Source organism: Wyeomyia smithii, chromosome 3 (assembly GCF_029784165.1).
Source record: "Wyeomyia smithii strain HCP4-BCI-WySm-NY-G18 chromosome 3, ASM2978416v1, whole genome shotgun sequence".
In the NCBI taxonomy this organism is placed as follows: Eukaryota; Metazoa; Arthropoda; class Insecta; order Diptera; family Culicidae; genus Wyeomyia; species Wyeomyia smithii.
In genome coordinates this window covers 233,488,125-233,542,196 of record NC_073696.1, presented here as the reverse complement: position 1 = coordinate 233,542,196, position 54,072 = coordinate 233,488,125, and the positions used below count along the sequence as shown (strand labels likewise).

The 54,072-nt window shown below is 38.3% G+C and overlaps 7 protein-coding genes across 10 annotated transcripts in view; all 7 read right to left on the bottom strand.

Moving 5' to 3' along the window:
* Nucleotides 1–5,837: 5,837 nt before the first annotated feature.
* LOC129733155 (arrestin domain-containing protein 17-like) lies at nt 5,838–8,505 on the bottom strand. Its single transcript, XM_055694773.1, has 3 exons — nt 8,067–8,505; nt 6,276–7,253; nt 5,838–6,217 (listed from the first exon to the last, which is right to left on the bottom strand). Exons 1-3 carry the CDS (start codon nt 8,179–8,181, stop codon nt 6,066–6,068), a joined length of 1,245 nt encoding a protein of 414 aa, XP_055550748.1. The 5' UTR covers nt 8,182–8,505; the 3' UTR covers nt 5,838–6,065.
* A 6,623-nt stretch (nt 8,506–15,128) lies between these two features.
* Nucleotides 15,129–16,594, bottom strand: LOC129733157 (arrestin domain-containing protein 3-like). 2 transcript variants are annotated; one of them, XM_055694776.1, is made up of 3 exons: nt 16,428–16,594; nt 15,477–16,370; nt 15,129–15,414 (listed from the first exon to the last, which is right to left on the bottom strand). In XM_055694776.1, exons 1-3 carry the CDS (start codon nt 16,540–16,542, stop codon nt 15,275–15,277), a joined length of 1,149 nt encoding a protein of 382 aa, XP_055550751.1. In that variant the 5' UTR covers nt 16,543–16,594; the 3' UTR covers nt 15,129–15,274. The 2 variants fall into 2 exon arrangements, with proteins under 2 accessions (XP_055550751.1, XP_055550750.1); XM_055694775.1 differs by having other exon boundaries at nt 15,477–16,594.
* A 991-nt stretch (nt 16,595–17,585) lies between these two features.
* On the bottom strand, nt 17,586–19,821 carry LOC129733158 (arrestin domain-containing protein 17-like). Of its 3 annotated transcripts, XM_055694777.1 has the most exons (4): nt 19,682–19,821; nt 19,258–19,508; nt 18,112–19,020; nt 17,586–18,053 (listed from the first exon to the last, which is right to left on the bottom strand). In XM_055694777.1, exons 2-4 carry the CDS (start codon nt 19,370–19,372, stop codon nt 17,878–17,880), a joined length of 1,200 nt encoding a protein of 399 aa, XP_055550752.1. In that variant the 5' UTR covers nt 19,373–19,508; nt 19,682–19,821; the 3' UTR covers nt 17,586–17,877. The 3 variants fall into 3 exon arrangements, with proteins under 3 accessions (XP_055550752.1, XP_055550753.1, XP_055550754.1); XM_055694778.1 differs by having other exon boundaries at nt 19,258–19,686; XM_055694779.1 differs by lacking the exons at nt 19,258–19,508; nt 19,682–19,821 and adding an exon at nt 19,104–19,249.
* Nucleotides 19,822–22,704: 2,883 nt separating this feature from the next.
* LOC129733156 (arrestin domain-containing protein 3-like) lies at nt 22,705–24,250 on the bottom strand. Its single transcript, XM_055694774.1, has 3 exons — nt 24,076–24,250; nt 22,986–23,897; nt 22,705–22,918 (listed from the first exon to the last, which is right to left on the bottom strand). The coding sequence occupies exons 1-3, from the start codon at nt 24,188–24,190 to the stop codon at nt 22,716–22,718; spliced, it is 1,230 nt and encodes a 409-aa protein (XP_055550749.1). The 5' UTR covers nt 24,191–24,250; the 3' UTR covers nt 22,705–22,715.
* A 176-nt stretch (nt 24,251–24,426) lies between these two features.
* LOC129733154 (arrestin domain-containing protein 4-like) lies at nt 24,427–26,647 on the bottom strand. Its single transcript, XM_055694771.1, has 3 exons — nt 26,342–26,647; nt 24,702–25,691; nt 24,427–24,641 (listed from the first exon to the last, which is right to left on the bottom strand). The coding sequence occupies exons 1-3, from the start codon at nt 26,454–26,456 to the stop codon at nt 24,493–24,495; spliced, it is 1,254 nt and encodes a 417-aa protein (XP_055550746.1). The 5' UTR covers nt 26,457–26,647; the 3' UTR covers nt 24,427–24,492.
* A 2,531-nt stretch (nt 26,648–29,178) lies between these two features.
* LOC129733162 (arrestin domain-containing protein 17-like) lies at nt 29,179–30,971 on the bottom strand. The gene is made up of 3 exons (XM_055694782.1): nt 30,509–30,971; nt 30,164–30,295; nt 29,179–30,104 (listed from the first exon to the last, which is right to left on the bottom strand). Exons 1-3 carry the CDS (start codon nt 30,621–30,623, stop codon nt 29,392–29,394), a joined length of 960 nt encoding a protein of 319 aa, XP_055550757.1. The 5' UTR covers nt 30,624–30,971; the 3' UTR covers nt 29,179–29,391.
* A 20,115-nt stretch (nt 30,972–51,086) lies between these two features.
* The window catches only part of LOC129729111 (uncharacterized), a 4,116-nt gene continuing 1,130 nt past the window's right edge, over nt 51,087–54,072 (bottom strand). Inside the window, exons 3-6 of the mRNA XM_055687594.1 lie at nt 53,786–54,072; nt 52,300–52,477; nt 52,058–52,237; nt 51,087–51,995 (exon numbers count right to left, since the gene is read on the bottom strand). The exon at nt 53,786–54,072 is cut by the window's right edge and continues 423 nt beyond it. Of these exons, the coding sequence (XP_055543569.1) occupies nt 51,247–51,995; nt 52,058–52,237; nt 52,300–52,477; nt 53,786–54,072 (1,394 nt within the window). The 3' untranslated portion in view covers nt 51,087–51,246. The remainder of the gene's footprint in view (nt 51,996–52,057; nt 52,238–52,299; nt 52,478–53,785) is intronic.

Genomic DNA, 54,072 nt, shown 5'->3' with positions numbered 1-54,072 from the left:
TCGATTTGTTTAATAATTTCAAAATTTGACCTGTATTATTGCTCACTTCGTTCTGCAGACTTCCCCAATCGAGATTCAAACATACAATGATTGTTTTGTTTTGAGTTATATACACACGCCCTTGGACAAAAAAAAATATTTAAAGAGACATAGGTAAATAGTGTATACACATTATAGAATTACTGCAGAAGCAAAGAACCTAGTTTTGGACATCTTTGGTGGTCTCTAACCGTCAGTTCATTCTATATAAAAGTTAGGCCACCTGAATTGGGTAGATCATGTACACATAAAACATGAATGTAACCATCTGATTAAATAATCGGAAACTGAACCATATTTATCTAAAAATATTTAAAATAGTTGAGTTTCACCTTTAATTGAAAAAAAAAAACGAATTGCAGATCGACACATCGCAGTAATTTTTTAGCATTTATTTTTTTTTATGGAGAACATGAGCAAATTATCGTTTATTATGGTGCGTTTTTTTTTTCAATAATAGTGGAACGGTGTTTTTGTTTTGTTTTAAATTTATTAGATGTACAGATCAATAGCAAAAAAAGCAAGCGGAAACCGTTGGTGGTCGAGAATCAGAAACAATTGAATAATCTTTGGACCTTTGGACGCGGACACTAATCTCCAGTGTTCAAATTCAAACTTTTGCATTGTAACCTGGATGTACGGCGTGTCTCTCGCTGCTAGAAACGAACAAAAATGAGCCAGGATCCACGACGTAACTGTGGCTCGGGTAACCGCGTTCTTTTGATATTTTATTTTATTTCATGCTTGAAATAATATTTGATATATGTTCACCTTTATAAGTCACATGAATTGAAATTATTCATTTACTTTTTAATGTAAAAACCCAAAATTAATCCACCTAGCGGTGAGACCCGGCTTTCCTCTTTCGAACTTATCATTTGTTTGAATAGATTTGCATAAAAACTTCAATTAATAGAAAAAATTACACCTTGATAATTTCTGCAGGAATCATTTTTCACTCTAAATAACGAGCTTCTGATTGCCAAAAGCATAACTATACCGAATATTTTGGAAGTAACATGAAATAAATATATGTTTTAAATATATGATGCGATTACCCTCAGAACCCGAGGATTACAAGCCCCTGTCCCAGCTCATGACATCGTGGCTTAGCAGAACAAATCCATACACGCTGCATATTCATTCGATGATCATCAGACGACCATTCAACTACAAAACACTGATTGAATAATACATGCTAGTTTTAAGATAGAATTAATTTCAGCTCGTAGTCGGCAGCGAGGATAAAAAATTTGCTTATAGATTTTAAGTCATCCGATATAATTGGCGCCGTTAAACATTGAATTGTATTTGTGCCGTGTCAAATAAATGATTTGTGAAGAAAAAAAAAAAATATATATATGATGCGGTTTTTTTTGTTCCTGGTATAATCGAAACGTCACTGTAATCATATATAAGTCGGATTATGAAGCATTTTAGATTCATCTTTTCACAGACACAGACACAGAGATCTTTTCACAGACACATCACAGACCAAATATCATGCAATATGAAAATTTGTGGAATAGTATGATACCCAGAGGCCAAAAATTAACTTCAGACGCCATTTTAAATTTTTGGATAGTAGCTTCCAGTTTCATTACCCAGTGTGAGTTTCTCAGGAACCGGGATAATGCTTTGAGGCCGGGAATCAACTCCATACTTCATTTTGAAATTGGTTTCTGGAAACAAATTCGTTTCTTCCCATAACTTTTGAACCACGTATCAAATTGTTATGAAATTTGTTATTTGTACGTTTGAGAGACAGTCCATAGCTATGTTCAAAGAAATCGTGCAATTTTTGAGTTAATAGACTTTTGTTGTTTTCAGAATTTGATACCTAACGGTTGAATGAAAGTCCGTTTATAATTAAATGAAATGGCAACCAAACCTTTCATTTGACACTGAGATTGTTGAAATTAGTTCAGCCATCTTTGGGAAAACGAATGAATTTGAAAAGTTATCGGAACATGTTTCTTTTCACAACTTTTGAGCCACATGGCTAATCATAAAATTCTTTAGTTAACCCTTAACAAGCCCGTTAATTTGATACCAATATTGTTTGAATCGGTTGTGTGGTTTGTGAGATAATGAAGTTTCGTGATATTCACATTTCGATACATTACAGACGAAGTTACAGTCCGATTAAGCAAAATTCAATAGGGTGTTATAAGGCTGTTAGACCTTTTATTTGACATTAATTTTGTGAAAATCGGTTCAGCCATCTCTGAGAAAAGTGAGTGAGTTCAAGTATTCTTCGTAATATGTTACTTTTCATAGCTAGATTTCACATTTTTAAACATAACAGGTAAACTAAGAGTCCGATTGCAAAACAAATCAATAGGGTCTTATGGGGTAACTAGACCTTACAATTGACACTGATTTTATGAAAATCGGTCCAGTCATCTGTGAGTAACATGAGTGAGATTAAATAGTCTCCAGAACACGTTACTTTCCATAACTTTTAAACCACATGTTCAATCTTTATAACATTCAAAAGTTAAGGGGTTTTTAGTTAGCCCGTTAATTTGAAATTAATTTTGTTCGAAACGGTTGTGTAGTTTCTGAGATAATGATGTTTCGTGATTTTTACATTTTGATACATAACCTCTGAACTAAAAATCCGATTACAATGGTTGATAGGGTCTTATGGGACAACTAGACCTATCATTTGCAGTTAATTTCATGAAAATCGGTTCAGCCATCTCTGAGAAAAGTGAGTGAGAATAAAAATCTGCACATACACACACACATACAAAAAATGTTCAGCTCGTCGAACTGAGTCGAGTGATATATGCCATTAGGATCTTTGGAGCACTTTTATATCTTCGGTTTTGCAAGTGATTGCTATACCTTTCTAGGAGAAAGGTAAAAAGAAACCTGCAATATACATGTGCTGCTTGAAATTATTTTCATGTTCAGTGTAATTTATACAACGTTTACTTACAAACTATGTTTCATTCAATAAGCGCGTATCGAGCTAAAAGAGTGTTTAAGCTCATGCCGAGACATTGTAAACTCAATGGTTTAGCAGCATTGATTGTAAGTGACCATCAAAGGTCCGAATTTTGCATAATTTGTGCGGTAATGATTGATGGCAAACATGTTTCGATTTCGAAGTTGTCGAATTGGTGCGTAGGAATTTGGCTTAGATAAAAGTGTAGCTGAATCAAAGGGCAGTGAAACGATATCGTTTACAAAAGACACTATTGTAAATTCACGACGCTCCTTTTAATGATTGTATATTTATGAGCATGCAACGTGCTTCATATGACGGAAAAGGAAATGATGTTTAACCTAATTTGCGAAGAGCATACAATAAAAATTGCTTTTGTACTGATTCTATTCTTTATTCGTGTGAGTTTTTATAGGGTGACCATACAATGCTGCAGTGTTCCAGTATTGATCTTACATAGGCTATATGTAATGTTTTGGTGGTATTCAGATCCCGAAATTGTAACAAAAGCGGGCCATGGATGCATTATAGAGAAAAAATCGAAAGATTTTAGTTTGGTTTTCACGTAGGGTAGGGAACATATTCTAAGCAGCTTTGGAACCGCCTGTGTATTCAGACGAAATACTCGAAATTCTCTAATTATAGAAGTTCTTCGGACAGAATTTTATTTCAAGTTCAATTTTTGCATTATATTCATCAATCGTGTTATGTATTTCGTCACTCTTTGCATTGCTTCTGTTGCTGGTTTGATTATCTGTAATAAATTTCCAATGAATCATACATAACATAGACGGAACCTTGGTCCTTGTCTAATTTCTCTGTAATTTACTTTATTTTTTCCACTGCTACAAATAATTTTCCTCAAATCCGTGAAAATGGTCGCATATTCAAGAACCACAAGCTTAACATTTCAAGAACTCATTCAGTGCCATTCAAATTGACCTTCAAGTTTCTTTCAGCGGTAGAGCTCAGACGTTTCGTCTTCTCGAAAAAAGTCTTGATCGATGGAAACATGCACCGGTATGAAATTATACTAAATCTCACACAACCTTAATATGCGGAAGTGCGTCAAAATGCCGCACAGTAAGTGCTCGCCGGGTTCGTCGCTTTTATGTTGACTTACGGGAAAATTGATTTAAGTCTCTGAAAAAATTATCTTTGCTAGTGGCATCGAAATTCACAGAAATGGTTGAAAAGCTGTAATCTTTTGCACGCGTCGTTTTCTCGGGATCCATTTTTTTTTTCAAGGTAAATCAAAACGCATAATAGTTATTGTCATTAGTATGAGTGGCTCTTCGAGAAAACCCCAAAGCTTTACTCCATATTGAGTTAGCAAATTTTAGACTAGGAAAAGCTAAGAACATTGTTTGCTTTTTTATGTAATGGAAGGTCGTCTATAAAGGACCTATGCACAGGGTGGCGAAAACCTGGAAAAAGCTGGAAAATCAGGAAATGTCATGGAATTCACTTTTCGATCAGGGAAAGCAGGAAATATCAGGAAAAACTGAAAAATAATTACGGAAAATTTATGAACCAATTTGCGATTCTTGCTTAAACAGCTCTTTAGTGCAAAAACTGATTTTTTTTAGCATAAAAGGCTAACTATGGACCGCTACCGTTCGGTTTCATATCTGATGGAATACTTTTTCCATTGAGGTTTCAGAGTTGCGTTAATCTATGTTGCACTTTCTTGTGCAGAATGGTGAAAAATATCAGGGATATTAATTATTATTTTTAATTATTTTTCAGGGAAAATCAGGGAATTTGAAAAAAACTTTCCTCCTCATTGAGATAGAAAATGCTAGGCTGGGAAAAGCTAAGAACATTGATTGGCCAAATGCAAATGCAAATCAAAATCAAATGCAAATGTTTTTACCTATTTGATTGACGCGAAAAAGCCTATTCCATGATTAAGTATTTGCCTTCACTGTTGTTTTTCGTACGATAATTTTTGGGATTTTGGATACATTGAAAACACAAAACTTACAATTCAAAAATGCTATATTTTGTTATATAATATTTAAATCATAAATGTGAGTTATTACACATATACATATTACAATGAAGCAACAAAAATAAAAAAGCAAAAAGCAACAACTATGTATGTATATCATTAAAAGTGGATTATAACTCCGAACATATTATTTTTCTCTAGGAATCGAGCATCAGTAGTATTCAGAACGATCAAAAAATATTTATTTAACGTTTAGTTCTGTTATATTTCCGCGAGTACTCTTTATGGGATGTTTTTTTTATTCCTGGTCGAAATCGTAAAAACATTATCCTTACAATTGACGGAGCTGGTTACTAGGAAGCAAGGATGTGGCAAAAACCTTTAGTTTCTTGTTTTGTTATTGAGTTAGGCGTTTCGCGTGGCACACTTCATCTATACACAACTCTTAATAGGCACTCTTCGTCGAATGGTCTTATACTGCATTGGTTTAGTTTAATGTTGGCATTTTTCGTTTTCGAACACGGTTACTAAGTTATGCGCAGTAGCCTTCAGATTCGAAACCATTTGACATCTTCTGCTTTAGTCGATTTTATCAGATGAGAGATTACTTGGGTTGACGTAGCTTTTTCGTCGCATAAATTGCACAGGTATGCTTCTATTATGTGATAGTTTTATAATTCGCAGAGGGTTTGTTGGGTTTGTGATTTTCTAAGGGTAGTGCTGATTGAGATTAGTCTTAATATATATATATATATATATATATATATATATATATATATATATATATATATATATATATATATATATATATATATATATATATATATATATATATATATATATATATATATATATATATATATATATATATATATATATATATGTGTGTGTTTTGTTTCTTATTAGTAACGCATTATATAAATTTCTGCTGGAGCAATGTGCGTTTTACTTGTATTCATTATAACTCTAGTTCTTTTGAGTTTGTTCGAATAAAAATTAACAAAAATATTTTATATGGGTAACGAAAATGTGATGAAAGCTAAATAAGAGAAGAATTAAATATCGCTTGAGGTTGGTTCCGGTAGGTTGCACCATTTATCGTGAAATTACACATATTTATAGATTGGCTGGCGGTGCGGAGGGCGTGAAAGCATATGTTGGATAGCGCGGGGCGTATTCCGGGGCTCCCACGAACCGCGTGAACTCGCTATCGTTTTTATTCGAAATGTTGGGAGCCTTGAATGCGGCTTCCGCAAATGTCGGTGGTGCTGAAATAGATGCTCCAAATTATTCAATAAATTTGGTTTGGAATCGTGGTAAACCTACGTATGTTGGGATATAAACTATCCCCACCATCAGCAATGTTCCAGCCTTGTGCACCACCTGCTCCGTTCGGAGGACTAGCTGGACTAACCGGTTGGGTTGGTAGCATCGAGGGGTCCGTTTCCGGTGGATTATCTGTATACGGCAGAGGCGGTTGGAAGGAAGCAAGCGGAACAGTACCTAAAACGATTGGTATATTTCCGTCTAAGTTGGCGTGTGGACCGGAAACTACGGCTTCCATCTTGATATCGTAGTCAACATCAATAATGCCACAATTAACCAAATTAGATGGCGGTAGTGGCGGAATCTGGATGTGTTGATTCCACGTTTGGTTGTTACCACCTTCGATTGGTCCAACAGCGATTTCCGATATCACTTCTTTCTTCTTTTTTGTTTCGCGACGTGGTGTGTGCACGTGGAATGCCAGCAATTTACGTAACGTAAGCTTGATTGACTCAACCCCAACGTTACTCGCATTGTCGCATTCGATTGTCAATGGAATTGTTTGACCGGAGACAAAACCGGTTACCGGAATGTGCACGACTACGCTCAGTGGTCCGGAAGCACAGCAGAAGCAGCAAAAGGTCTTTTCCCGCTCCAGTTTAAATGGATCCTTCACACGTGGATTCTGGTTTAGATCAACAGGTGAAATCACCGTAAAAGCCATTTTCATGTCCTGGTCGAACTTCCAGGGCCGGTCCAAGGTAACTTTAATCGTATACCGTACGAAACCCCATTCTCCCTCGAAGGAAGAAGGTAGAGTCGGTGGCAAAGCACATGTGAACGGATACTCGTGAGTGCCGGCACCCAGCTCGATTTCATTGCTGTTCTTTCCACCCAACAGGTAATACTGAATCTGGAAGTATTCCTCCTGGCCGGTCAAATTGGTAGTTGATTCATACTGTTTTCCCTCCTGGTCGGTTTTAGTTTCCGTCTGGCTCCACTTGGTTTCTGCTTCACCGGAGAATTTTATGATAATTCCTGTGGAAAACATAATCGGTAAGTGTTAACCACAAATATACAGTTGCTGTGTAAATATTGTTACAAGCTATGGAAAACACCAATCTTTTATGCGTGAACGTCAACGTATGCACGCAACTAAACAACGCTAAACCATGAGCTGCGTATTTTAAGCGCAAGCTCAAGTGTTGCTCTAGTAGATGTAGAACAAGTAGACAATTAAAGATTCGGGGTGTTGTTCGCTGCCAAAACGGATGACGCACACTTCAGTGATTTCGTTTTTCTGTGTGAGAAACAGCTTATTTATATTCCTAGTAATGTTATCACTCTAAACGAAGATCACCGAAAGCATACGGAAGGGTCAGGCTACACCCCCGGAATCTTATCTATTCGGTACCAATGATCAATCAGCCGAAATCGAAAAAATCTACAGTTGATTGGCGGGTAGCCGCCCTGAGTGCATAATTCAGTTCAGTACATGTTTCCGTTACTATTCACTACTGTAGCAGGTTGCTGTTAAATTGCATTTGTATCGGTGGTATTAGTTAGCTGCCAGCAAACCATATAGGAACTTTGAAAAAAATGTGCATTTTCTACCACGGCATTGACTATAATCGGTAAAAAACCTGAAGGCCATCGTTTTTCAACGCTATGGCACTCATTAGTTTTTGTTTCCGAAGTGCAGACTTTAACTTTATCAGAGCGAAGAAGCCGTTCACTGGTGCATCATCAGGATGATGTCATCTAAATACTATTTAAGGCACATATTTTAAGACGTTGTCTTCAGTAACATATTTTTGGGTCATTAGATTATCGCACGGTTGATGTTATTACCTCGAATTTTTTTCGGCGAATCGAAGGTAAATGTAACTTTCCCATTAACAGTCTGACCGGCATAATATGTATTCCACGGATTGTCTAGTTCTATCTGACAGTCCTTTAAGCCCATACCGGTAGCACCCCGTCTATTTCTTCACGGCTGTCACGACTGCTTCTCACACCCGATTGCACTTCGTTTCAGGCGACCACCAGCAAGACACTTCGCACCAGCCAATGGTTATCACACTATCACCGCCTAGTTGATTTAATACGACTAGTAAAAATAAGTAATAGAAATGAGTTTTTTTTTGCCAATTGAATGATAAACCCTCCAGGTAGCACTATTTTGCTTTGCTGTCGCCTACACACTACTGACTGACCGTCTCGCAGTGAATCGGCCTCGTAGTGAGCTCCTCTCCTGCTGTGCTTTGCACTGCGGCTGCCTGCACAGAGAAACCGTCACTGTCAGTTTGCGTGTCATGTGAGAATGTCAGCCGAAGTTTTGCCAAATTTTTCAATTCACCTACCAGTACGAGTAGTGTGAATTGATTTTTTTTTTATTTTTTATTCTCGCTTATTTTCCGTCGGTCTAGTTCCGCCACTGTTGTGGCCAATCACCGACGCCCAGGGAGGCGACTCCACACCCAGGACCCTAACTCACGACCCGTTTATTAACGGACCGGCGCCAACGGCTTTACTTCCTCATGGGATGGAAGGCGTGATCCCAGAGATTTTTCGCCTCAGAAAATCTCCCGGTGTCGGCTAGGATTGAATCTAGACCAGTTGGGTTGGTTGTGAGTGGATCACGCCACCTCACAACCATCGACACCTATGTCGGCGGTGGAATTCGAACCCAGGCGTCGAGCGTGGTTGGCGGAGACGTTACCAACAACACTAGGCCCCCGCCTAGTGTGAATTGATTTGATTTAAATCTTATATTTTGGGTAATGAATACGTTTGGTTTGTGATATTTTCGAGATTGTTTCAGTTTTTAATTATTTCATCTGTTTCTATTATTTAAATAGTGCTTGGAGCGCCTGTGAATTGTAGAGCTCGTTATCGAGAACTATGAGATTATAGGGTTTCTCTCGTAGTTCAGGATCGTTATCTAGAAACAATTCTGATTAAGGGGTTATATCTACTAAAAAAATTTTTTGTTATTTTTATTGGCCTAAATCATGCTAAAACTATATAAGAATCAAAATCTACATCGCCCAAGTACAGATCTAAACTCAAAGTTCGTTTAAATCAATTTTTACCGAACAACTTTTATACTCCAAAATCACATTTTTCGTTTAATTTGGCGATGCTCGTTTTTCTTTTTATTTCAAGGATTTGTAAACTAGCAGAAGTTGCCTACGATCGTTATCGTGTTTCAAATTTGAAGTATAGAGGTCTCTGCATCAAATTTCGACCGTTATAGCGTCTCTACAGAACGTGTTTACTCACAATTTCCCTTTGTTTAGTCGATCAGCCGTTCTCGTTGTGTACACTCTTTGTTTGAGTTTTTCTATACTTTTCAACTGTGAGTTATATATTTAAAAGTACTTAAATATGAGTGACAAGTTTGAGTTTTGCGTGGGATCGGGCGCAAAGTCGCTAAAGCCTGTATTACACTCTTTGACCAAGCGTCAAATAAATTTTCACTTTTTGACAGATAAAAATTTGGTCAAAGATAATTGTTTGTCACTCTCCATTTTTAACATGGGGCAAACACGGGCAAACAACAATCATGATGCCAAATAAATTTGACCATTATGTCAGAAGGTCAAATATTTGACCATTAGACAAAGAGTGTACTACAGGCTTAAGCATCGCATGTCCGACATCGCGAAAGAGGCTAGGCGCAGCTATACATCAGATGAGAAAAAGGAAGAAGTGGAAAATAAAACCCAGGAAGGACAATTTTACGGCGCAGGGATAGCTGATTGAAGGTAAAAAAAAATATTAGGGGCTTTGTTATTGCGATCCTTAAGATTTATAGCATTTTGAAACTTAAAACGCGTTTTTCTCAAAACCATGTTTTCAAAATCGGCGAGCAGTAGATTATTTGTTTGCCAGCTGTTTAAATTATATGTTTTCAAATGACATATAAATTAATCGTCCGATGTAGACATATGAGGTGAAACCATCATCATTAATGTCATTCGTTCAATTATGAAGAAAAAAAAAATACAACGCATAGCTTTTAGACTCTTCCCTCTTGGCTCGATAACGCCGAGCTCGGTCGAAAATTAGATCCTGGTTATATCGTAGCAACGTCGAAGAGTTAACCAGTCGCATTTATGTATAGGTTGTTCTAGCTAAAACTAGATTGCACTTTTTTTCTGGAGTAATCCTACCAAACAGTTCGATACCGAAATCATCCAATTTTCTTCATAAAGGTTTACTGTCGTTCTAAGCAAAGTTGTGTCATGTTCTATTTCTGCTCATGAACATTCTGCTCTACGAAATCGAAATCTGTGTTAGGGGAACCACCAAACAAAAAGGTTTCCCAGTGAATTGAAGTTGAAACCCGAATAAGTCGGTTTGAGGGTAGTACTTATTTCCTACTAGAAGAACCCCAAATCTTGTTGTACCCTCGGGGACTCTGAAGTCAATAAGAAAGTTAGACTGATCAAGATCGAGTGAGCAAGTAAAGGTTTGTATTGATTAGAAATTTCTTACCCTTCGAGGATTTCCAGGGCCAAAGTCAATATGTGTCAAAACATGTGATATTAATGTATCAAAATGTTATTCCTAAAGAATACACCATGTTCTGAAGTCATTTCTTGAAAAATTCAAAATAAATAAATCCATGATTTCTGCTTAATAGCAAAAAACACCACAAAAAAGATAGTATAAAAAACCTCACTCACTGAAATTGGGGGTGTGTCGGAAGTCAGTAAAAAATTAAAATTGTACATGTCAATCCAATAAATTTACAACTGATAATTGAATTGTATCAAGGCAGCAAAAGCTTGTTTTGGTTCTAATATTTTCTACCAGCGAGAATGTAGTGATAGCACAATCAATGGGTAACTCTGATATAATATGTTTACCTATCCGTTGTTCAGTTAATAAACGAAAACTGGAATGAAGTTTTCGTTTTTTATGCTTTAGAATGCTTGTGTACATATACAAATTCGTTGAGATCAATTTTTCTCTGCTGCGTCATCGCACACTGTCCCCAAAGCTGTCAAAAACGTGTTAGAAATTGTTTTGACTCAACATATTGATTTTAGAGCCGTAGTGTCTTCAGTAAAGTTGTTTCATTAATTATTTTCCAAGTTGTAGAAGTTGCAATTTTGTGATTAGTACACCTAAAAGTAAGAAACGATTTTTTTTATTTTGGAATATAAAAATCCATTTTGTTTGGCATTAACTTGTAGTACATTTTAAAAGAAACAACTTTGCCGAAGATATTATACTTTCATCTATGTTATTTATTGGACTTTTGTGGAGCTTTTTTTAGATTTCTCCCAAAAATCTTTTTTTTTTCAAATAAAACTTTTTATAGTGATTTTCTACAATTTTTCAATATTCTACGGTGTTGTATTTTATAACAAAACAAGAAAGTTTTTTTATCTCATATGTCTTTGGTTATTCACGGTTTTTACTAAAACAATGCATTAAGTTGTCTTGGTTTGTTGTTTCTTTTGAAATGTGTTACAACTTTGCCGAACAAAGTGGATTTTTGAATTCCAAAATAGGAAAAATAAAACTAGTTACTAACTTTTAGGTGGATTAATCACAAAATTGCAACTTCTATTTCATGTAGAATAATTAATTCTACGTGACTGGTTGAATCATTTAATTTTGATAAGACTGGTCAGCCTTAAACTGGAAAAAATGAAAGAATATATCTTTTTAACTAGTTGAACGTTCCCGGCGATGCTCGGGGTCAAAGGTTTCAAAATTGAGAATCATTTTTTTATATCATAGATTCATTAGCACAACTCACTTCAGAAATATTTCGCATCGTATACATCAATATTCTTAGAACGCACAGAACGTAAATACCCATTTTGGGTTGCACGTTGTGATTTTATGCTGTTTAACAGAAACTGGAAGTCGCCATTTAGAATTTCAAAATAACGTATGGAGTTCCACTTTCAGAAGTATTGAAATTGTTGGTCAAATACCACTTTAGGCTATTTTCCTGAAACCGGAAGTCGCCATTTTCGAAAATCAGTGGGGTCATCCCAGTATCCGTATCTTGGGATGAAATTCGGGACATTCCACAATCGTTTACAGTAAAACCTCTTTTTATGTAACTTTAGGAAGAAAGAAATTAACGTAAGAAGAATTGAGCATGACCAGCCATGCTCAGTTTTCCTCTACAATGAAATCTAAAGAGGTGACATGTGATTTTTTTTAAATGAGAATGCTTGTTGATGTCCAAGGAACACGTTTGAGAAGAAGTGAAGGTTTTCTGATAACTAACAATTGTGCTTTAATTCACAAAACTACGTAGAAATTAAAAAAAGCGTGAGTTTTAATGCAGAAGTCGCCTCGTAATCGATGTTCAAACCAATGACTTGTGGTCTTTCCTCCAATCAATCTCCCAAGATCTAGTTTGAATAAAAGTAAAAAAAAAAATCAAAAAAGTAAGTCGAATCCCGTAAAGGTGTTATTGTTCACAAAACTACGAAAACATCAGAAATGTAAAATGGTTATGCTCGACTCGCACTGAATCAAAACATGGTTTTTTTTGCAAGAAAATATTTGCAAATGTTCAAGGAACAACGAAATTTTTATTTTAAAAAAATCACATGATATCGCTTTGAATTCTGATTTAGACAAATTAAGCCTAAAAAATCATGGTTTTGCATTTTGCACGTGGTTTTGTGGAAAATAATGAAATATTAAATGATCAGATACTTATAATTTTTCTTCAAATAACTTTATTCCTTAACATTAACGAACATTTCATTGTAAAAAAATCACAGATCGTAGCTTTAAGTTTTGAATTAGAGGCAAGTTCAACTTTAAAAATCATGAGTTTGCATGTTCACGTAGTTTTGTGAATAATAACTTGAGTTTCAGTAGTCAGATACCTGTTCTTTTCCTCAAATGTCTTTCCTGATCATCAACGAAAATTTTGATGAAAAAAGAATCATATCTCATCGCTTTGAAGTTTGATTTAGACGCGAATTCAGCATAAAAAGTCATAATTTTGCATGTTTTATGTAGTTTTGTGAATAATATCTGAAGTTTTAGTAATCAGATACTAATTATTTTTTCTCAAATGTCTTTCCTGAACATAAAGAACATTTTATTAAAAAAAGAATTATACGTCATCGCTTTGAATTTTGATTTGGAGACGAATTGAGTTCAAAAAAGTCAGAATTATGCATTTTTTGCGTAGTTTTGTGAATAATATCTCAAATTTTAGTAATAAGATACCTATTTTTTTTCCTCAAATGTCTTTCCTGAAGATCAACGAACGTTTTCATGTAAAAAAACTCACATGTCACCGCTTTGAATTTTGATTTAGAGACGAATTGAGCATTAAAAGTCATAATTTTGCATGTTTTACGTAGTTTTGTGAATAATATATCAAGTTTCCGTAATAAGATACTTAATTAATTTTCCTCAGATGTCTTTCCTGAACATTAACGACACATTTTAATGAATCACATGTCATCGCTTTGAATTTTGATTTAGAGGCAAATTCAGCATAAAAAGTCATATTTTTCTATGTTTTACGTAGTTTTGTAAATAATATCTCAAGTTTTAGTAATCAGATACCTCACCTTTTTCCTCAAATGTCTTTCCTGAACATCAACGAACCTTTTCATGTAAAAAAACTTACATGTCACCGCTTATTTTTTTGCTTCAGAATGGTTCAAAATGATAATGCTAACTGTACAGCTTAGAAACGGAGGAAATAATATTAAGAAGATTAAGCGTTACGGAATTCCATTTTTATATACAGTCCCTCTACAATTATGGGTCAGTCAACGTGTTGTCTGAGTGTTCAAAAAAGAATATAAAATCGAAAAAATTATCAACTACGAATGTTTTACTATCTATCTCTGTGTTCTGATGTGTACTTTCGATCAGCAATTAGTTTCACTGCAGTTGATGCGTGTAAATCGGTTGGGAAGAAATACATCACTTACATAGCCAGAGACACAATTATGGGTCACTTTTGGCATTCGAAATCATTTAGACTATAAAATCATAAAAGTACATAACGCAAGTTATTTTATTGTTATAAAAGCTTGATAATAAGTTATTTTATTCAGTCTTGTCGCATAATCATGTAAAAGAGATAAAAATAGTCAAAAAATGGACTGACCCACAATTGTGTACCGCAAAATGTAACATTACTACAATTATGGGTCACTTCACTTATTGCCCCGAGCAAAATTATAGTTTTTAGTGACATTTTTAACTTCTAATCATTTTAATCGTGAATGAGGTTAAAAGTGAGTTGCAAAAAATACCACTGCTAATGAAAATTGTTCAGTTTCGTGAGGATAGACGTATTTGCGTGAAAATGACCCATAATTGTAGCTGATCCATAATTGTGGAGGGACTGTAGTAGATCATTTCTGTCAATTTTGGTACCCCTAGCCAGTTTTCTCGTAATCATAACGTTGAAGCGACGAACGCGGCCAGCCACCTTCCTGACACCGTAATCTCATTACCCATAGTTTGACAGTACCCCCATTATGACGAACCCCTCGATGCCGGGCCCCAAACAACAATAGCCGCAAAGGGAAGACATCTGACGTGCTCTTCACTCCCGTTCAGTGTTGCCTAATCAATCGATGTCGCTGTTTATAGCAGTGTGAAGTACAGCAGTGTAATATGCCATTTCATTCCCGCGTATACAAAAGCACAGGCTACGAACGTGTCAGGGAGGTGCGGCCAGTAATTATTATGCGACACTTGACGTAAGTTGGCGCATTTCTACACTGGCTAGAGGCACTAAATTTTGAAAGAATAGTAGAAAGACTACAATATTTATAGGGCAACTATTTTGTGATATTTATGAATGAAAAATCAAATGTTTTCAACTTTCTCAATAAATCACAAGAAAATGCTTTTTTTTTGTACTAGGTAAAGTTTACCTGATCGCGAGGCCTGTTGTGCTTCGGTATAATATGATATATATTTTGGTGCAACAGTACAAAACGATTCTTGCGGGAGTAGTTTCATTTTTTTTTCCCATACCGATGGACGTTGGTTATCACAGATAAGATAATTTCAAAATGAGGCAGTTTAATCATTTAATCGCATTTGTGTGTACTTCCGAAGCGATAAACTACGTAGCGGGGTCGGTAGTCATCCGAGGTCGTTTCGCTAGCTTCTCCGTCATCAAGAATGTTGATTCGCATGGCATCGATAGCTTCCTCGTATGAGGGAGGCGCTAGGTTGAAAAAACGAGTGTTGAATAGAAAAACGATATATTTTGCGGGTTAGAATTCTTACGTAATTCATAATAAGCTTCCAGTGATGACGTAGTGGCCCTCGGTTCATGCATAATTACCGTTGCTGCTTCGTCGAATGCTGGAATAGCACTGGCACAAAGTGGGACTGTCCCAAGGGTTATCGGTATTCGTACTCTAGGGTTGATGTTGGGACCGCTCACTTTGACCTCAACCTCAACGAAGTAGTTAACGGTTAGTACCGGGCATGATTTGCTGCTCGGCGGAACAATCGGTATTAGTAGGTATTGTTCTTCACTAATGTTGGCCCGAGCTTCACTACCTTGGCAACGCACTTCGGCAACTATCGTGGTTTTGTCACTAACTTCGCAGTAAGGAGTCTGACTGATGTAGGAAATCACTTGGACTAATTTAGTGGAGATTTTTTTGATACCCTTCTTGGTTTGGTTTTCGATGTTAATCTTAACTGCTATAGTCTGGCCTGGTACATACCCGGAAATAGGCAGCTGCGCAGATATGTTCAGTGGATCGGAACGGCATGGTCCACAGCAGTAGGTTTTGTTTTTTTCCGTTTTAGCTGGAATACTCATGTCACGTTCGTGGTTTAGATTAACGTGTCGCAGCACTGTAAATCCCACTTTGAAGGAACGATTCTGGCCTTGGGGCCGTTCGAGAACTACTTTGGCGGTATAGCGCACGTAACCCTGCTCAGTTTCCAAGGAAGTTGGCAGGTTTGACGGTAGAGCGTAGGAGAACTCGTAACGGTGAAGTCCGGCGGGAAATTCGACCGTACTGGCATCTGGAACTGCTACTACACTCTTCGTGTGGTGCATATACTGATGGCGACCATGGTAAGGAATCAATACTGGATTGCCATCAACAAAAATGCTTTCATACCAGCTTACTTCAGCTATTCCTTTGATGTGTAGCTTAATGTCTGATATGACGTTTATGGCTTGGTGTATTTCGGCTGTATTGATGCACATTCCTTTACCTTTGAAAATGGTCGCTTGTGACAAATGCAGTTCGATATGTCCGGCCACAGTTTGTCCAGGCAGATAAACAGCGTAAGGACTTGCGTTAAATTTAATACTGCAAGCTAAGGCCATTGTTGGATACCATGACAAATGAAGACGACAAATGTTCTCTGTCGCTCTGTTATCAGAGCTTGCCGTGATATGACTGGTTGAAGATTAGCATTTGGTTCTGAAACGTCCGCAAAAAAAACGATATGATTTCTCAACCGATAAGAGAAGTGAATGACTTGATTAGCCCATACCGAAGGTATGCAACCTGCATAATGAAAGCAATAAACATTTGGGTTTGTAGTGTTATCATTTCTAACATTTGTTTATTTCTTTCAATTACACAGTGCACAGAAATCGAATGGTAGGTGTCTGATCAACGTAAAATGTCAGCAAAATGTCGATTTTGCCCCAATTCCTCTACAATACTAAAATAGGTTTATCTGCTGACATTTTACGTAGATCAGACACCTACCATTCGATTTCTGAGACTTTTTTACTCAAAATAAGATATAATTTGACTACCACTTTAAGATATTAGCGAATTACCATTAATGCTCAAAAATAATCGATATTATTTTGCTTTGTGAAAAATAAAAAGATAAATATGTGATAAAAAGATACTAATATGTGGACAAACTCTTAGAATTTTGATATTTGGCCTCAAAACAAAATGGCGTCGAAAAAACCACAAAAATTACCGGTTTCTCAAAAATTCAAAACGGCGCCATTGTTGCCCCTTAAGTTGAAATATGTTCAAACTCGGGGAAATTCAGTTTTGCATAAAAATACACAAAAAAATTATATATAGAAGCCATGCAGAAAAAAAAGTCCATTTTTGTTGCACTGTGTTATCTGAACTGGGATACAAACTCTTCTATGGAGTTATTGATACTTTCTCAGGTTCTAGTAAAGATCTTTGAGACACCAAAACTTCAAGTGAAATAATGTACACTTGAAACTTCGAAAAAAATCTAGCCGTTTTTTTGAAGAGGACCAAAGTTTTTTTTGGTAGAATTACGTCTTATGGTGACATGTATAGGGGTACAAATTAAAAAAAAAACGAAAAGATCGAGACATCTAAAAGTCTTTTTAAAATTTAGAATCAAAACAAATGTTTTTGAGAAGAATGCGTTTTTTATTTTTAAACACAGGTTTTTTTCCAGTTCATTTTTGTTTTACAGTTTTTGAGCAGCAAATATTCCGAAAAAAAAACAAAACAAATACCAATATTTCTTGGATTAGGATGTTAATCCAGAAGAACCCTTAATTTTGAAAAAACTATAGCAGTGATAGAAAATTTTATTGGACCTCTTTTATTAGACGCCCGGTGTTTTTGAGATGTCATGTATATAAAGTTACTTAAAGTACCGATGTCACCAATCCTTGGGCTGGGTGTTGTAGTGGAGTAAAATTTCCCTATGCCGACTTCCACTGTCTGGTCATGTCATCCACTGGTGGTACACTGGCACCTTGAGGAAACCGATAAATCAGGTATCGAGGAGAAAAATCTTTACAGCCCATTTCATTCGATTCACCGTCGTCCTGAATGTTGATGTGGGTGGCGTTCATGGCCTCTTCGTATGTGGGAGGAGCTACAAGAATGAAGGATATGATTTCTTATCATTTCAAAATTATTGAGAAAAAACTCACGCAGTTCTTCCGAGTGATTTGTAGTGAATTCAGAAAGTTCACTTGAAGTGGTAGCCTTCGGTTGCTGCCCAACTGGTGGCGTAGTTTCATTAAGCCTGGGGACCGCACAACTTGACAGAGGAATCGTACCCAAAATAATTGGGAGCTTAACAACGGGATTCTTTCCGCAATTGGTAGTGGCCTTCACTTCAACTGTGTAGGTTACTTGCAATACTTCACATGTTGAATTAGTCGGTGGTAAAGGTGGTATGAATAAGTGATGCTCATAACGTGACTCTCCGGGTTTGTTATTTGCTGCACTATCAGCCTGTGCCATTTCCAAAGATTCTTCTTTAATTTTGCGATGTGGTGAACAGCTAATGTATGCTATATGTTGCACAAATCTTGATATAATTTTAATAAGTTTCCGTCGGCTTTGATTGTCAACGACGATTGTTACAGCGATTGTTTGCCCTGGTACATATCCAGATATCGGTAACTGCGCGGAAATATGTAGCGGACCTGTTGTACAAGGCCAACAACAAAATGCTTTTGTTATATGCATTTCGATAGGGAATCGTACGTTGCTAAGAAAGTTCAAATTTAACGGCTGCAGCACTGTGAACCCCATTTTGTAGGATTTATTCAGCATCCAGGCCCTGTCCACTATTACCTTTAGAGTGTAACGAATGTGACCCCGCTTGGCTTCCATTGATGTAGCCAGGTTGGATGGAAGAATACAGGAAAAGTTATAGAGGTGCGTTCCTGCTGGTAGAGCAAAATTTTCTCCGTCGCTAGAACCGACAATATATGTTGTATAGTTCATATAGTTTTGCCGACCCCGAAAGTGGGTCTTATGGTGATCTTTTTTAATACCGCGGCGCTCATTCCAGTTGACCTCCGCAGCGCCTTTGAATTGAAGGGATACACCTGCGGGATTATTTTTTACCGAAAGTTTAACAGAGTTTAGAATATTTGAATAATAAAGTATCAATATAAGAATAAGGTATTACAGCACAAAACTCATCAATTTTACAACCGCCTTTATGTACACAACCATTCTTCAAGAGTGAAACATTAGGATGATGTCATCATTCGTGTATTCGAGCTATTCCAATCACGCTTACGTCACTTACGACATGCCTAACACCGACCAGCTGTGCTTACCTCTAAGCTTTTTTGGCGTATCCAAGACTAGTGTCACCACTCCATTCATGGTTTGGCCAGCATAATATGTATGCGAAGGATTATCCAGCTCGACTTGAAACTGTTTTATTCCCATCTTGGTAAAATGATCCAACCAAGAGGGAGCCGTAGAATGATTAAGTACCTACGTTGTTTTAGATTTGTGATCTGATCGCTTCCCACTTGATTCATATCTAAGCGCTTCATTCGCTTCATTCGCGTTGACGGTGTTGCTGATATTTGTTTGGTTTTTGCATGCGAAAAAGAAGGAAGGAAATATTTTTGCTTTTGTCATCACGCACATTTTGAGAATTGCATATGAGAGTTCACGTAGGTGCGAACAGCCTTCGAAATCTCTTTCAACGCGAATAACCCGAATGGCACGAGTAAACACGCTAGAACTTACCAAGCGGTAAACTGCTCTCTTTCAGAATTAACTAAACCAGAGTCTGTGTTTAAGAGTCCCGCAAAGATGAAACCAGAGGAACCAAATCAGTGTCAAACGAGGGTACCAATCGAGCAATGTAAATAAACAAGGTGATAATGTTAGGAGTGGATGAAAAGTGTTGTAATTTAGCATTAAGAATATGTGTTTTTCCGAAGTTTTGCCTACACATTTTAATCCAACATTAAACCTGTACACTGGTTCACTTAAATTTAACAAAACATCACCGGTGTAATCTTTCAAAACTGTGTACCTTGTGAAGAATTTCAAAAAATGATATTCGCTTATGCATGGTGAAAAACAGAACTCTCGCGTAATTTTTCAAATAGACCTATCTAACATTGAGAGACTCTCTTTGTTTACTTTCTCTTTGATCAATAACTATGTTATATTTTCCATATTTCATAACACTCAATGCATAGTAAGCAAGACAGTTTTACAATCTCTCGATTAAGGGGAAGAAAGCTTGGAAAATATTTATAATGACGACGTAATTAACGAAACAACGTGAGAGAGGAGAGAATCTGTCATTGTTACTTAGGTCCTTTTGAAAAATTACGCGAGAACTGTATATTTCTTGGCAACAAACGGCACAAAAACTGTGTTGCCGAAACGATAGATTTTCTCTTTGCGTGACTCTATATACACATAGACTCTGGCTGACTGCTCTAGTTTCGTGTTAGTGTTAGTTTCAGTAAAGCTTAGAGACGATCAATAGGAAAGATAAGCGAAACATGTGAAATATTTTAATAGTTTTTAAGGGGTTATATACCTTTTTGGTCGAGAAAAATTAGGGAAGTTTGAATCTATTTTTAAGTGCATAGCACCATTTTCATTGCATCAGAGGGGTATTTTTCTGAAAGTACAGTTTATCAACAACAAAAAAATACGTTTGATTTTGAGATATACCAATTACTACTGGAGTAATGGCCGTTTCCCCGAAACGCTATTTTTTGCAGAGGCTTGCGGCGATCCTGATAGAGACTCAGCGGGTCAACCGAAATCAAAAAACTCATATTATTTCATTAGTTTAGAAGTGTGCCGGGTCCTTGAACGATCGCTTTTATGAGTATTTTGTTTTCAGTGCAAATGGGAACGCTTTCCCCAAAAAATGCACGTTTTGAGCGCTAAAAATTGCATTCAAATTTTTTTTGCGGCAAAACGTAACTGTATGTTTCAAAAAGCGATCGTTCAAGGACCGATAAATTGAATAACGAAAATTTAAAAAAAAAAGATGAAGGAAATCGGTTCAGTAGTTTTCCCGCAATCAGGATCACGGCAAAGTCATTTTTCGGAAAACACTATTCCGAGATAATCGCGTGTAAAGTTTCAAGTTTAGCTTATGCGGCCATGGCGAGGCGCGCTGCAAATCGCTCTAACTTTCTTCATATTGCTTAGATCTTTATGAAAATTTGTGAAAATGTTCTCAAGATGTTGTATTTGAAGATGATACAATAAAAAAATTTTCGGTTTTTTGAAAACTAAAAAGGTATATAACCCCTTAAAGAAGCCACAAGATCTGAAATAGTGAAAAAAAAAATGATGGCTCGTGGAAATATAAAATTGGATGAGCTCGAACCACCGAGCTAGTAAAGTTGTACAAAGGACCACCGTCACATGGCTAATTTGGGATTAGTTTACCATCTTTAATGCACGAAAATTCAGTAGCTTCCGCCTTGTAAAAATCGATAATGGCGCCAAGCAACGTTTTTACGGGCGCACAGTGGGGCAAATTAGTCCGTTGGTACGACAAAACCTCATAACTCCATAACAGTTCTTCCCACAAAGTTCATGTCTTCGGCAATGTTGTTCACCATAAAAACATTTTTTAAAAATGTTTTTAGGCAGCTTAATTTTTTTCCCTACAGATGGCGCTGACATCTATCTTCTGATTAAATGGTGCTAACCATTTTGTTTCTTCGGGAAAGTTGTTTATATCATCAATTGACATGAAGTTGTCGAACACATTACAATTGTAGGACTGACCGTTAACGAGATGAAATTATTTTCATTATTTATAAACCCAAAATTTCAATTAATCTTTCTTTAATCTTTAGTAATTAACTAATTTAATAAAAATTTAACTAAATTTAATCTTTAGTAATTACCTTTCGAGTCATCATGAAATGAATTATTGACAGTTTGTGGTTGCCTTTGTACAGTATTTTGTCAACTTATGATGTGTCATCATTTTCGAGAAAGAATATAAAATTTAATTTCAATGTTATTGTTTGTAACAAAATATTTAAAACAGGAACATTGAAGATTACTTGGTCATGTTTCCTTTCTGAGAGCTCCTCTTATTTTTCGAAGTGAATTATCATGATTTCCAGTCGACAACATGTCTACTGCAAGTAGAAAATAAAATGAGGCATCAAAACTGAATTTTGTTTTTTTTTTTTAGTTTTGACGCGGCTTTTCTGGGCTCTGCCCCACAGTGGGGTGATTGGGGAAGGAAGAAAGTGTTATAATAGTTGTTGCCAGAGTTTACCTCTCTAACGACTGTTACGGAACGGAAGGATACTTCTACCACCATGGTAAATGACGAATTTTCGTACTTTTGTTTTGCCTCTATGCTCACTCTTCTGCTCTTCTTCACCGAGTCAAATGTCGCATTCATAGGTGTATTTCTTCAACTGTCGAGTCTGATTTGTTTTTTTTTTAATTTAGCGTGAAGGCAAAGTCATAGTGGGGGAATAGGGTGAAGGAGTCTGAGACTAGATTTTCAGTACATACGAATCTCCATGTCAAAAACATATTTATCATAAAGTACCACATTTCTTCCTCACATTGTATTACCCTGCTTTGTACTTTATCTGACATCATTGTATTATATTCTTTTGATGTTATTCCGTTTTCAGTAATTTAGTTCGAACACTTTCGCATGCATGAAAATCCGTCTCGTTTTAGTTTTCGGTAAGGAATAACTTCTCATAACGATTCTTGTAATTAAAATCAAGCAACAGGAATTTATATACTTTCTGTTTGTTAAACGTCACTTCTCTGGGGACGGTTTCACCTCGAGTTTATTCGCATCGATTGAAACTGGCGTTTCTTCTTGCGGTGCGGTTGCATCGCTGTTGAACCTGTAAACCATATACCGGGGGCTAAAGTCTCGCCAACCAATTTCGTTGGTTTCATCTTCGTCCTGAATATTGGTCCGACCGGCGTTGACAACTTCTTCGTACGTCGGTGGTGCTGTTGAAATACAGAGAACGATCGATGGCATTAGCTAGCATTTTTCAACCGGTTAATAAATACTCACGCAATTCTGACGGAAAATTTGGGCAAATTGATGCGTCAGCCGTGGAGCTACCCGCAGAAGGTTGCATCATCACTACGTTGATTGTATCACCAAACCCAGGAACAGCACTCATAGAAAGTGGAACAGTACCCAAGGTAATTGGAAGCTGTATTTTTGGATTAATGGCAGGACCAGATATTTTGCCTTCAACCAAGACACTGTAGGTGACGGTCAAGACCTGACAAGTTCTACTAGTTGGTGGAAGTGGCGGTACTAGAAGATGTTGCACGAAACTTCCCTGGTTCTGTCGTTTCACACCAGCGCAGCGGGTCTCAGCTACGATGGATGATATTTCTCTTATTTTCATGTACGGTGTTTGACTTATGAACGAAACAGTTCGTACCAGCATGGTGGCGATCGCATCGAGGTTCTTTGAACTCTGATTATCAACATCGATTTTGACCGCTATCGTTTGTCCGGGAACAAATCCGGTGATCGGAACCTGTGCCGATATGTGCATCGGTTTAGAACTGCACGGCCCGCAAAGGAATGTTTTTGCTTTGTCCATTTTAAGCGGTAGCCGAATGTCGTACTCTTGGTTCAGATCAACATGCCGTAGGACTGTGAAGGCCACCTTATAGGATTGATCTCGTTTCCATGATCGTTCCAGTATGACCTTCACAGTGTACCGTATATGACCGTGTTCGGCTTCCAGGGACGTCACAAGATTGGTAGGTAGAGCGCACGAGAAACGATAGGTGTGAATTCCTGGTAGTAGCTCGATGAAGTTTCCCTCTTTGGATCCCGCCAAGTAGGTAGTGGAGTGCATGTAATCTTGGCGCCCACGGTAGGTCACGGTGCGTCGGTTCTTACCGGCGCCGTGCGTTTCGGTCCATCGAACCTCAGCTACACCGTTAATTCGTAGGGCGACACCTAAAACAGTAAGTGATTCAATTCACTAGAATTCGATTTACCAATTCACTTTTTTTCATTGCATTTGCTTATCACAGCACATTATCTTCAGTGTTGATTAATACCAAACATTGGCAATAGAGATTAGTAGTATAATTATAGCTCTATTCACTTAATAGACCTTCTAGTGGTGACTCACCTTTCACTTCCGCAACCTCCGCTAGTCGCAATTCCACACTTCCGGATAACGTTTGACCGGGAAAGTATACACCGTAGGGGTTTTCGTCAAACTTGATCTCACAGCTGGTGGGCATGGTGCATATGTTCTGCCTTTTTTAAAACTTAGAGAGCTACCTTGTGTCTACGTCCTAAGCGTATCAGCAATTGACTGAGTTTGTCGATTGTGTCAGCGATAGATAGGAGGTAAAATTTGCTATCCAATCGGTCCAATCGGATCAGATAAGATAGCAGCGCCGCCGCAAAGAGTAGGCGTCGATACGGGAAATGTGATAGTAACCAACACTAATAAGTTGTTTAATAACAGTGCACCGTTTTTATTATTTTATTATCAACAGTATTGTTTTCATGCAAAAATTAAATAGGAATGTGACGAAATTTATTCCTTGCTTGGGCCCCCGGGACCATCAAATTTATACACTGGATATTTTGGAACAAATGGTTTGTTAAATCCAATCTGGTTGGACTCCTCATCCTGCTGTGAATCAGTGGTTGCTGTACTCATCGCTTCCTCGTATGAGGGTGGTGCTGTGGAATTGAAAACATGGGTAGGTCAAACTTTGAAAATAATATAGAAAATAAACTTACGAAGCTCTCCCGGTGCCGTAGACATCGCAGTTGCAGGGGCTTGGTTAGAAGGGATAGTTGCAGATGTCGAAGGTGCACCGGATTTGTTGGGTGGATAATCAGAAGGTATTCCTGCTATGTTGAAACCATACGCAGGAGCCTGTGGGGATGGATGTTCGGATGGATTTTCCGGCCTTCTTATCGGCGGTAGTCCAGTAAGTGGGATTGTTCCAATTGTGATGGGCACATTGAACTCTGGAATTTCTCCTGATGAAATGTGAATATAAACCACTAATTCGTAGGAGATTGTGATCATAGGACTGACACTGCTAGGTGGTGTAGACGGTATTGGAAGGTTCCTCTCGAACTTGATCCGACCTTGAGCGTGTGCATCTCGATTTTCAACTTTTGCTATACACTGCGTATCTGTTCGTGATTTTTCGAAAGGATCCTTTGCAGAGTACGTTTCGTTTTTGTACAGTTTAATTCGAATCCCGTTGATGATGACACTGCTACCGTTGTTCCACTGCACTAAAACGGGTATGTGTTGACCTGGGACGTATCCAGTGGACGGAACTTCCACACTAATATCTAAAGGGTCCGACTTGAATATCCACCAACCGAATTGTTTGCTCAATTCGAGTTTCTTAGCGTCCCACAATGAGGGTTCATCGTTCAGATTAACTTGCCGAAGTACAGTTAATCCCTCACGGTGGCTGGTATTCTGATAAGTTGGTCTCTCGACTACGACGGTAATCGTATAGCGAACGTGCCCAAACTGACCTTCGAATGATGTCGGTAGTGTTACCGGGAGTGGGCAGGCGAATTTAAACGTATGTGAACCCGGTGGTATCTCCAATACGGGTCCATTCGGACCGCCAACAACGTAAGTGAGTGCGTTGAGGTACTCTTCTCGTCCACTGAATTGCTTGGCATGGTGTTTGTGTCCGTGGGGGTGACGTTTGCCTCTCCAGCTGACAACAGTAAAGCCCTCGATTTTAACGCTAACTCCTGTGAATGGAATGTATTTTAAATCAGTTACTTTTTTATGCGAATGCGTTGCACCGAAGCGTTATTATTTTAAACAAACATGACAAAAAATTGCGTTGGATGTTCCTTATAAGCTTATATGAATCATACGTTGTAAATAAATTGTTTTCTATTGCCTAACGTCATCCTATTTTTTGAAATGGCGACTAACATCAACACTGTATATTATCAAATTAAACAAATTGAAAATTCAGAATTTATCTTGAAAGTTTTTATCAGTCTGATTGGTTTTATTTCCAACCGGTGAGAGTTTAGTATAACTTTCTCTTATCTGTATGAGCACGTTTTAAACTCTAGTTTCTTTAAAAAAAAAATAAACAAACAAAAACTAAGAGCTTTTAATAATTGTTTGTTTAGTTGTTTTCAAGTGTAATACATGATAGCTAGTTATATCAACTCATACTTTTTATCTGCTTAGAAACCCATCAGAACCCTCGATACCATAAACAATACAAAATAAATACATCACACAAGTGCTGCGTCACGTCGACTGACGACATTGCGCAGCTCCGGTGCGTTACTTGTTACGGCGGTGGGTGTCCGCTTAGAAGCAAGGTCACCGCATCTTCATACAATATTCACTCAACTGGGGCGGATTTGGATGACCTTACCATTCACTGTTTCCGTTTCACTCAGTTGCAGCACTGCAGTTCCGGTCAAGGTTTGACCGACAAAAAAGATTCCCTCCGGATTGCCGTCATAACGAATCTCACAGTCGACCGTCATTGTGTATTTTGATCCTCTGTCACTTTCGTTTTCAAAATGGATACTTCGCGTATCGTTATCTAGCCGAGAAAAAAAACAAGGCTCCAGCCTGTTCGATTGCACACTAGCTACTAAAATACGGCAGTGCGATTTGGGGGAATCGCGATAACTACACGTAACCTGTTTAGTGGGAGAGTCGTGTGTATAGTGGATGTTTGGAGCGATTTAATTTCATCAGGTTTCTCGCCTGTTGATATTTACCACCTATACACACAAAGTCACCACGTATCTCGCTGTACGGTTTACTCATAACATAGCAAGAAAGCGTGGCGGCAGATTGGTTCACGACGTAGCTCTTTTGTTGCGTCGTCATAAGTCGCGAAATAAGAATGACGACAGCAAAAGCAGTGTCGATATCGCATATTATTAATAATTTGGTGAGATAAAATATAATTAGGTATTCAGCGACAGAACACGTCAATTCGATTTGCGCTTTTGCTAGTGGAGTTGTTATCTATCGTTAGAATTTTACTAAGTTTGGATGATACAGTTACATTGCGTTTACTCGGGTCGTTGGTTACGCAGAGCTACACAGGAGAAATATCAGAGAATGTCAGGAAATTTATTTTCAATCAAAAATCAAATAAGAGAATATGAAGGAGAATGATTTTTAAAGCAAGATGGAAGATTTAATTGTCAGGATCTATGAGTTTGAAAGGCAAACATTTTGAAATCCGGACGGAATCGCTATCGAATTTCGATTACAATTTAAGATATCATTTTGTATAGGCCCTACTTCTATTTTTCTTCTTTTTCTTGGGAAGCATTGTGGACAATTACAGTGCAGAAAAAAGAATCAAAAAATAAATGGCCAGCTTTGATGTAGCTATAACACATAATTACTGTTTGAGTTATGATTTTGTTCACTTATATTACATTTTAACAACATATTTCCAAGGAAGAAGATTTCCGAAGGTATCTTCACCAAAACGGGTTTTATGGCTTAGCGCGTTGAAATGTTGTTATTGAAAATATATTATAATTACTTCACAAAAGGCAGGTAAAACGTACGGAATAGAGATATAATTTGCAGTAGAAATTAAGTAATCCTAGCAACCAGGGCCGGATTTACGATTGTGGGGGCCCGGGGCCCAGTTATAGTGGGGGCCCCAAAATTAAACAAAACTGTTTTTTATCGTACGAGTTAAAAGCATTTATTTGCTATTGAAAAATTACCAAAAATTTGTTAGAATTTTTTCTTAAGTCCTATTTAGAGTTCCAAGCGAAGTGAAAATCTCATACAAAATGATCATTTTTTTACGCTCGTGAAAAATGCAACCTGCAAAAATTTCACTTCGCTAGGAACTGTAGACAAATTCGATCCAGCGAAATCGTTGTGCGATCGCGAAAGGTTGTGGATCTCATCTTTTTCTTGTGTTCACTTTTTTCACGCATGCAAACGCTAGTGAAAAAAGCAGCAGCAAGCAAAAACTTGCGTGCGTTTATATTCTGTCAGTTGCAGCCAATTTTCACTTCGCTCGGAGTGTAAACTCGTGAATTTCGCTTCACTTAAACTGTAAATTGCAGACTGGTGAAATACCTGCGTGTTCCACAAACGGGTTTTCACGACAGATTTCCCAAGCGAAAATTTAAGCTTTTTACTTGTCAAATTTTTCACTTCGCTTGGAAACTATGCTTTACGAGTTTTTTTGCAGAAAACTTATTAATTAAATAATCAACATAACTTCTTCAGTATACTCGTACTCGAAACTTAATAATGCTAAGTTTGACTGCCTTTCATTCTTCACAGTCGCACGCAACCTATTTTTAATATGTTTCATCTTCAAACTTTTTTCTTGATACCTGAAAAAAAACTACCGCAATTTGAAAAAAAAAGCGATCCACAGGCAAAAATTTGCACACAATTTGAGAAAGACTGCACAAATATAAGACGACTCTGACAATAATGGAAACTAGGAAAAAACTACACATATCTGCAGGTCAATTAAATTTGCACACGAGCTCAGAAAATCTGCATTTTGCAAAGCACATCTGGTATCCCTGATTCGGACCAGTGAGCAAAAGCAATGCATTAAAAAACTTGTGGGTTATTTTCTTTATCTGCTTTACCACCCATGCACGCTAAAGCCCTAGAGTTAAAGTTTGGCCGACTGTCATTGAAAAGTTCCAATCAAACAGTCAACAGTTTTTTCATCATAGTTTTAACATTGCTGATGTTCGATTGGAACGAGTTTTGACACTTCGATTGGCGCTTTTAATGACAGTCGGCCAAACTTTAACTCTAGGCGTTTAATGCGGGCTGGTTCGATTCAAATGGTGTGTTAATGTGTGTCATTCCAAGAGAATCCAAGGTGAACTCTTATGGATGTAGTTGCGATATTGGCGCTCGCGAAAAAATAACACTTAAGGAAAGTGTCAGATTGTAATGGTCTGTTCGAATTTTCTTACTGTAAATCGAACTTTTGATTAAATCTCTTTTTTAAAGATAAAAAATCTTTTTGTCGATTTGTGGGGGCCCTAAAAATGTGGGGGCCCGGGGCCCGGGCCCCCTGGGCCCCCCCATAAATCCGGCTCTGCTAGCAACTATTGATAACAGATAAACACCACATCTTGCGCATATATAGTTACATTAAAGTTGAGTAAAAGTAATGAAAACGAATTTTTAGAGATCTACTTTGCAGCAATACCTGCTGCTCGGGTATTTTAAAAGAAAACTCGGAACTAAGTTAGTTGAGCGTATTATGGTTATTTTTATTATTGTGACATTCCAACATTAACAAGCAAACTTGGACACATTGCAAAACATCGCTATAAAGTATATCTGTATATATGTAAAAAGGTTAACATGTATATATATTATATATGTAAACTGTGAAGCACTCCAAAATATGTGAATTCAGAACCATTTGTTCCCGGTTGTCGCCGTGAACCGAGTCTAGGTTTCCAATTCCATGATGGTGGATTCCCGCCGGTCACTGTTGAGCGGAATGGTACCAATAACCACGGGAATGTTCAATTTCAACACCTGATGTACGGCACCGACTTCCAGTTCGGCTTCCAGCTCGTACTCGATTTTGATTTTTTTGCAGCAACTGTTACTTCCACTGGTTGCCGGTAGCTGTGGTACTGTTAGGTTCTCTTCGTACTTAATCTCGTCGTTATCGTTTGATGGGTCCAGCTCAACTCGAACCACGTCCTCTCGATCGACCTTCAGTTTGAGTCTCGGTGTATCGCTGGTGTAGGAAACCACCATCACCAGTTTCAGATTAATCGACTGAATCTTCGAGTTACTCCCGTTGTTAATTTCCAGCACCAACGTGATACGTTGACCAGGAACATATCCGGTGGCTGATGTCTGTAGTGTTACTGTTAAAGGCCCAGTTCGGCAAGGCCAGCAGCGGAACGCTTTACTGATCTCAATCCGAGCTGGGCCACGAATCGACGGCGGCTCCGCACTCAAATCAACATTCCTTAGAACTATGAACTCTATTGTAAATATTTTGTCCGCCTTCCAGGATCGTTGCAGGATCACCGTGATAATGTACTGAATCCGACCGTGCTTTCCTGCGAACGTCGCTGGCAGCGACTCGGGAAGAAAGCAATCGAAACTGTAAGTGTGTTTTCCTGCCGGGACATCCATTGAGTCACCTGAGAAATAAAGCAAATAAGTAGATTGTTTTGCAAAACAATCTGCAGTTACAATCTACCATCCGCTCGTAACAGGTCAATTTCGGAGTGAAGGCAAGCTTCGCTTCCCTTGAAGGTAGTACTGTATCGATTGGGCCCTCTGTGTTGTATCCATTTAACATGGGCGACGCCTGCTATGATGAGTTTGATTCCTGCGAAAAGACAATTTTTACACCTTTTATTCCTCAAAGTCTTCAGTCATTCTATTGCGTTCTAATGCGCCTGCAAGGTATGCCGTTTGCCAGACAGTCGCGCCCATTTTCTCACGCCCCATTCCACTGATTTTCCTCGTTTCCTTTAATCAAGGAGTGATTTTTTCCTGCCACACTGGAACAAAGGGCATGCCGAACAAAACGTATGTTTACCGTTCACTTTTTTGATTTCGGAGAACGTTAGTTCAACGCTTCCGTCCAGCTTCTCGCCACAGTAGTACACCTTGCTGGTATCGTTCCGAAGACGAAACTTACAGGTGGTTGGCATATTGGTCGATTTAAAGCACTATAAATACGCACTAGAAAATTGTAACTAGAATAGGTGTATGGAAGCAAAAGCCTGTCGGGTGGAAAAGAGAGATACGTGCAAATTTACGTTCGCTTCGATGGTTCGCCAGTCGCGGAGCGATCCTAGTAAACACTGAGAAAGCGGGTCACTGTTGGTATACCCTTCAGGCGCAACAGTGGACGCTACGCGAAGCCAGTCCCGTACTGCATCAGTAGTAGTGAGCGCTATGGTTTGGTTCCTTCCCTTAGGGTTGCGAAAATCTAATTTTGTACCTCATCAATGGTGTTGTTTCGTATTCTTTTTTTTACTGCTTGTCTATTTACGACGGCTAAAGGTTGCCGTGGCACGTACACCGACACGATCTCACGTCTCACCGTGAAACGGTGCACGAAAAAGCGCATGTGCGAAGCAGGTTTGCATAGCTCTCAGGCGTTTGCTGTGTAGGAGAATACAGCCCTGTAGCGTATTTAGTGATTCATTCAATTACTATCGTCTGTAGTCATTCATCGCTGGCAGGGCGTATCTGGTTGAAGCACGAAAATAAATACCTCTATATATGGTCACTAGACTGGGACACGGTTATATGGGAAAAAAGCGATGGTGTTATTTTTTCGCTCCCATGCACTTTTCGTGTTCCTTATGGATCCTATAACAACTGTGTAACTTTTCAGATCGATCGGTGAAACGCCCGATTTGCGCCCGATTTTTAAAGTTTCCATACGATTTTATATGGGAAAATTCACTTTTTCAAAACTTATTCTTTATAAATTCCCATTTGGGTCCTAAAAACATATCGATACATGATATTTGTAGGAAGTTTTTCTGGGAAAAACTCTTCTGAAGACCGTAAGGCGCTACGATGCTTGTAGAAACAGCTATTTACCCCAAACTGATTGAATGTCTGACGGGCGGCTCCCCATTGAATTTTACTAGCAATAATGCTGCAGCATGCTGCTGTTGCAAATTCAACCATGTGATGAGAAATGATATCGCTTAAATTTATCTTGGAGGCTTCCCCGAAGATACTATGAGCAAAAATCACACTTTGGAAATTAATTCCACGCGAAATTATTTCTCATACTTAAGCAAGTCTGCAATAGCAGCAGGCTGTAGCAGTGTTGCTGGAAAATTTCAATTGTGAGCCGTCCGTCAGACATTCAATCAGTTTGGGGTGAATAGCTGTTTCTACAAGCATCGTAGCGCCTTACGGTCTTCAGAAGAGTTTTTTCCAGGAAAATTTCCTACAAATATCATGTATCGATATATTTTTAGGACCCAACTGGAAATTTCTAGAGAATAAGTTTTGAAAAAGTGAATTTTCCTATATAAAATCGTATGGAAACTTTAAAAATCGGGCGCAAATCGGGCGTTTCACCGATCGATCTGAAAAGTTACACAGTTGTTATGGGACCCATAAAGAACGCGAAAAGTGCATGGGAGCTAACATTTATTTTTTGTCCCACCCTAATGGTCACAAACGGAAGTCGAGGCGAAGGAATTACTGCTGCTACTGATGAATGGATTGCTATGAACTTTGAAGGGTTGTTCAACAATTGGGTTAGTGCTGATGAGCGGCTTCTCAAGTAATTGCACGTGTTGTTCAAAAATTGAAACACATCCTGATCAACAATGGTAATTTTAATCAACGCTGGTAAGGATGAAATTCAGAAGAAAGTTTGATCTTTGGAATTTAGTTTCGTTTCGGTACTACTTCAATTGCAATTTTCGTCTCACTGCCAAATAAAGAATATTTAATCCTTTCTGAATGCCTATAGCACATGGCGATCAGGCGTTGTTATACACACCATGTATCCACCGAATTTAGGGTCTATCGATGATCGTCGACGTCGTTTTTACTCATTTTTCTCTCTACCTATTGAGATTTCACATCAGTCGATTTCAAAAACGAATAAGTTTTTTTTTAGTTTATTTTTCGGAGCTAAAAATAGTAGAGAAATAATCTTTTGCATTTATTTAAAAGTAAGTTTGATAATAAAAGGACATTTTTTGATGAAATAGAAACAAAATAGCGGATTTTTCAACAAGCTTGTACAGTGTCTTGAACTAGATCGGTGTTTTGGATTACAAAAAAAACACTTAAATAAATTACACTGTGCTACAAATGAAAAAATAAAATGTAAGAACTCCTGAAGTGACCTAGTGTAGGTTGTAGGTCATGTTGAGTGTAACATTCGCTCATACTAGAAATTTTCCAAACACCCCCAAAATCTGAAGTTATGGTCAAAATACGGTTTTTTGGACCTCAGTACATACAACTTTTTTTAACTCAGTCATTTCTGGACCGATTTTCAATATTTCAACAGTTTTGGAAAGAAGATAAACAGAGCTTTCAAAATTTATACAGGTCTGTACTAATATCACTGAAACATGTTGAGTTATTTGAGTTTAAATCTAATTTTTTAGACTTTTTCACACAATTTTTCAAACAAATTTGAAATTTGCCACCTGTTTTTGTGAAGAAGATACTACAAATACACTAAAATTTTGAAAGTATATTCAATGAAGAATCAAACAAAAGTGAATTTGTGAAAATCGGTGAATATTTAGCTGAGATATATATTTTTCATGAAAACAAGAGTTTCTGGCTTCTATCGCTCAATAATTTCACGGTGCTACAAATGGAGAAAGAATGCAAGAACTTCTTAAGTGACCTTGTGTGGATTGTAACTTTTGTTGAGTGTAACATTCACTCATACTAGAAATTTACCAAACACCTCTAAAATTTGAAGTTAAGGTAAAAATACGGTTTTTGGACTTAAGCGCATACAACTTTTTTAACTCAGTCATTTCTTGACCGATTTTCAATATTTTAGCAGTTTTGACAAAGGGGTAAACATGGTTTTTCAAATAAATACAGATATATACCAATATCACTAAAACATGTTGAGTTATGTGAGTTTAAATCTGAACTTATAGACTTTTTCACGCAATTTTTAAACTTAACTTTAAATTTGCCTCCTGTTTTCTGATTTGTCATTGAATATACTTTCAAAGTTTTAGTGTATTTGTAGTATCTTACTCTCAAAACAACAATATCGCACTCTAGCCTGGGAGCTAATAGCGATCTCGATCAACTAGATTTGTTGAGAGAATTCGTTATCGATATTATTTTTAGCACATTTGGCATGTGTAGGATAAATACAACAACACACTGTGCCCCAGTGCTGAGCCGAGAAAAATTCCAGCTCGAAAAGATCCTGGCCCGGATCGAGAATCGATTCCGATATCACAACCGTGTGAAAGAGCTAACCGATGAACATCACTAACCACGGAGCCACGGGGACCACCTGAATTTTCTCACATAAATAGGTAGCAAATTTCAAGTTTTGTAGAAAAATTGCGTGAAAAAGTCTAAAAATTTAGATTTAAACTCAAATAACTCAAAATGTTTTGGTAATATTGGCACAAATATGTTAATATGTTTTGTTTGATTCGTCATTGAATATACTTTTAAAATTTCAGTGTATTTGTAGTATCTTCTTTACAAAAACAGGCGGCAAATTTCAAATTTGGTTGAAAAATTGTGTGAAAAAGTCTAAAAAACTAGATTTAAACTCAAATAACTCATCATGTTTCAGTGATATTAGTACAAACCTGTATATATTTTGAATGCTCTGTTTATTTTCTTTCCAAAAATGCTAAAATATTGAAAATCGGTCCAGAAATGACTGAGTTAAAAAAAGATGTATGCACTGAGGTCCAAAAAACCGTATTTTGACCATAACTTCAGATTTTGGGGGTGTTTGGAAAATTTCTAGTATAAGCGAATGTTAGACTCAACAAGACCTACAACCTACACCAGGTCACTTCAGAAGTTCTAAATCACTGTAGCACTGTGTTATTATTCACTTGTGTCACTGTCAGTGCTGATAAAAGTCATTTTCCCCAGCAAAATTCTTCGAAAATTACAGCCAATCATTTTCAATTTTCACTTCCAATGATCGCAGCACTCTTTCAGATACACTAGATTTTCGTCCTAGTAACGTGCTGTTATACTCAGATGAAATAGATCGCGCGCATCGTTCACGGTTACGGAAAAAAATTTGACGACAAATCCAACCAAATGATCTTCACTTCAAAGCGAAAAAGAAAAACAAACAGTCCACTCAACCAAAATGAACCCCACCGAAACACTTTTTCACTGACACTGACCGATGCCTTGACAATCTTCGTTAACTGATAAACTGATTTTGTTGTCTTGCTTTCATCGCATGAAATATAATGAGGTGTTTTGACAGTTCACTTCCATGCAAAAAGCGGGAAGGGAGAACTCTGAAAGGATTGTAAAAAAAAAACGTTTATGGATGTTTTTTTTCACTTTCACTCAAGAGTGTCAACAAATATCAACCCTGGTCACTGTAATAAATTAATATTGTGAAAAAGCACCTATTATTGAAGCCACTGATGAGGAGACCCCCTAAACAATCGAAGCCCATTTCAAAAAGAAATATAATGTTTTTTTTTGTATCATGGTTTTGAAGTAGAATACTTCTCTCAGGAAGTTCGGCTACATAGGGATGTGAAATGAAAATCTAAAACCGAAAAAAGTGAAAAATATGTCCAATTTCAAATGCTAATTAATCAGTTAGTATCCGATGGATTTCCTTCGTTCTTGCAGCAATGGATTGGAAAATCTTCTAAGATTCTTCCCAAAATAATATAATTGTAATTTTATCATTCACACTATTGTACTATTGAAAATAGTCAAGCCTTGTCAAAACGAAAAATTCGACCTCTGATTGGTCGTTATATGCTTGCTTCCCAAGCACGGTCGACAGGATCATATACCTTGTGTCGACTTCAGGAGTTAAGAATAATGAACGTCTTTCTTTAAAAGGGTTAGATTCCTCGGGTTATCTTAACCGGTGTGCAAAGGTCCCTTTCGCATTCGAAAGGCTTAAACACACAAGGGACAACCTCTGAAATCTAGCGTTCGGATTAAGAAAGATCTGTGCGAGTTCGTATTTGCTAGTGGTATGATTTTATTTGGTAGCAAATCGGGTATATATACAAAATTTACAAATTCGAATCTTATGAACTATGCCTACGTATGGAAGAGAAAATGAGAAAGAAGATTCTCCGAATCTTCGTAAGGGAACAAATAAGGACGCGACAGAATTTTCATTCGCCTAGTCAGGTCAAATTTGCTTTCCCCTAATCCGGTACCTGAACGGGAAAAAGGTTCCGAACGTTATCGGCTTTCTTTACACGCGCCTACGACAACATTCATTCAGATAGTTACAATGTTTACAAAGCGCCGGATTTGCATTCCCTATTTCCCTACTTAAGATGATAATGCGTACGCAGACGCGCCGGCTGATAAAGGGACTTATCGCCCTTTTCTTTTAGCATTGTCCGTCCGTAATTGACGCTGGCTAAACCTAACAGACTGAGAACAGAACAGAACAGAAAATAGACCGCTAATGGTATTCTATACCTGCTTCTAATCTAGCACCCGCACGAAGGGTCGGTCGGGAATTATTTATGTAGCAATCTGTATTTGCGATTATCAAATTTGTTCAAGACCCTTTTCTTATCGCTCAAATGAGTCGTTGAATGACCGCCTACGATCCGGCCCATTGAAACAAAGGAAATCTTTATGTTCTAACATGACTGGTCTGCTGGCAAATAATGCGTTCGTTACATACCGGACCCCATAAATCTACTAAGATTTTCCAAAGAAATTATTTACGCATTATTTGTTTAAAACTAACAGGTATAATTTTTTATTGTTTTTTTTTTTTTTTTAACTTGTTAAGATAGTTTATTGATAGCACTACTTATTTAAACACCTTTTTTTTTTTTTTTCTAGGAAACATATTAGTTTAAAAGATTCAAAATTAACGCTAATAAATACATTGATCATTTAATAAGTGATTACATCTACACTGAATCTTCCGCGGTTCGCTCCGCAGCTGTAAATGGTCTTCTAAATGACGATGGTGGTGGTCTTCTGAATCCGCGATTAGTTATTCGTCTGCATTTAACGTAGATATACACTGTTGCCGTTGCTACTACCAGTAGTAAAAATATAGGCACCCCAATCCAGACATAAGGATGTATTTTGTGGACGGTTACTGAGTAGTCGAAATCGTCGATTTCCGCCTTGAATAGATGAAACTCCTCTGATGGTGTCGTTGGTATTGTGGCATTTGGTATACTGAAATTCACGTGAATATCCGCCGTTGGCTTAAAAAATGTAAGAGCCCTTTTATTTGAGCCACTTATATCTGCGTATATTTCTCTGTCGTGCGTTTTTATCACACAATCTGGCTGAAGATGCAGTATTGCCGCTTTATACGGCGGTGAGATGACTGTGTTTTCGCAATGAATTATAATATCTTCTGGGTGGTCCGAGTAATAAAGAAACGAGTTAGTCTCGGACAATTGGATTATTTCTGTAGGTATGGTCGCTAACTGCTTTGACATACAATGCCTTTTTGGATTTTTTGATAAGATGGCTGCGGCTATACAGTCTGGCGACTTCAGTATCTCCATTCGAGACGTAATAAAGTAATTTTGGTTTATTTTTAATGGTTCTTGGGTTGGATAAAAATAATTACCTAGATCACTTATGGCTATTCGCGGATTGTTGATAATGATCATCGATTTATCATCTGGGTGCGGAATGGCAATGACGTTAAATAGTTCAAATCTTTCTTTTGCGACAATCACTGTATTCATTGTTATTAGTAGCGTGTCGTTGACGTAACGAACATTATAAGTGATTGCTGATGAATGGTTGAATATTTCAGCCCCTTCCGGTAGTGAACTAGTGATGTTTGCTTTGACTATTTCCACTTCTCTGGATGTTAAAGGAAATGATCGAACCTTTCGATATTTATCAAGAATATCTTCAACAATTTGTTTTACTAGCATCGTCGTTTCGATCATATGTCTCTGGAGGGTCTCGGACTGCAGGTCGGAATATCGCTGATTTAAAGTGTCTACTCCTTTGTTTAGCCAATATAATCTTTCATGCAGTTGTTCGCTCATATTTGCCGTTTTTTCAGTGATTTTGGTTACGGTATCCGATAGGTGATGTATTTTGGTATCTTCGTTTATTCGTATCGCCTCGACCGTGTCTTCAAGATCGTTTGAACCGAAGAATAAATCCTTGAGGAAGCCAAAGACTCCTTTACTTCGTTTAGCTCTTGAAGATCGCTGTATCTCCTCTATTGCACTGTCGCATTTGTGTTCGAGAGACTGCGTTATTTCCTTCAGTGCTGTTGGTGTTGTAAACTTCTTGGTTCGTTTTAAAGCGTCTCTTAATCTTTGATGAATCGAATCGATATAGGCCACATCATCTGAGACGCTTATGTTAGTGCCTATATTTGTCGTCCAAACTCCTCTTCTGACGATACAAGTTCCTTGATGGTCGAATATTAACCCATCATCCTCAATTGGTTTAATCATTAAAGCGTTGGATAATGAGAGAAGTGCTGAAGCGGTTACAATCATTCGACTAAATGCTCCTGGTGATGCATTTGTGTCCCTTGAATTCAGCCTTTTGGTTGATCTAGGTGAATTTAATTGTTCTCTTTTTCGTTTTATTGTGTCAACATCAATTTCTCGCCGTTTGCCCCAATTTGGGAAAGAATAGTCAACACCTTGCATTCTATCTGGTTCGGTATCTCTAACTTCTTCGTGATGCGTAACAGTATTCGGTTTATCTTCTGGTTCCGTTTCCTGTCTTACTCTCAAGTAAGCGACTCTTACTGCAGGTCTTGTTATAACACCTTTGGAAGTCTGTATATCCACTGATCGCACCTGTCCATCCTTGGCAGTGTGTACTTGTATTATTCTTCCTTTCAACCAGGTATTAGGTGGGGCATTATCATCTGTTATTAATACTATGTCGTCGACTGCCAAAGGCTCTATTAATTTATTCCATATGTCTCTTTTAGCCAGAGTTGGGATAAATTCTTTTTTCCATCGGTCCCAAAATTGTTTACAGACGTGTTGCACTATCTTCCATTGTTTGCGCTCATATCCAGACGTTTCCGGTGCATACGGCGGTACTAAATCTCCGGGCCTCAGAATCAAGAAGTGAAACGGAGTAAGTACTTCGTCGTCAATATTATCGATTGGTATATGAGTCAGTGGACGAGAATTTAATATGGCCGATGCCTTCGTCAATGCAGATCTTAACGTTTCTGGTCTTGGCTTACTAGTTGGAAAGGAGTCCAAAAGTACGTTTAGTGATTCTTTTACGCCTTTAATTAATCTTTCCCACACACCTCCAAAATGTGGTGCTGCTGGCGGATTAAACGTCCATTGTACTTTTAGTTTGGCAGCTTGCTCCTGATCCATTATTATGTCGATATCTCTGACTAACGCGTTCAATTCATTATTAGCACCAATGAAGTTAGTACCATTATCGCTGAATAGATGACTAACCCTGCCGCGTATACTCTGGAAGTTAGATAGACACATTAAGAATGTATCCGTGTCCATTTTTTCAGCCATTTCTATGTGGACCGCTTTCGATGATAAACATGTAAATATTACACCCCATCTCTTTTCGGTTGACCTGTGCACCAGTACTTCGAACGGTCCAAAATAATCAACCCCTGTATTGGTAAATGGTGGCACGTCAAGCTGTGTCCGGCATGTAGGTAATGGTGCCATAAACGGGTTAGCAGGTTTAGCATGCATCAATATGCATTTTTGGCAGCATTTCTTAACATTTCGTAGAACAGCTCTAACATTCATTATCCAGTAATCAAGCTGCAGCACTCCGATGACCGTGTTATCGCCCCGGTGCAAATAACGCTCATGAACGCTTCTTACAATTAGTTTTGTTATATGATGCTTCTGCGGTAGTATGATAGGTGTCCTAAGTCGTTGTGGAAGTCCTGTAGCATATTCAAGGCGACCCCTAGAGCGCATTACACCAAATTCATCCAAAAATGGATTCAACTTTATTAGTTTGGTAGAAGCTGGCACAGTTCCATGGCTTATCAAACTTTCCATTTCAACTGGGAAAGATTCCCATTGAGCTTTTCTGTACAATATATTTTCGACGTATCTTCGATCAGAGGCTGTGAAATTTATTCTCTTCTGCCGTAACCTGATGATAAACTTGGTGATGTAGTGATATCGCCTTAGTAGTCTCCACCAGTCGGAGAAATCGTTTTCATTTACAAGGTCACATTCTCCGTGGAACAAGATTTCTTCTATCTCTGTAACCGGTTGATTTCCAGATAACGTCCAACTCTCGGACGGTGATTCGAAGTATTTCGGCCCATTAAACCATTTAGGTTCTCCAATATATTCTTTAGTAGCCTCATCAGCTGGATTGTTTTCGGAAGATACCCAACGCCATTGATCTTCAGCCGTAGTATCCAATATTTCGCCGACTCGGACGTTAATATATGATGTATATTTTCTTTTCGTATTTGTTATCCATGCTAGCACTGTTTTCGAATCTGTCCATAATGTTGCAGATTTTATTTCCAGACGTAACTCCTTTTGAACGACGTCTAATAGCCTTGTCCCCATGACTGCCGCATGGAGTTCCAAACGTGGAATAGATACTGGTTTAATCGGCACAACTCTTGTTTTAGCTGTTATTAACTGCGTATTGATTCCAAAGCTTGTTTCAGTTCTAGCATATACACAAGCTGCAAGTGCCTTTTCAGAGGTGTCAACGAAAACATGTAACTCTATCGGAGCGTGCTCTGTTAGAATGCATCTCGGGATCGATAAGCCTTCCGCTTGTTTGAGTTTACGTAAGAAGTTCAGCCATTGATCATACAGCTCATCCGGAACAAGTATATCCCATTGTTTGGAATATTTGTGTAGTTCCTGCATTAGTATCTTACCATGCACAACTAAATGAGAAATTAGACCCAGTGGATCGTAAATACTCATAAGCAAGGATAATACTTGTTTCTTCGTAGGTATTTCGTTAATATTGAAGATTCCTGCTCCTTTATCGTTATGATTAAATCGGTAACTTAGCATGTCTCTACTGGTGTTCCAATACACACCTAATACCTTCTCAATTTGAGATTTCTTATCCTCGAACGGTTTTATATCAGCGCATAACCGTCTTGTTACAGGTATACTTCTCAGCAATTCAGTATTATTCGAAGAGAAGTTTCTAATATGGAAGCCTCCTTCCTGATGAATTTCGGTTACCTTTTGTACAAGCTCCTTTGCCTTTTTTGGATCCCAAAAACTATCAACGTAATCGTCGACGTAATGTTGTTTTATTATTGCATTTACGGCTTCAGGAAACTGTTCCAAGTATCTCTCTGCGTTATGGTTTTTTACAGCTTGCGCGCAGTACGGTGAACAAGTCGAGCCAAAAGTCATGACTTGCATGACATAAATATCCGGTTTTTTACCACTGTTGCAGTCGCGCCATAAGAAACGTTGCGCATGTTGATCTTCACGGCGTATTTTCACTTGATGGAACATCTCCTTGATGTCTCCACATACAGCTATTTTTCCTTCTCGAAATCGTAGAAGGATCCCAAATAGTGAAGTCAGTTGATCTGGACCGGGCAGCAACATTGAGTTCAAAGATACTCCATTTACTTTTGCAGCTGCGTCGAAAACTAATCTTGGCTTCGGTGGCAATTTGTTTTGATTAAAAACGATGAAGTGCGGAAGATAATTCAGAGTTGGAGGTTCTTGTAGCAATTCCTGTTGATTGAGCTTACGAATATACCCTTTTTCCTTGTAGCTGTTGAAAGTTTCCAGTGCCCATTTCCTCAAATTGTTATCTTTGGACAATTTACGTTCCATGATTTCTAGTCTCCGCAGAGCGTAATTATAGTTATTCGGAAACGTTGTATTGTCTGTTCTCCACAATAATCCTACTTCATACCGTCCATTCGTGTACTTCAGGGTTTCCTTAAGAATCTTTTCCGATCTTATATCATCTTCTGGTTGCGGTAGTTTTTCGACTACTTTCACTCCAAACGATTCTAACGATTCGAATCTTCGCATTAATGCGTTTAGTTCTTCTTCTTCTTGAATCATCATCACGTGTTCGTAGTCCACAGTAGAAGATATGTTTCCGAAGATTAACCATCCAAGTTTGGTTTTGATCGCGATTGGATCCTTTTCTTCTCCCATCTTAGTTTCAATCGGAACAAGTAAATGACTATGGTTCAGGCCTATTAATACTGTCGGTCGTGCTTGGCAGTAACCCTTTATAGGCAAATTCTTCAGGTATGAATATTGATCAACCATCCTTTTGTAATCCAGGGACTGAGCAGGTAATTGTAGATTCTTTACCGTTTTTACCGACTTTAGTGTAAATTCTTTACCCGATGTTCCGGTAATTTTAAACTGCACGTTCTTGCTTATTTCAGTGCGGGTAACATTTTGAGTCCATTTTAATTTCAATGTTTCTGTTCTTCCTTCTAGATCCAGTTGTTCGGCTATTCCTTCATCGACGAGTGTTAATGAGGAACCCGCATCTAAGAAAGCATAAGTGTCCACCTTAATATCACCGTTCCTCAATGTAACAGGAATAACTTGGTAATATCGGTTCTGTTTTGCCTGGTCGTGATGATTGAATGCCTCTTCTGGGGCGGTTGGTGCAGGTTGGTTTTGGCAATCATGCATTAGGCGGTGATGTCTTCTTGTGCATCCATTTACGCCGCATTCTCTTGCCAAACGACAATTTTGCATTCGATGGTTCGTGTATGATAAACAGCCGAAACATACTTTTTTTGATAGAAGAATATCATTCCTTTTTTTAGGGTTCATGCTTTTAAGCTTTTGACAATCTACTGTCTTATGACTTCCCGAACAGATAAGACATCTTTTTAGTTTTTCTCTTCTTGTGTTGTTCTCGGTAGTATCTGTAGTGTGGAGATTCACTCTGCGTGGCGGTTCTTTTACAGCTTGCATTTTCCTTAACGTTGCTGCGTGAGGCTTTAGCCACTCGTTTAGGTCGCTCAATTTTTTAATGTCGTTGTGGTTTTCCTCAGACCACTTAATTTGTAAATTAAACGGCAATTTTTTCACTGTTTCTTCCACCAAACGGGGATCATTTAAATATTCTTCCTTGTTTAATGCCGTGATATTAGCCACAAGATTGTCTAGAGCGTCTGAACAATCGGCTACGACATTTCTTGCTTCCTTTCTTATGGAAGTCAGTTCATAGATTAAATCTTTGTAGACTATTTCGGGTCTACCAAAACGTTCTTGTAAACGTTTAATAATTTGATCCGTATTTTCAGGATCCAACATCAATTGCTTGACGCTTCTTTCTGCGTCTCCATACAGAACTTTCTGTAATCTGGTCAAGTTTTCCAACTTGGTAAAGGCACCTTCTTTGGTGGTCTCCGTAAATATTTTGTGGAAACGTGGCCATTCTTTGGCTGTTCCACCAAACTTAGGCAATTCCATCAGGGCTTGCCTTTTTAAGTAGATCGTCCAGTTTTCTACTGGCGGATCTTCAGTAAAGCTCATGGAGCTGCTTTGTTCAGTCTTCATTTTGCCGAATGACTGAATCATCTGGGCCATGGCGTCTCGATTGTCCTTCAGTATTTGCGACATCATATCGCTAGGGGAGGGGACTGCTTTCAGTCTATTAAATTCATCCAGAATAGCCGTGCACTTTAAACACAGCCAAGGCTTATCTTTAGAGGGCACTTTTCTCAACTGCGCACAGCTGAGATGGAACCATCGGTCGCATTCATCGCATGCGACCATGTTTTCCTTCGAATCCTTGGCAGTGCACAAACGGCAGCTGCCATTGGGATTTTCCACAAAGTAATTCATCTTTGAGTGATGAAGGGATAGCGACTTTAGGCGGTGGCTTCTCTGTGGCTTCGTAGGGTTGATCAGATGATTTCCTTTGGTGGCTTCCTGGGGTTGGTTGTGCTGATGATTTCCAACGTTAAGGTAGAGAGAATCGTCACAAGGTTTAAAGAACGGACCGATACCGACTAGCTCCTCTCTGGAGTGACGCCAAATGTCGACTTCAGGAGTTAAGAATAATGAACGTCTTTCTTTAAAAGGGTTAGATTCCTCGGGTTATCTTAACCGGTGTGCAAAGGTCCCTTTCGCATTCGAAAGGCTTAAACACACAAGGGACAACCTCTGAAATCTAGCGTTCGGATTAAGAAAGATCTGTGCGAGTTCGTATTTGCTAGTGGTATGATTTTATTTGGTAGCAAATCGGGTATATATACAAAATTTACAAATTCGAATCTTATGAACTATGCCTACGTATGGAAGAGAAAATGAGAAAGAAGATTCTCCGAATCTTCGTAAGGGAACAAATAAGGACGCGACAGAATTTTCATTCGCCTAGTCAGGTCAAATTTGCTTTCCCCTAATCCGGTACCTGAACGGGAAAAAGGTTCCGAACGTTATCGGCTTTCTTTACACGCGCCTACGACAACATTCATTCAGATAGTTACAATGTTTACAAAGCGCCGGATTTGCATTCCCTATTTCCCTACTTAAGATGATAATGCGTACGCAGACGCGCCGGCTGATAAAGGGACTTATCGCCCTTTTCTTTTAGCATTGTCCGTCCGTAATTGACGCTGGCTAAACCTAACAGACTGAGAACAGAACAGAACAGAAAATAGACCGCTAATGGTATTCTATACCTGCTTCTAATCTAGCACCCGCACGAAGGGTCGGTCGGGAATTATTTATGTAGCAATCTGTATTTGCGATTATCAAATTTGTTCAAGACCCTTTTCTTATCGCTCAAATGAGTCGTTGAATGACCGCCTACGATCCGGCCCATTGAAACAAAGGAAATCTTTATGTTCTAACATGACTGGTCTGCTGGCAAATAATGCGTTCGTTACACCTTGCAATTGAAAACATGCTATTTGGCCTATATAAAAGCGTGTTTCAGCCGGAGCCGCTCATAATAGTTCTAGACAGCGACAACAGCAGTCGTCCTTCCTTAGCAGCAGCACTAGCCCTGTGGTTGGTCACCACGTCTCAGGAGTAGCGCGGTTTTTCTCAGCGTGTGTCGCCAGACAGCCATTATTCCCCCCGTGTTGGGGCAGCATGAAGATTGCCATCAGGAAATCCAATTTCGGAAATCAAAATGCCTTTTTCAAGGCAAATAAACAAGTCATTGAAAGTTAATAATTTTTGTCAACGCAAGCAAGCATTCTGTGTTGCATCCTAGCAATTTAAATTTGTCGCACCCGTCTAATCTACTGAATGTGAAATGGCTTCCACAGTGCATGTTGTCCGTGTATCTTAATTCCCCCAATGTTAGGGCAGCTCAAAGGTTGTTATTAGCAACCGATTTTGAACCGCAACATGCTTTTTTCAAGGCAAATAAAAAAATAATAGAAGGTTAATAATTTTCTGGCATCAAACAAGCAGACATTCTGTGCGGGATGCAATCAAATTCTGTTGTAGTTGTCTAATTTTCACTTTATTTAGTAAACCCAGTAGCGCAAAGGCTGCGAATAGCATAACCGACATTGAATAATAAACTGCCCTGTTAGAACGCATTCACAAAAGCAGTTAGTTCGACTATGCAGAGCTAATATGAAGTCGATTCAATCAATCAGCATAAACAGAATTTCGTCGTCTCCCAGCTGCCAAGTTGCAACATGATGCAACACGCAACAGCGAGCAAACGAAATCGCTTGATGTTACAAACCGCAGTAAGATACGGGTTAAAACCGTTGCGTGTGTGAGAGCAACATCGGTGTTTATTCGCTGGATACAAAAATCAAATAACTCGTCGAAATAACTCGTCTAAAGAACATAAGGAGATCGTAAACCTGAACTGAAAGGCGTGGCCTATTACGTAGCACCTTTCGGCTATGAAAGAGTGTTTCTGTGAAAACTAGCTACATTCATTAGTCGGAAGGTGAACTGGATGGACCGTCCACAACGTTGACAGCAGTAGCAGCAGATATCGGCACTCAGCAGGAACAGACCATAGCAGCGGGTCGCGCCTGTGGCTGCCTTCAACTTAAACAAATCACTTGCCCTGTGGTTGGTCACCACGTCTCAGGCCTCTGCCAGGCTGAACGCCAACGCGAGCGATCGGGCGAGATTTTTGCGGTACATCAGCCGGCATTTTTTCTAATGGAAAAGTTGGATCATTTTGTTTAGAAGAATATTACTGTCGGTAATATTACAGAGATGCGATTGCATCATATCCGATATGGAATTGAACAATTGTTCTTTTGAGGACAAATAAAACACTTAATTTGAAGAGTTAATAGCTTTGGGTACCAGTAGCAGTATGGTAACAGCCTCAGCGGTAGGTGCAGCCGGTACTTCCCTAAGGCCGATGTAATAAGGAAGTAAATGGAAGCAGCACGGCGAAACAGTTCGGGTGTTCTAAGACGCGCGTCATTTTTCGTACGATAGCGGCGGTATTAGCGGTAGATGCATTTCACTTACTCCAGTAAAGCCGTGTCTAATTTTCAATGTGAAAACACCTTTCTATGGTGTTGGCCGTGCGCATTAGGCCTCTGCCAGGCTAAACGCGATAAGCGGCGCGAACCGATACGCCGGCCGTAGGTTAACTTACAGCCGTAAGTAGAGCTGTGTAAAAGTATTCTACTTCAACCTTGCGGTCGTGGCCTTGCACACAACCCTCCTGTGATTTTTGATTTTAAAACTGTTCACAGTTCTTATGAACTAGGGCTGACATTTTGTGCTATTAGTAGATGTTCAACAACAATCAGCAAGAAGGGGATGTCAAAGCCGCTCACTCTGGATAGGCCGTGAACGGATAAATTTTTAGGGTGCGCCATAATTATTGCAAAAAAACAGAGGTCCGTTAACCATGTTTTTGGCAAGTAAGAGTAAACTTTTGAAAGAAAAATAATGTATTGAGTAAAAACAATGAAAAACAACAACAACTGTTTTCATACAAATACCAGAAAAAATAGGCTCTTTCCGATGCGCAAACAACAAAAAGGCTCGTGCGATACAAGAATCTTCTTGCCCGGACCATTCGTCACGAGCACCTCACGACGCTCTTCACTGGCGAGAAATTCTTTACCGTTAAGCAAGCCCACAACCTGCAAAACGACCGGGTGCTCGCACGAACACCAGGAGATGCTGATTCAGTTGAAAGAACGATCCCTCGCATGTCTCACACAGCTTCTGTGATGGTTTTTGCTGGAGTGACCGCCGATTCGCAAACCGAGCTGCTTTTCGTCGAAAAAGGATTGTGATTACTACCTGTATGAAATTTTGAAGAAGAATGTGATGGGTTGGGCTAGAAAACGAATAACAGAACGAAGGAAGACACATTGAATAAGCTGTTGTTTTTTTTTATTGTTTTTACTCAATAAATTATTTTTATTTCAAAAGTTTACTCTTACTTGCCTGAAACGTGATTAACGGTCCTCCGTTTCTTGTTGCAATAACTATGGCGCACCCTGTATAGTACGAAGTGCCTGCCGGAAGTTCTCCTCTTCCACCTCTACTACGTCCCGCTGCTGCTAGTTATGCCTCTCCTTGTTCTTCCTACACCACCTTTTTCTCCACCTCCACCACATCCCGCTGTAACTAGTCTTCCCTCACCTTGCTCTTCCTCCATCACCTCCTCCACCCAGCAGGAAATACTCATTGAACTAGTAGTTTGACAACCTCCATTATATGTCAAATCTATCCGCCATTGCCACTCGCGGAAAGCTGGATTAATGATAGAAATATTTTTAGAACCAAAACGGTTTGGTAGTTCGGTAGGGTTTCTTCAGCAAAGTTGTAAATGAGCATTTGGTACAAAAAATATACACTGTAAAAAATCTTGAAAAAAAAATTGTTTTTATTGTAGTTTTTACTTTTCTATTTATTATTTCTCCAAGTTCAAACAAATGTCAATGTTTAGTTAAGATTGTTGAGTGTTTGCAAAAAAAAATCAGATTTTTAAAAAGTTGGTTTTTAGATAGGTATATAGTTATAAATTTTTTCTAAGTTTTATTCTAATCTTTTTTTTTTTGTTTTACGGTGTACACTTTTTTAAAAAGGACAAATCTACTGTCTACAACTTTGCCAAAGACATCATTCTAATCAAACATCTGGTTTTTTCTTGTAGAAATTGTAGAAATAACACCATCAACAATTCTAGACATTACGTCATTGATTGCTTTATTGCCTGTTGTTTCTCATACATACAAGTGAGCGGCCCATTCGAGCACACCTCGTTCCTCGAGCACGACTGTTCCAAAGCAAAATTTAAAATTTAAAAAAAATTCAAAATTTAGAAAATTAGACTAGTTTAATGTAAAACAATAAACGCTGTCGAAGAAACTACTTCGAATTTTCGTGGGAAAAAAGGCCCCAAAACCCTAAATCTGTCCCTGACCGTTTTTCCATAAATCTTTTCAAAAAATTAGTCGGTATTCAAGTGAATACTAATAGCTAAAAATGACATCTTGAGCTCATAGGCATATCTGTGCAAAGTTTTAGCCATATTAAAAATGATTGATTTAAGTTGTGGTATTTTTTTAAATTACTTAACGATGTTGGACATAAAAAAATTACAAGGGTTGTATGCAAAACCACGACCGCAAAGTTGACGTAGAACTAAATAAGGTGGTTTGTTACATTACTTGTATAGAATATGTTCAAAAATTTGTGCAAAAAAAGAGTTAAAGTAGGCTACCGAACGGCTTCGGCAGTGGTTTTCTTCGGCAGGTTTATGCATAATATTGCTGTAGAAATCCTGCCGAAACCGTTCGCTGCCCTACTACCGAATTTCAGTTTGCACATATATCACTAAACAGGAATGGCACCAGCGTTGCCATTAAGTTTTGAATAAAATCTGGCAAAACGAAAATAAAAAGTCTGGCAAAAATCTGTCACTCATTTTTGGATAAAATTCCTGGCAGAATTTAAAGTGATGACCTTTTTTTTGCTCTCGCCGGGTCTAGGTAGGTAAAGGCCAGGCACGGCCCATCTCGCATTAATGACCTTTTTGCGAGACGACGCGGATGAAATCTGGCAAATATCTGACTCATTTACAAATATCTGGCAGATTCTGAGGTTTATCTGTTTGTCTGGCGCGCAAACAGAAATCTGGCAAAATCTAGATTTATCTGGCACAATGGCAACGCTGAATGGTACAAACACTATACAACACCAACAAGTTTCAACAGTCAGAGTGCATGCAGATTGAGAAAACATTTTACTTGTAATTCTATCGCAAAACGAGAAAATATTAGATCTTCAATAAATTGTTTGTTGTCCTTATAAGGACAATTGTTGTTAAATTTCATATCGGATCTAATGTTGATCGCATCTGTTTGCTACCCCGACAGAGGGGATTTAAGTACTTTTCTGATAACACAGTTGAAAGCTGGTTTCACATTAAAAATACCAGCATGTATGTGTTGTCAAAAAACAGCAACTTTTCATTACAGGAAGTGCTTGTTAATGTACCTACTACTGATGTTGCCCACTACTGCTCAAAGGCAGCTGGCCCTACCAAAATCGTCGCTGATACCATTGCTGATACCTGCTGCTGCTGTTAAGTAAGGATTGTTGTAGTCGCTGTTTAGAACTAATATGAGCAGTTCCGGCTGAAACAGGCTCTTATATATGCCAAATAGCACATTCTAAATTACTAGGTCTATAATTCTGTCGACCGTGCTTGGGAAAACGATCATATAACGATCAATTAGATAATTTGAAATCTGTATTCCAACAAGGATTGAATATTATCAATCGTATAGCTGCTTGCATATTAAGGCTTGACAATTTTTCAGATTTAACTATGGGATAATTTAATCTTGACAATTTTTGAGGTTTGATATGCAAATAACTTGATTTTTATATAGATAATAAAAGCTGTACGAGTGTTGAATGATGCTGAAGGTGAAGATAATTCAGTACGTTCTGAAACATGGAGATGAAGTCAAATTTTTAACTCTTCCATCCATTAAAATAAGGGGGAAATTATACCTCTTGAATTAAGCATTTATTTCATCCTGAGAAGGATGGAATAAATGCCAATTTGCTGTTTAATTCAATATCGGATAAGATGCTGATCACATATTTGTGTTGTCACTGACAGTGCGAATAAACTCAAAACTTGACGGTTCATGTATTTTGAATGCCAGTTTTCTAGAACATTGGTGTGTTGTCAAAATTAGGCAACTTTTCATTAGATGCATTTACTACTGCCCGCTATCGCACAGCGACAGCATTTCACTGGAGGAAGTGCCCCACTGTATCAGCTGGCCCTGCTACTATCGATGCTGATATACTCGCTGCAACTGCTGTCGCTATCCGTTGTGCCACAGCTGTGGCCGCTATCCAATGGCATTGGTATCCGCTGGCCCTGCTAATATTGATGCTGAGACCTGCTGCGCTATCCGGTGCCATGCCACAGCTGTAGCCGCTATCCGCTGTCATTGGTATCCGCTGCACTGCTACTGCTACTAAGGGAGGACTGCTGTTGTCGCTGTCTAGAAATATTATGAGCGGCTTCGGCTGAAACAGGCTCTTATATAGGCCAAATAGCACATTTAAAATCACTAGGTCTATAATTCTGTCGACCGTGCTTGGGAAGCAATCATATAACGACCAATCGGAGGTCGAATTTTGCGTTTTGACAAGGCTTGACAAATTTCAATAGTAAAATAGTTTGAATAATAAAATTAAAATTTTCTGCGTTTGAGAAAAATCTTAGAAAATTTTCCAATCTATTGCTGCAAGAACGAAGGAAATCCATCGAAAACCAACCGATTTATTAGCATTTGAGTTTGGACATATTTTTTCTACTTTTTCCGGTTTAAGATTTTCATTTTTGTAGCCGAACTTCCTTAGAGATGCAGCTCTACGTCAAAATATTTTTTTAGAAGCCATTCCAAAATGTTCAGGAGAGTTCTATGAAACTAAATTGTCTATATAAAAAACTTGAGTTGAAAGAGATCTGAAATGACTTTTGTTTGTGGAATCAACTCACGTTTTTTATCATTTGTTTTTGTTTAGTAAAGGATCTCAAATTTATTCAACTTATATTTTTAAATGAAAAATCAGACAATTACCTAGAATCCAGCCTAAGCCTAGAAGATTTTTAAGTTTCGTATCAAATTGAATTTTCCTTCAATCATTTCTAAAATAATATATTATTTTCAACTTTATACATAGAAAACAATTATTTTTGTTGAGGAAAGGTGGTAAAACATTCAGAGAAATAAGTAAAACGTATTTGGTGAAGAGACAAAAGAACAATCAATTCATAACATTGGATTTGACACGCAAAAAACTTTTTTTTGGATTGCAATAATTTCAAGTGAGACAATATGGTTTAAAAATCGCAAACGTTGCAATAAAATAAGGTGTGGTTGAATGTGTAGATAGTTAATTAACCACAACAATTGATCGACTTTATGACAGTGGAGTTTGAAGATATTGATTTTATGATTACTGATTAGGTCGAAAATGTTCTTCGTTTGAACAAGGAAAAACATATTTTGACACATAAACAGCGACATGTTAAAGATCTTAACATAAATGATGTTTTTTTTTATCAAAGAAGAATCGCTTAAATGTTTTATTTATTGTTACTGGCGAATTGAATTTGTTACAAAATGTTATTTAAAAATAACAACAAAAGAACTCTGAAAGATTACGAACAATTTTCATTGCAGAATTAGTAATGTAAATCTTCTTTGGAGTTCTCCGACTTTAGGGACCAAACGTGAACAGACTCATTATCTGATAGATCGGCAGCATCCCGCTCTGTTAGTGTTCCGATTAGGATCGGAATTGTTAGTGTTATGCCAGGATTCTGTAGAAAATACGAGTCTATTTCCATGGTTACCCTAAGCTCGTAGGCCACTTTGATGAGCTTAGAATGGTTGCTACTGGTGGACGGCAACATGCAAGGCACTTGCAAGTTATCCTCGGCCAGGACACCCCCCTCCGGAAGTGTGATCCCCGGTGAAACGTTCTGACAGATGATAGTGCTCTCGATCCGTTGGCGCCGTTTGGGCGTGTGTGCACTGTACGTCGTCTGTTGGCGTAATGTTGTTATGACCTTGCGAATTTTGATGTTTCTTCGGCTGCTCACAATGATTTGCGCCGGAATTATCTGCCCGGGAACATATCCGTTGGTTGGTAGCTGCACTGACATGGACAGAGAACCATTAGCAAGGCAAGGCCAGCATCCAAGTGTTTTGGTATAGTTTGCCTTTAACGGCACCAGCTGATCATCGTTTAGACTCAGTTGACGCGTGACTTGAAAGTCGAGAGAATGTGATTTTGAACGTTTCCAAGGCCTTTCCAAGATGGCCGTTAGAGAGTACCGGATGGAACCATCGTTACCTTCGAAAGAAGCAGGCAGTGTAACCGGAAGCGGACAAGCGAATCCGTATGAGTAACCACCGGCCGTCATAAAGTCTGAAAATTACTTTCGTTTTCCACTGAATTTTATTATCGAGAAATGTAAGGAAAAACCATACCATTAGGCTGACAAAGTACGAGTTCCGAGCACATGTACCGTTCCTTGCCATTGTAGGTAATACTGGATGATGTGTCGTTTGCCTGGAAAAAGAACTGCTCCAAAGTCAGGAACCTTGCACTTCTCCCATCAACCTCACTCCACTCCGTCAGCCCCAAGCCGCAAATCACTAATTTCACCCCTGCAAAAGTGAAACAATTACACCATCAGCGACAAGAGCAAATCCAAAATGTGCACTCATACGTGAAACCTTAATCGTTTTGGTCAATCCTACAATCACCTCGCCAATTACTTCCTGGCCAGGATAAAACACTCCGTCGGAGCCACTGGTGAGGATAACTTCCACTTTGATGCGCATTCTGCTCCGTCTGCACCGTCCTGTCGGGAGCAACACCCGGTTCGCTGCCTTTGCCCATGCAAACTACACGCGGGACACACCGCGTAATGTGCTGCTGCTAATGGCAATAGATGCTGCCCCTCACTGGCGCCAGACTGTCCCATTTTCGGTGCTCTATGCGGCATATATATTTTGGCAACACTTTGGGCGCACTTCTGCTCTGCGTCTTTGTGGTTGTGGTTTTTTCAAAGTCATTCATAAATTCGTCTGGAAAGATTGAGCATCGATTGAACTGATGTTACCGAAATTTAGTTTTGGTATTTCTAAATTTAAGAAAGAATGTTTTTTCGAGAGTCAAGTCAAAAAACCTAATACGAGAGCTGGGAGATGATATAATTGCACATATGTACAACGGTTGAATAGTAGGCGACGGCTGGGTCCATTGCATATACAGTGTTAAACTCTCATTTTGCGTTCATTTTTCTTAAACCTTTATAGTATTTTATGTTCTGTTTCATTTATGTGCGGTTATCATAAATATTGGAAGTGCAAAAAATAATAAATTCACAAACAAATATTTTGTGGAACGAAAGAATTAGAAAAGAAGAGATAACTAATATTGATACTGAGAACAGGCAATGTTTTAATTTTATTATACAGCAAAAATGAAGATAATTACATGTTGTCGACGACTTTCTGATACATTGGAAAATCTAAGCATTTGAAAGTCTAATTTAATATAATTGAAAAATCGGAGCGCAAACAAAACGTAAAACAGTACTCAAAACTGCGAAAACCAAAAGTCCCAAAATCCAGAAGGTTGAGAGCTTCAGTTAACCAGAAAAGAACTAGTTCAAAATGTTTAAGATCCAACTGTAAAAGAATCAAATAGCTCAGAAATCATAGTTCAAAATCATAAAAATATCTTGTGAGTAAGTGACCCTGAAATTGAGCGTCGAATAATTTGAGTAGCTCGAAAGTTTCTGTGTTTTGGCTTTATTTTTACGAGTGTTGAAGTTTGAGAACCAAAGAATCTAAGAAATCAGGACCCCAAAAACTCTGAATCGTCATAATCATCAACATCAACATGTCATTTTTATCATAATCATCATCATAACCATAATAAACTCGTCCACATCAAGACTGAAGTATGATGTCCCCGTGGGGAATTATGCTGTATTCAAAGCTATACTGTCAAATTAGGGACAAAAAACAACTTTGACTCCAGCTAGATTTTTTATTTGACAAGATGCTAAAGATATGAAGTGATAACGCGATAACTCTCGGAACGAGAAGGTGTAAACCCTATAGACACTTTAGTTGTCCTCCCGCATGCAGGCATTATAGAAACAACAACAGCAAAACCAGCAACAGATCCGACATTTAAGTTTTTCGTGTCCACACTCGGAGAGCATTATTTTCCACCGTATCGGCATCACGCGCCGGTATAACCCCTATTACCACCGGGACACGAACGCTCTGGTTGGCGTTGAAGAAGCAAGTGTCGATTTCGAACTCGACCACCAGTTCGTAGCCGATTTCTACCACACGTGAATAGCTGCTAGTCGGAAGCACCCAAGGTACTTGTAAGTTCTCCGCCGCGAGTACTCCTCCTTCTGGGAGGGTTATTTCCGGGGTAACACTTTTGCACACGACCACCCGTTTGACTTTCTGGTGTA

Coding starts and splice junctions, on each gene's coding strand:
- LOC129733155 (XM_055694773.1), bottom strand. CDS start 8,181: ATGGGCTTAAAGGACTGTCAGATAGAACTAGACAATCCGTGGAATACA. Junction 7,254..8,066: donor TTCGCCGAAAAAAATTCGAG/GTAATAACATCA, acceptor TGTTTTCCACAG/GAATTATCATAAAATTCTCC. Junction 6,218..6,275: donor TAGTTTATATCCCAACATAC/GTAGGTTTACCA, acceptor CATCTATTTCAG/CACCACCGACATTTGCGGAA.
- LOC129733157 (XM_055694775.1), bottom strand. CDS start 16,542: ATGGCCTTAGCTTGCAGTATTAAATTTAACGCAAGTCCTTACGCTGTT. Junction 15,415..15,476: donor GGAAGCTTATTATGAATTAC/GTAAGAATTCTA, acceptor TTTTCAACCTAG/CGCCTCCCTCATACGAGGAA.
- LOC129733158 (XM_055694777.1), bottom strand. CDS start 19,372: ATGGGAATAAAACAGTTTCAAGTCGAGCTGGATAATCCTTCGCATACA. Junction 19,021..19,257: donor TACGCCAAAAAAGCTTAGAG/GTAAGCACAGCT, acceptor ATAATCCCGCAG/GTGTATCCCTTCAATTCAAA. Junction 18,054..18,111: donor AAATCACTCGGAAGAACTGC/GTGAGTTTTTTC, acceptor TCATTCTTGTAG/CTCCTCCCACATACGAAGAG.
- LOC129733156 (XM_055694774.1), bottom strand. CDS start 24,190: ATGCCCACCAGCTGTGAGATCAAGTTTGACGAAAACCCCTACGGTGTA. Junction 23,898..24,075: donor GGAGGTTGCGGAAGTGAAAG/GTGAGTCACCAC, acceptor TTACTGTTTTAG/GTGTCGCCCTACGAATTAAC. Junction 22,919..22,985: donor AAATTTTCCGTCAGAATTGC/GTGAGTATTTAT, acceptor GTATTTCAACAG/CACCACCGACGTACGAAGAA.
- LOC129733154 (XM_055694771.1), bottom strand. CDS start 26,456: ATGACGGTCGACTGTGAGATTCGTTATGACGGCAATCCGGAGGGAATC. Junction 25,692..26,341: donor TGAAACGGAAACAGTGAATG/GTAAGGTCATCC, acceptor TTCCATTCACAG/GAGTTAGCGTTAAAATCGAG. Junction 24,642..24,701: donor TACGGCACCGGGAGAGCTTC/GTAAGTTTATTT, acceptor TCAATTCCACAG/CACCACCCTCATACGAGGAA.
- LOC129733162 (XM_055694782.1), bottom strand. CDS start 30,623: ATGCCAACCACCTGTAAGTTTCGTCTTCGGAACGATACCAGCAAGGTG. Junction 30,296..30,508: donor CGAAATCAAAAAAGTGAACG/GTAAACATACGT, acceptor GTCTTTTCGCAG/GAATCAAACTCATCATAGCA. Junction 30,105..30,163: donor TGACCTGTTACGAGCGGATG/GTAGATTGTAAC, acceptor TTTATTTCTCAG/GTGACTCAATGGATGTCCCG.